Source organism: Dasypus novemcinctus, chromosome 26 (assembly GCF_030445035.2).
Source record: "Dasypus novemcinctus isolate mDasNov1 chromosome 26, mDasNov1.1.hap2, whole genome shotgun sequence".
Lineage (NCBI taxonomy): Eukaryota > Metazoa > Chordata > Mammalia > Cingulata > Dasypodidae > Dasypus > Dasypus novemcinctus.
The window spans coordinates 4034697-4104500 of NC_080698.1; the positions used below are offsets into that span (position 1 = coordinate 4034697).

The window sequence follows — 69804 nt, forward strand, 5'->3', positions numbered from 1 at the left end:
TTTTCATAAAGGGTATTTATTTGGGGTAGGAGCTTACAGATAGCAGGCCATAAGCATAAGTTACTTCCCTCACCAAAGTCTGTTTGGAGCAAGATGGCTGCCGACGTCTGCGAGGGTTCAGACTTCCTGGGTTCCTACGTTCCTGGGGCTTGCTTTTCTCTGGGTTCAAGGATCCTTCCTTCCTGGGGCTGGCTTCTCTTTCCTCTGGGTGCTGACTTCCTGGGGCTCCAACATCAAACTCTAACATCAGAAATCCCCAACTCTGTCCTTTGCCATGCCTTTTATCTGTGAGTCCCCACCCACCAAGGGGTGGGGACACAGTGCCCTAAGCATAACTCAGTCATGCCCGGTACAGATCAGATTACGAACATAATCCAGTATTTCTTTTTGGAATTCATCAATTATACCAAACTGCTACATGTGGTGTACAGTGCAGCTTTGTTTGCTAATGATGCACGGTCCTTCCGTGGAGGAGTTGGGAAAGAAATACGGGCGCGTCCGTTGTGAAGTATTAGGCGGCAGTTAAAAAAGAATCAGGTCACCCTGGAAGGCCGGGGAGGAAGTCTTAGGACGTAGCATTACGGCAGCCAAAGCAAGCTGTGGAGTAGTCACTTCCTTTACTCTAAAAATAATTACCCTGTGTAGAAAGCCGAAAAATGCCCCCCAATTTATCCACATTCTAATCCCTGGACTCCGGGAATGTTTCTTTCAAAGAAGCGTCTTTGCAGAAGAGATTAAGTTGAGCATCTTGAGAAGAGGAGCTCATCCACGATTATCCAGGGCCCTCAGTGCCATCCCAAGTGTCCTTTCCGGGCGACTTGACACTCACCGGGGAGGAGGAGGCGTGTGGCCGTGGAGGCAGGTGGGAGGGACGCAGCCTCAAGTCCAGGGGTGCCGGCAGCCCCAAGAGGCTGGGAGAGGCCGGGACAGGTCCCCTCTAGACTGGAGGGAGCATGGCGCTGCCGACGCCAGGCCTCGGTCTCAGCCCAGTGACGCCGACGCCAGCGCCCGGCCCCGGAACCACGCGGGCTGCGCGTCCACCGTCCCCAGCCGTCCAGCTGGCGGCACTGCCTCACGCAGCACCATGCCCTACGCCGCGTAGCACAGGGAGAGGAAACAGGCCTGAGCCGTGGCTCTCTCTGGGAAGTAGAAGACTGTCACGTGTTTTTTTAGATTTTTATTTATTTCTCCCCCTACCTACTTGCCATGTGTGCTTGCTGTTTGCTCTCCATGCCCGTTTGCTGTGTGGTCCTCTGCATCTGCTTGTCTTCTCTTCTCGTCTTCTCTTTAGGAGGCCCCGGGAACCGATCCTGCGACTTTCCAACGTGGAAGAGAGGCACTCGATTGCCTGAGCCTCAGCTCCTCACTGTGTCTCTCACCGTCTCTCCTCTGTGTCTCTTTTTGTTGTGTCATCTTGTTGGGTCGGCTCTCTGCACGGGCCAGCTCACCTTCAGCAGGAGGCCCCAAGAATCGAACCCGGGACCTCCCGAATGGTAGAATGGAGCCCAGTCACCTGGGCCACATCCGTTCCCAAAGATGCTTTTTTTTTCTGAGGTACCGGATATTGAGCCAGGGACATGGTATGCGGGGAAGCTGTCTGCTCAACCGCTTGAGTCACATCCGCTCCCCTAAGATGTTCACATTTTGCATTTTTTAAAAAGAATTGTTTTTTCCCAATACTTATCTATGCATGTATTTAAAAAATTAGTAATAAAGTTCAAAATTTATAATATATCTAATCAGAGAAAAAATGTAGGTTCTCATTTCAAAAGGTTCTTCAGGTACAGGCATCTTAGGGGGTGAAAAACGTCGTCTGTTTCCTAGAAAAGAGGCCCAGTGCCACGTAGGACGCGCCCTAAAGCTGTCCCTCTGGAGGATGGAGGCTGGGACTTTCTCCTCTGGCTTTTGTCCCCTGTATTCTGGGGTTGGGTTTCCCCCGCGCCTCCCAGCAGAGCAGGCAAGGAAGCAGAAGGTGACTGATGCTTGAGGGGGAGGCTGGCAGCGTGCAGGGACTCTGTCACCGTGGGGGCAGCTGGAATCAGTTGGCGACTGTTGTCACATACATGGAGCACGGAAAGGCAGGACAGGTCCGTGTGGGGCAGTCCCCTTCACAAGCAGACCTGCAGAGCAGCAGGCAGGGAGCAGTCTCTGTGGCTGTCCGGTCCCTCCCACCCGAGGACACAGTTTGTAGAGAGCTTCCCGTGTGCCGGGCAGGTGACAGCACGAGGCACAGCTGCGAGATGCTCCGCGGAGCCCTCATCTGTCGGGAGGGGCGGCCTCAAGGGACAGTACAGGGTGAGAGGGCTGAGCGTGGGGAGGGGCTCGCAGCCAGGGCATTGCCTGTCCAGGGACCTCGGGGTGGCTGGGAGCCTCCCTAAGGAGGCATCGCTGGCTCTGAGCCAGGCCGTGGAGAGTGGCCTGGAGGGGAGCAGCAGTGGGGCCAGCGTCCCGGTGAAGGACGGTGCCCAGGCCGGGGTGGACCCAGGGGACAGTGAGAAATGGAGATGCTCAGGAGGAAAATGCGTGAGACTTGGGTGATGGGGCAGAGGAAAGGGTGGCACGGCCGTCAGGCCACATTTCTAGCTTAGGGGTCTTAGCGGATGGCGCTCCCTCTTAGCCAGATTGCAAGAGGAGGGGCGTGCTTAGCAGGGTGGCGGTAAGTGGACGATAAAGCGGCCGCCTTTCACTGGGTCCACTTCCTGCTCATGACACTTCAGAGGGCTTACAGATGGTCTCTTGGGGGCCGTGTGCTCTGTCCACGTGGCCTGGCCTGGATCTCGTGGAAATGTGCAGAGGAAACAAAATTCTCAACTTCCCAGGGCTGTCTGGGCACTGTGGCGCCTGGGCACAGAAGCTGGAAGAGGGTGCTTGCTCTGCGGGCTGGCTGTCTGTCTGCGTTCCGTAAGGGCGGACTCCTTTGAAAGGCCTCTCCAAAACGTGCCACCGGGGGCCCCTGGCGGGATTATGGCCACATAAGCTTTGCGTTCTTTCCTCCTTCTCCTGGAAATCACCGGAAAGCAACAGAGAGAATGCAAGGCAAAATGCAAATTCCCTTTTCAGTTAAATCAGGAGGCGATCACTGAGCTGTTTAGGAGGAGTATAAAAAGCAGGTGGGCGCACGTGGGTGCGGGACGTGTGAGTGGGAAGACGTGAGAAAGAGTGAAGGGCAGAGCCAGGGGTGGCGGACACCAGAGAGCACCAACCAAGATACACCTGAAGGCGAGATCCCATCTTGAGGGGCAAAATCTCTCCTTGTCTGTCAAAGGAGGGAGTGGAAATGGGCACGCGCTCGGTGCCCAGAGGCCCTGGTGGACCGCGGGGGTAGGGCAGCAGGGGGGCTGTGGCGATACAGGGCCACGCGAACACGCCGCATTGGTAGGAACCAGCCTGGGTGGGTGGCAGGTAAGACGAGAATATCTGCAAGTGATTTCAGAAGCACCTCCACACCTATAGGAAATTCTTTCAGGTAACTGTCCAAATCCTACAATAAAGAAAAATAGGTTAGCCTTCATACAGACATACTCAAGCAAAAAGGAGGCACAGAATGAAAGTGATCAGGTGAAGGCCAGTTGCCTGAAAAATGTTATGCTGAAACTGGGGAATATTTCGAATAATCATTCCATGATGAATTTGAAAAAGTTAATTAAACACTCCTGTGAAGGAGCGCCTGATAACAGAAATGCAGAAATTCAAGAAACAGATGGTAAGAGCAGATGAAATGCGAGCTGCAAAGAAATAGGGAAAAGAGCAATGAAAATAAATGAGGTAGAAATTAGTTCACAAGGGTGAATAAATATTGAGATAAAACACAATAAACCAAATAGAGTATAGAAATAAAAGTGAACCAAATGAAATGAGAATAAAACCTTAGAAAAGTTTAGGAGAAAATGAAAGCTATATGGCCAAAGAGACCCAACACATGCATCCACAGGACAGCTAGGCAGGGCAAAAAAATTAGACGGTCTTTGATTTCTCCACAGCAACATTTAGTGTTCGCAAAAAGCTGAGCAGGCCCCGCAAGCTATTAAACAAAAGAAACTGAGCCAAGGATTTTATATCTAGTCTAACGTTCCTTTAGATTTGAATTCTATAGAAAAATAGTTTTTAATATGGAAAGAACTCGGAGAATTTTATTCCCATGAGGACTGCTTGTGGAAATTACATGAGTTTGAACTTTAGTCAACTAAGAAGCTAGGGTGATGCGTGGAATATATTTAACCAAAGAACTGAGACCCAAAAAAATGTGGGTATTAGAGTAACGGAATAGACTGTACGTGTTTTACATTCTAGCAATGTAGAGATGACATAGATAAGGACCATTGGAAAGGGAATGAGGAAAAAAGGTAGGAGAAAGTAAATATGCCGTTTGCCTCACTACTAATAGATGGAGCGGAGATTTAGAAAATCAACATCCAAGTGGGAACAAAGCGAGGCTACTTATGCAAGTGATGGAGTCGGCCACCGTCACCTGTGTTTGGCAGGGACTCAAAGGCAGGCGGGGGAGTGGGTGGGCTCGGAGGGGGTCTGGGGGCACCCTCGCTGGAGGCTTCTGGCATGGGAAGCTGGAGGAGGGCTGGCCGGGAGGGGCCACCTGGGGTCAGTTAGGGACACACCCGTCTTCCTCCAGTCGGTCCCCGGTTGGAGTCTGCCGGTACTAGTAGAGTCCTGGATGTGCGGGGCCGCCGTTGGAGGGTCGGTCGTTTAGCCCCTGCACTGGGGGCTGTGGGTCGAGGGTCTGACCACGGCCCATTTGTGGCTCCATCTCTCCCTGGGGACCATGGTGGACACTAAAGAACACAAAGGTAAATGCTAAAAAAGGTCATACTGTTGACTAAAATTGGAAGAGAAGATATGCTGATCTCACCTTTGTTCTTAGTAGGCTGTCAAGAACTACAACTTGGGAAGTGGACTTGGCCCAGTGGTTAGGGCGTCCGCCTACCACATGGGAGGTCCGCGGTTCAAACCCCGGGCCTCCTTGACCCGTGTGGAGCTGGCCCATGCGCAGTGCTGATGTGCGCAAGGAGTGCCGTGCCACGCAGGGGTGTCCCTCGCGTAGGGGAGCCCCACGCGCAAGGAGTGCGCCCCTAAGGAGAGCCGCCCAGCGCGAAAGAAAGTGCAGCCTGCCCAGGAATATTGCCGCACACACGGAGAGCTGACACAACAAGATGACGCAACAAAAAGAGACACAGATTCCCGTGCCGCTGACAGCAGAAGCGGACAAAGAAGATGCAGCAAATAGACACAGAGAACAGACAACTGGGGTGGGGAAGGGGAAAGAAAGAAAGAAAGAAATCTTAAAAAAAACCAAAACTACCGTTTAAAGAACCAGGCAACCAGGTTAGCTAACCCTATAAAGGGAAGCATCAGGTCCCAGATAAAACTTTCTAAATATCACAAGGAAGATACACCACGAAAACAAAGGAAACTGAAAATGTAGCAGAAGCCTTCAAAAATGATAAATACAGAAAATACACCATAAAGCCTTACAGCGGCACTGAGGCACCCATGTGCGGCATGTCAAGCAGTGTGGCCGGCTAGAGCACGCTCGTGCAAGAACACGGAGCTGTGTGGGTGAAGTGTGAGCGTGAGTATCTCTGTGTGGGACGCAGTGTGCACAGGCTCTCCTGCCGCCTGCCCCGTGCCCCGTTCTGACCACCTGCAGCAAGGGGAGAGAGTCCACAGGGCCTACGGGTTCGGGCAGTACAGGAGGCCCAGGGCGCCCCGTGATTTCCGAGGAACTGCTTCCCGGGCTTCCAGCCCCTGCTCCATGGCCCCGGTGGTCCCCCCTGCTCCCTGCCCCGCGCAGAGGCCCAGGCTCAGGGCTGCTGGGCTGTCCCGAGGCGCTGGCCCCTGTCCAGCAGCACCGACTGTCCAGCAGCTCCGACGTGGGAGGAGGAAGGGGGGGCACGGCTGCCAGAGACCAGCAGGGACGCCCCTTCTGGTGGGGGTGGCCGGGAGGTCTCAGGTGGCTGCTCTAACACAGGCCCGTGGGGAAAGGGGTGAAGCCATTCGCCCAGCCCCCAAGTTGGAGGTAGGGGTGGGCAGCGGGGGTTGGGGGGAGCTGGAAGGAGATGCAGGAGACAGGTCCGGCCTTTTCGGCCACTTGCTGCAGGAGCTGCCTGGACCCGCGGCCCCAGCGTGGGGGGCTGAGGGGGCCCCCGCGGGTGCTGCCATGTCCCCGGAGCCCCGGCAGAGGAGCCGGCTCGGATCTGAACCAGAGGCGTCGGAGGCTGGGCACACACCCCTCCGGCCCGGGCCTCTGGCTTCCCGGGCGACGCTCCTTCTGCCCCTGCAGACGGGCCCGCTGGCCGCCCTGCTGCCCACCCCAAGCCCCCTCCAGGGGTGCGGGAGGCGGCCGAGGAGCTCGTCGGCCCCGGCTGGCCGAGGCCCGGGACGGCCCCATCAGCTCTGGCCAGGGTCAGGGTGCCTGGACGACCTGGCCTGGGGGCGGTGGGGCTGGGGGTGGCGCTGCTAGGGTGCGCCGGGCTGTCGCTCTCCACGAGGCGCTGCAGGCTGCACCCTGGCCAGTGCCCTTCACCCATGAGAGAGCCAAGAGCGCCCACTACTGCAAGCAGAGGAATTGCATCCATCATCCATGTGGAATCTAAGCCCCCTCTCGATATAGAGGTGGAGTGGACATCGCCATCCCAGCGCCCACGGGATGGAGGAATAAAATATGGATTAGAGTGGACTTACTGGTGTTCTACTATAAAACTATTGTGACTAGGAATGGAAAAAAATGTAGCATCAAGGTGGAGAAACTGGCCACACTAGTTGCCGAGGGCAGGGACAGGGAAGAAGAGGTGTGATGTGGGGGCATTTTGGGGACTCTGAGTTGTCCTAAATGATATTGCAGGGTCAGATGCAGGGCGTTATACATCCTGCCATAACCCACTGAATGTCCGGGGGAGAGTGTGAACTACAGGGTAAACTGTAACCCATGCTGTGCAGCAGTGCTCCAAGATGCATTCACCAAGTGCGATGCGTGTGCCACGATGATGGGGGAGGTTGTTGGTGTGGGAGGAGCGGGGTGGGGGGTGGGGGGTACATGGAAACCTCTTATGTTTTTTAATGTAACATTTGTTAAGATGTATATATCTTCAAAAAAATATAATTTACAAAAATGATGGGGGAGGGGGAGTGGGTGTGGGTTATATGGGAACCTCTTCTGTTTGTATAATGTAACATTCTATGTGATCTATTAACTTTAATTTTAAAAAGTGTTATTAAAAAAAAAAAGCGTCTGAGGAACAGCTGGCCAGCGTAGCCAGTCCACTCGACTCGGGGCTGGGACCGCGGTTTCCGTTCATGTCTGTTGGTCCTGCGGGCGGCGGATCGTGAGGGTACAGGCGAGGTCCAGCGGTCTGGGCGGCTGCGCTGGCTCCGCCGCGGCGTGCTCACGCAGGCCCCGGGCCCCTCATGCCGCGCAGGCCGGAGCGGGCGGCAGGGCCTCCTGGAGAGCAGCTGGCTGCGCCCGCCCCCGATTTGCTTGGTCTGGGGTGCATCTCCAATGTGACGCTTCAGGCCACTCTGGGGTCCGTGCACTGAGAGGTCACTGCCTGGGGGCCTCCTTGCCCACATGTGGAGCCAGGGCTGCCCCATCAGGGCCACCTGCAGGAACGGGAAGAGAAGGGCCAGGATGGCCGCTCCCCTCTACGCACGCGGAGGCGGAAGTGGGTGACCCTCACTTGGGCAGGGCGTGGCCGCCTCGCTGGGAGAATCTCAGCAGGAGCCCACGTGCCCCGGAAAAGAGCTCATTGCGTCTGGGACTCACGAGGAGACGGGAACGGCCCTTGGCGGCAGAGGGGGACGGGCGCTGCGGAGCCTGGTGCCCAGGTGGCCCCTTACCAAGGGCAGTGGGGCAGCCCTGGCCAGCAGGAGGCACCAGGGGAGGCTCGCCGGGAGGCAAGCGGTGCTGGCACGCTGGGCGCCCATTTCCCCTCCGGCCGGTGGCCAGGGGTCAAGCCCCCCGTGCCCTGTGCCCGCCCCATACGCCTCATCGCTCCAGGTGAGCGCCACCCCGTCGGTCTGGGGTGGGCCTCCGTCCCCGCCTCCAGCCTTCTCTTCTGCCCTCCCCAGGCATCGTGGCTCTGGAGAAGGCTGCGTGGCAAGCGGCGGGTGGTGACGGCGTGCTGCCTCCTGATGACGCTGTCTGCGGTGGCCCTCACCCGCTTCCCCCCGCTGCGTCCAGCTGCCGGCACGGACCCTGGACCCATGGAGCTGCAGGGGCTCCCTGGCACCCCTGCCCCCCGCGCCCGGCGGGCTCTGAGCCCCAGCCGGAGGCAGTGGGCGAGAAACTGGGTGTCCTGGAGAGGACAGGCTTTGCCCAGGAATTCCACCTCGGTCTGTGCTCAGGGGCAAGGTCACAGACGGGGAGTGGACAGAAGCAGGAGACCCCCGGGAGAGGATGGCAGGCACACTCCGTCAGCACCCGCAGGAAACCTGAGGCTCGGCACCCAGCGTCCTGGGCCCCCAGGGGAGCGTGAGGTGGGGGGTCCAGGCGCCAAGGAGCTGGGCCTCCCCCGCGAGCCACAGAGCACGGCGGGCGCCCAGCTCGGCCGGCTCGCAGGGAGCCCCACGGCAGCCCCCCGGGCTGGGAGGGCGACTGCCCGGCCCCCACCCACCCCAGGCAGGGGCCCGCCGGGGGCCGAGAAGAGCGTCCCGGCCGGGGGGCCTCGCCGGTGGCCCGGCTCTGTCGCGGAGCTGCGGGGCTCCGTGTGGTGCGACGCCGAGGACCCGGGGCCGGCGGCCGGCGGGCAGGCGCCCCCGTGGCTCTCGGAGCACGACGTGGAGACCCTCCGGTTGCTGGCGCACGGGCAGGTGGTGGGCAAGGCCCGCGTCCCGGGGCACGGGCAGGTGCTGCAGGTCGGGCTCGCCCCCGGGGGCCACCCCCAGGCCGCGCCCACCCCCGCGCTCGGCCCGCTCTGCGCCCAGGGCCTCTGCGGCCTCGTCAAGAGGACGGGCGACCTGCCCGAGGTGCTGGCCTTCCACCTGGACCGCGTGCTGGGGCTGCGCCGGAGCCTGCCCGCCGCCGCCCGCCGCTTGCGCAGCCCCCTGCTGCCCTACCGCTTCACGGACGGGGCCGCGCGCCCGCTGGTGTGGTGGGCGCCCGACGTGCGGCACCGGGCCGACCCGGACGACGACCAGAACTCCCTGGCCCTGGGCTGGCTGGAGTACCAGGCCCTGCTGGCGCGCGGCCACGGCCCGCCAGGCCCGGGCATCGGGCGCGCCGAGTGGGCCCGCCTGGCACTCTTCGACTTCCTGCTGCAGGTAGGTGGGCCAGGCCAGCTGGGCCGCGGGGCGCAGAGGCCTGACCGTCCCCCCAGGGACAGGGGAGACCGCCCTGCCCTGTCCTTTAACCACCGGGCACCCTTTCCGTCGTTTGTCCGCTGCTGTGTCTCATCCGGTGACGTGCTGGAGCCGGTGGTGAAAATTCCGTGAGCCGGCGGTTGAAAACATTATTAACATTTCAATTCCATCAACTAGCACCGTGGCGAATTAGATTAGAAACAGGTAACACGCGAACTCCCCGGTTCCTGATTATTTCGCTCTGCGTCCCTCGTCCCTGGGCTCGGTGTGGCGAGGAGGGCTCCCGGCGACGGGCTCACGTCTCCTCCCAGCTCCGCGTCGTCACGTGGTGCTGGGAGCTGGAAGTGGGCTGGGGCGGGGTCCCTGAACTACGGAATCAGCAGGTGCTGCCGGGCGGGGCTGTCGCGGGAGAGGGTGCTGAACCACTGCCAGCGCGCCGCGGCGTAGGGCCATCCTCGGCTCACGGCGGGGCAAGGTGGTCACGTCGTCCTAGAGACGGAGGGAGAGCGCGGTCACGTGCGGGTCCTGGTCCAGCCGGGCAGAAGGGTCAGCAGGGCCTCCCGCCAGCGCCAGGGGAGGTCCCTGCAGGGCCGGCGTGGACCCCGGAGTTGGCGGGTGGAGGGAACGTCAGGGGGCCCGGGGTCCGGGTGGCCAGCGGCGGGGCTCGCTGGGGCTCACTGAGCGGGCACCCGCGGTGCCCGTGACCTGGGCGCAGCCGCGGGCACACACGTGCGGAAATGGGCGCGAGTGGCGCCCGGGCTGCGGTGGGTGTGCGCACTGAGCCAGCCCCCGTTTCTTGGGGTCCCCCACTGCGGAGCGAGGCTGACACTCTCCCCACGCTCCCCCTCCTCGGGTAGCGGCATTTGGCCCCCACAGCGCTGGCTCGCAGCATGCTTTAGGACGTTCTTGACTTCTAATATTTGGGAGATTTTCCATAAAAATTCAGCTTCTGTTGGAAATTGCTTGGTCTAGCAGTCTCGTGGCCACGGCCAACCCCTTCAGAGGCTGCCCCGTCCTCCTCCTGGCCCTGCCTCGTTTCCAGCCCTGGGCTAGCTGACCTCGGGGGCTCTTCCAGCCCACATCTGGAGGAGGGGCCAGGGGATCCAGGGCCAGGGGCCAGTGCTTGGTTGACCCTCCAGGGGACCCGGGGCCAGGGGCCAGTGCTCGGTCGACCCTCCAGCCCCAGGGCCCTCTGAGCAGGTCACTTTGCCTCTCTGGGCTTCTCTTTGCTTGCCTCCCAAATGGGGTTGGGAGTGCCAGCCTCAGCCCCTAGGCCCTGCCCTGGGAGTGCTCGGCGGCTCTGAAGATGGGCACCTGCCTCTGTCGGTCTGCGCACGAAGGCCCCAGTTCCCCCTGCCCCGCACCCTATAGCTCGGCGGGTCCCCAGCAGGAGCCCCGGCTGTCCGCGGGGTGAGGGCGGGGGTACCCCAGTCCCTCCTTGGGCTTTTAGCCTTAGCTCTCAAGCGGGTGTCACTGACTCCCGCCATGCGCCCTCCGGGCAGCCCCCCCGAGGCCCTGGCCCCGGGTGGCTTTGCAAGGATCCGTGGGATGGTCCTTGTGCCGCACTTGATGGTGCCCGCGGGTCCCCACGTGCAGGCCCTGGGCCCCGTGTCCACACGGTGTGGGAACGTGCTCCCCCGCCCTCGACAGCCTCCGGGGCGGGTCCACGCGTGCCCCTGCCTTAAAGGTCCGAGGGTGGAGGTCCTTCGCTGCCGGCGGGGTTGGGATGCTGCCAGAGCCCACCCGCGGGCTGGCAGGGACCCCTGGGCTGCCCGAGGAGGAGGCAGGAGAAGGGGGTCCTTCCCTGCCTGCCTTGGGGCCCGAGCCTCCCCCCTCACAAAGCCCCAACCCGCCCAGGTGCGCACGGATACCTGCTGCGCCACCAGAGCCGCCCTCTGTCTCTAGGCTGCCGCGGGGACAGAAGTCCCTGCAGCCGAGGCACACAGGGCCACTCTGCCCCCCTCGTCCCGGCCAAGCACGTGCCCCCGCCCAGCCACTGCCACCTTCCTTCCTGAAAGCCGCTGGCTAGTTGGGGAGAGCCTGGGCTGCTCGTCATGGGCTTCCCTGCAGGGGAAACCGAGGCACCTTCTGACCGGGGGCTGGGCACGCACCGTGGGCAGCCCGTTCTGCATTGTGCTTGCTTTACTCTCCTGTTGTATCCAACATAAAGCCTTTCTCTGTGCTGGCGCAGCGCAGCGTACCGCTTCGGTACACAAAGAGTACACGAGCCCCACACACGACATCCCTGCGCAGCCCGCGGCTCACACCCCAGCTTCGCAGCCCCCTTGTTAGCTGGCGAGGGCTGCAGGCTCACCTGCCCCAAGTCGGCGGCCTTGTGCATGAGACGGACAGCGGTCCTGGGTCCCTGACCTGCCCGGCTCTGAGCACAGCGGCTCCTTCGGGGGCCCCGGCCCTGCCCAGAGCAGCTTTGGGGACTCGCCTCAGAGTCCCCCCTCCTCAGGCCTCAGCTTTCCTGACACCCCACCCCCCGTGGATTTCCCTTTCTCTTTTCCTGTGTCGTTTCTGATTCTTAGCGCAATATGTGCTTTATTTGCTTACGATCTGGCTCCCACTAGAATGCAAACCCCTCTCGGCCTTGCTCACCGCCACAAGCCCAGCACCCACAGAGCTAAGCCCATAGCTAGTTGAATGAATGAGTGAATGAATGAATGATGCCTTCCAAGGCCCCTGGTGAACTTTCCCTCTAGCTGCTGCTGTGTTCTGCTTCCTCTCCTTCCTCCATACCCAAGGCTTCCTACATTTCTTTTGGAATCCAGTAGAGTCACAGAGTAGGAAACAACCTCATCATGGCAGGAAATTCACTTCTGCTTGCAGAACAGAAGAAACTGCTAAGTCTGTCCAACCGTCCCGGCCGCCAGGCACCATTTCAGCACTTCACCCGTGTTCGCGTGTAACAGCCCTAGAGGCAGATGATAGCCTTAGCCCCAGTCCCCAGGTGGAGAAGCTGAGGTTTGGAGGGGCTCAGAGCCTGCCCACTGTCACACAGCCTTAAGTGCTGGAGCTGGGATTTGACCCAATGCAGTTTTGACCGGAGTGCTGGCGCTGACATACCATTCACCCATTAAAACGTGCAATTTGGTAGTTTTTAGTACATTCATAGAGCTGTGCAGGCATCAGCACAGTCCAAGTTTAGAGCATTTCATCACCCACAAAGGACCCCGCACCCTTTCACAACCGCTCCCCAGTCCTCCCCACCGAACTCCAGCTCTAGGCAAACATGAGTCTACGTTCTCTCTCCATAAATGCACCTGCTCTGCACTTTACATATACATGGAAATATGCATGTTGTGTGTGTGTGGCTGGCTTCTTTCCAAGGTCCTCTGGCATGGACACATGCCATGTTGTAGCTTGTATCAGACCTCATTCCTTTTTAATGGTGACTAATACTCTCGTGTATACCACATTTTGTTTATCTGTTCATCAGTTAATGGACATTTGGATTTCTACTTATTGGTTATTAGAAATAATGCTGACATTTTGAGGAACTGCCAACTGTTTTCCAAAGAGAATGCACCATTTTACATCCCTGCCAACAAGATTTGAGATTCAAATTTCTTGACATTCTTGTCGACACCTGTTATTGTTGTTGTTTTTTATTTAGTGGATGTGAAGGGCTATCTTGTCATGATTTTGATTTGAATTTTCCTAATGACTAATGATGTTAAGTAGCTTTTCATGTGCTTACTGACCATTTGTATATCTTCTTGGAGAAATATCTACTTAAATGCTTTGCCCAGTTTTTACATGGGTAATTTGTCTTTTTTATCATTGAGTTGTATGAGTTCTTATATATTCAGGATAAAAATACTTTATCAGATATATGATTTGAAAATATGTTCTCCCATTCTGTGGTTGTCTTTTCACTTTATTGATGATATCAATCGCAGTGATTTAATTTTGATGTAGTCCAATTAATCTATTTTTTTGTCACTTTTATCTAATTATGTTCCTACCATTGTCTAGTCTAAGGTCATGAAGATTTACTCCTATGTTTTCTTCCAAGAGTTTTATAGTTTTAGCTCTTTCATTTTAAAACTCTGATCCATTTTGAGTTAACCTTGTGCATGGTGTAAGTAAGGGCCCATCTTCATGCTTTTGCATGTGGAGATGCAGAGTCATTTGTTGAGAAGACCAGTCTTTCCCCCACTGAACTGTCTCGCCATCTTTGCTGAGAATCAATCAACCTTAAATGTACGCATTTATTTCTGGCCTCTCACTTCTATTCCATTGATCTACATGCCTGTCCTTATGCCAGTATCACATCGTCTTGATTACTGTATCTTTGTAGTAAGTGTTTTTTAAAAGCAACTTTTTACTTTGAAATGATTTCAAACTTACAGAGCAGATGCAAAACAACACAAACCTCATACAGAGAACTCTGGCATATGCCTAACCACTCCCCATACCCAGATCCACCCACTTTAACATTTTGCCACATTTGCCATGCCGTTCTATCCATCTAGCGATCTCTCTAACCTACCTGAGTGCAGGTTGATTACATCATGCTCCTTGAACACACTGAAAATATAGGGGATTCCCATATACCTCACCCCTCCCCCTCCTACACTTTCCCCATTAACAACATCTTTTATTAATGTAGTACATTTGTTATAATTGACGAACAAATAGTTTACATTATGGCTTACACTTTGCACTGAACAGTTTTATAGGTTTTGACAAAATGGATAGTGGCCTGTATCTGTCATTGCAATTATCATGCAGGACAATCCAATGTCCCTAAAAGAGCCCTCTGTCCCACCTATTCATCCCTTCTCCTCCCTCAGAGCCTCTGGCGACCACTGATGTTATATGAAAAGTTAACAAGTTCTTCCATTACTACAATACTAGTAAGTCTACTTTGGCCCACGGCTGCATTCCCCCTTGAGGATTTTGGGATGGTGTTGCCTGCTCTGTTTCAGATTTAGAGGGTCTTAGATATCATGGGGCAGATGAAAGAAACTGGTTTGCCTGCAGGAGTAGATACTCTTTGCTTTTTGGGATGGACATTGTCCATCATCATCCTTTCGTTAGTTGTCCTGGGTCAGTGCAATGAAGTGGAGAGTAGGTGCTGGCTGCAACTCTGCTGAGATTCAGGGCTCAACTAGCAAATGAACAGAATAAAGATTTAGGTCTCTGGGACATATATTTAACAGGTGCTAGTTATAGGTTCAAGTAAAAGGGGTAGAAGAATCATGTGTAGGGAAATTATAAATGAATCTAACTCTGTTGCCCTGGGGAGATAGGTTATCAATAGTCCAAGGTGAGGCCCACCCTGGGGTGTGAGGTGCTGATTCCATGGGGCTGTGTACCTGCTTACAGCGTCCAGATGTCCCTAGTACCCTCAAGCGCACCCATGGTTAAGGGTTTGTTTCCTGTGCAGTTAGTGAGATCCATCTGAGATGTGCATAAGTGTAAGGTTTGGAATATATAGGCATTTATTTGCAGCTATGAATTTCCCTCTAAGCACTGATTTAACTACACCCCATAATTTTTTATGTTTTCATTTTCATTCATATCAAACTGTTTTCTAATTTTCCTGTGTTTCTTCTTTGATTTATTGCTTGTTGTTTAATTTCCAAATATTTGTGAATTTCCAAAATTTCCTTCTGTTACAGATTTCTTATTTAATTCCATTGTGGTTGGAGATCAAACATGGTATAATTACAATCATTTGTATTTATTGAGGCTTTTTATATGGCCTAGTAAATGGTCAGTCCTGGAGAATGTTCTGGGTGCTCTAAAGATGAGTGTGTATTCTGCTGTTGTTGGGTTGAGTTCTGTACATGTCTATTACATTCATATCGCATTGTTCGAATCATCTATATCCTTGTTGTTCTTCTGTCTAGATGTTCTATTCATTATTGAAAATGAATTTTTGGAGTCTCCAACTATTGTTGTTGATTTATCTATTTCTTGTTCAATTCTGTTTACTTCATGTATTTTGGTGCCCTGTTGTTTGATGCATACATGTTTATAATAGTTATATGCTCCTGATGGATTGATCTTTCATCATTATGAAATGTTCTCTTTATCTTGAGTAAGATTTTTTGTTTTAGTGTCTATTTTGTCTGATATTTGTATAGCCACTTTAGCTTCCTTACAGTTGCTGTTTTCATGGTATATCTTTTGCTATCCTTATTTCATCCTATTTTTATCTTTGAATCTAAGATATATTTCCTTTTGACTACAAATAGTTTACCCCTTTAAAAATTCCAATATGACATATCTGCCTTTTGATTAGATTGATTAATCAATTGTCATTTACTCTTGTTATTGATAGGTTAGATTTACATCTGCCATTTTGATGTGTGTTTTCTATATCTCTTATGTATTTTTTTGTTCCTTTGTTCCTTCTGTACTGCTTTTGTTCTGTGGGGTGGATATTTTATAGTGTAACATTTTAATTCTCTTAATGATATTTAAATTATATTTTTAAGAATTTTCTGCATGGTTGTTCTAGGGCTTATAACATACTTCTTATCTTAACAAAATCTGCTTCAGATTCATGCTATCTTAATTCCAATGAAATATAGAAACTTCACTCATATATAGCTTCATTCTATTCCCCATTCTGTACTATTTTTATTATACATATTATGCTATACATGTTACAAACCCACAATACATTGTTATCCTTAGTATTTTATGTAATATGATTTTTTTAAAGGGAACTGAAGAAGAGTGAGCAAGTATACATTTATGGGTTAGTTTATTAACCTTCTTACTTACTATTTCTGGTTTTCCTCATTTTATCTTTTATAATTGCCTGCATAATTATATTTACTGGCACTCCTTGTTTTAGTGTGTGAACTGAATTACTCTTTCAACCCAGAGAATCTTCTGTAGTATTTCTTGTAAGGCACTTATGCTAGCAGTGAATCCTCAGAGATTTTGTTTATCTGGGAATGTCTTTATTTTGCCATCTTTTTTTTTAGGAGGTACCAGGGATTGAACCTGAGACCTTGTACATGGGAAGCAGGTGCTCAACCACTGAACTACATCTGCTCGCTAAGGAGAGCTGGGTTTTTCAGTTGTTTTTAGGAGGTACTGGGGATTGAACCCAGGACCCTATACATGGGAAGCAGGCACTCAACCACTTGAGCTACACCTGCTCCCTGCCATCATTTTTTAAAGATAGTTTTTTGGGCATAGGATACTTGGTTGAAAGTTTCTTACTTTCAGCACTTTGAATATTTCACCCCACTGCCTTCTGGCCTCCATGGTTTCTAATAAGAAATCAGTCATTAATCTTATTGAATTCTCTTATTGCTTTCAAATTTTTCTCTGTCTTTCAGCATTTTGTCTCTCATATATCTAGTTGTGGATCTCTCTGTGTTCATCCTATAGGTGTTCATTGAGCTTCCTGGATGAGTAGGTTAAATGGGAAGCTTCTCATCCTTAGCTCCTGGAAATTTTCCTTTCTCAGCATTCACTCTAGGAAAGCAGTTTATGTTCCTGCAGATGTCATTGTATAAATATTTACTTGCCCTAATGTTTAAATATAAAGTAAGAAACGTCCTAATTCTTCTTTTAAAAATAGTGTTTTAGTTTTTTTTCTTGAACAGTTATTATAGGCACATGACAAAGACTTCATATGGTAGGGTAAAAATATGTCTCTTTCCTGTTCTGAGCTTCAGTCCCACATTTTCTGTCCCCAAAGGCAAACCACTATCAGTCTTCCTCATGTCATGGCAGAGATTGTCCATGTGAATTCAAGCATATATGGGCAAATCCAATCTTGCTTCTTTATTTTACACAAGTGGTGACATTCCATGCACAATATCTCTTTTTGCACAGTATAGAAGTATATAATAGCTACAAAATATTTCATTGTTTGGATGTGCTACCATTTATTCATTAAGTTCCCCTTTGAAAAAGTTATGTTCTTTCCAGCATCCATATATATATATATGTCTTTGTACTCATATATAAAACTTACTGTAAAACAAAATCCTAGAAGTGAAATTACTTAGCAAAGGGAGAAACTCTTTTTGTTGTTTTGATAGATGTGTCTGTCTGAATTCCAGCAGAATCCAACCCTGGTAAGTCAAAGGAAGAAATTTTAATGAAGGGGCCAGTTACAGATGTGTGTCAGGAATCAGGAATGAACTAGGGATACTGGAGCTTCAGAAACCAGCCTCACCACCCTTGAGTGGAAATCAGGAGGACAGAGTAAGGTGCTGTGGAGGAGAGGCCTCCCACCAGGAGCTGTGGGAAAGAGGGGAAACAGCCATTGCCAGAAACAAAGCCCAGAGCAGGCAGAGAGTGGGGAACTAACACAAAGCCCTCTCTCCTCTAGCCCTCTGGTATCCTGCTGGTGTCTCCCACCAGCCAAATCCAAACAAGTCAGTGGTCAAGGATGAAAGAACCCCTTGGGTCATCCTCAAGAGTGGGAGGAAAAACAGGACATGCCTGCTCAATTCATGTGGCCAAATTTCCCTCCAAAGAGACCTCCATTTCCCAGCAGTGCAGGAGGTGCCTCTGTCCCATCTCTGATTAGGACTGGGTACACGAAACATGCATCTTTTTTTTCTTCACCCATATGATAGATTTTAGGAAGAAAACATCAATTATGAGTAACATTGAGCATCTTTTCATGTTTAAAAGCAGGGCCTAGATTAGGGTGAAGTGCGAAAGGGAGAATTCTAAGGTGGCTCTCAAGAGTCCTTCCTTTGAATGTGGGGACGACCCGTGTACGTGCTGGAATAGCCCTGCGGTGACTGGGTTACCGGCCAGTTAACTAGGAGTTCACCAAAAAGGAACGCAGGGTCGGCCTGACCTAAGAAGATGGGCCTTAAAAGAAGGTGCAGCATCAGGGAGATTGTCCTGCTGACCTGGAGGAAGAAAGCAAGTCGCCTTGTTATGACCCTGCTCTGCGCTGGAGAGACCTCTGGGGAAACCCGGAGCCCTCCGAGGACCTCAGTCCTCCAACCACGAGGATCTGATTTCTGCCAACAACCTGGGCGAGCCTGGAAGAGGATCCGGAGCAACAGCCGAGACTGCAGCCCCCACCAGCCCCTGGAATTCAGCCAGGCGACCCCTGAGCAAGAGCGTGCGGGAATCCTGACCCACGGAACCATGACGTAATGAGTGTGTCCTTTTACACCACTGTGCTCGTGGCATTTTTTTATGCAGCAACAGAAAACTACTTCATGAGGCGAGGGGGTTGCCCGAGGGGCAGGCGTTCTAGGAAGTGCCCGTTCTCGTTTGCCGACTGCGCCGGCGCCACCTGAGAGTGAGTGTCTGCAAGTTGTTGTTTTTTTTGCCCCACTCTGGCCCTACCTCTGTTTAAAAGCCTTTCTTTTTTGTTCATATTCTTTCTCGGCCTTTTCCTTAATGATTTTAAGAGCTTTTATGGATTAAGGAAATTAACCTTTAGTGTAGCATCTCTATCAACATTTTTTTCAAGTTCAGTTGTCCTTAAGCCTTATTCATAGTCTTTGTGCAGAGATTTTAAAACATTTTATGTTGTTAAAATTATCAAGCTTTTCTTTTAAGAGTTCTAGGCTTAGTAGAAGACTAAAGTAGACTTATAGTCATACTTTGAAAGGCCACCCTCACTTCAGAATTATTTTTAAAATTCTCCCATGTTTTCATCTGTACTTCTATAGTTTCATGTATCTTTGATCCAGCTAGAAGTTATTCTGGGGTAAGGGATAAGGGGTGAAAAAACTTTTTAATTTTTTTCAGATGGCAACCTAAATGTCCCAACACCATTTATTGAATAATTCATTTTTCTTCCAATCTGAAAGGCTATCTTTATCATACAGCCAATTTCCATAAATATTTAGGTGTATTTCTGGATTTTCTTCTGTTCCAATAAAGGGTCTGCCTATTTATATGTCAGAATCACACCATTTTAATTATTAAGCTATATATTTTATGTTAATAACTTTTAAGACTTGTTCTTTCTCGTTGCTCTTTTTTAGAATTTTCTTCATATTCTCACATACTGTGTTCACATGAAATTTGGAGCCAGCTTATTACTCTCTCCTCTTTTGTGATTTTATTGGAATCAAATTCAATTTTTGTGGATAAATATAGAGAAAACTTCCATCTTGGGGTATAGAGTCGTTCTAGCCAAGAACAAGGTATCTCCCTCCCTTTACTCACCTTGCCGTTTTCTTCACTGGCGTCTTCCCTTTCACGTTGGGTGACTCCTGCCATTTCATTTTCTTGTGGCCATCCACAGTGTGCTCTTTTCCTCCACTGTCTGTCCTGGCTGGGAGCTCCTCGTGTGTTTGAAGCCACTGGGTTCTGCGTACAATTTTGTTACGCGCCTCCTTGCTGCCTTACTGTTCTCCTCACTGTGCTGGGTGAGTTCTCGGGGCTCCAGGTGTCCGTCACTGCGCCTGTGCTGCGTGGCGCTCTCCTCTCCCCCTCTCTTCACGGTGTTGCTGTGTCGCTGCAGGCTGCGAGGGAAGAGAAGGGAAGATTGAAGGGTGTCACTGCAAAGTGCTGCACACAGGTCCTGCGACTTGGGTATAGGTGCAGTTTAGTCAAGACAGCTTGTCACTTCTGTGAAATGTTGGCGTTGCATTGACTCCTTAGATCAATTTGGGGAATATTGACATCTGAACAATATTAAGTTTTCCAGTCAAGAAGGCAGAATATATTTCCATTTACATAGGCCTTTTTAAATTTTGTTCAATGATGTCTTGTAGTTTTGTGTATAAATCTTGCACTTCATTTAAAAAAAATAATCTCTAAGTATTTTATTCTATTTGATGCTATTGCAAATGGAATCGTCTCCTTAGTTTTCATTTTCAGATTGTTCATTGCTAGGGTATAGAAATAAATTGATTTCTGCATATTGATCTTGTATCCTGCAACCTCGTTGGACTCCCTTATTAGCTCTAATAGTTTTTTAATGTAGAGTCTTTAACATTTTCTATGTGTAAGAGCCTATCATATTCAAGGAGACATAATTTTGCTTCCTTGCCAATCTGGATACTCTATTTATTTTTCTATCCGAATTTCTATGACAAGAAATTCCAATACAAGGATTAACCAAAGGAGTGAGCGGACTTCCTTGTGTTGCTCCTCATCTTAGGAGAAAGATTTGTTTTTCACTATTAAGTAGGATGTTAGCTGTGGGTTTTCATAGATGCCCTTTATCAGGGTGAGGAAATTTCCTTCTATTCCTAGTTTGTTGAGAGTTTGTATCATAAAAGGGGGTTGGATTAGTCAGATGCTTTTTCAGCATCTATTGAGATGATCATGTGTTTTTCCCCTTTTTCCCTTAATATGGTATATTATATTGAATGATTTTCTGTGTTGAACCAGATTTGCATTTCTGGGATGTATCTCCCTTGGCCATAGAGAATAATCCTTCTTGTATGTTTCTGGACTTGGTTTGATAGTATTTCATTGAGGATTTGTTGTGTTTAAATTTATAAACGATATCGACCTGTAATTTTCTTTTCTTGTGATATTTGTCTGGTTTTGGTATCAGAGTAATATTTGATAGAATGAATTGGTAAGTATTCCTGTCTCTTCTATAATTTGAAGAGTTTGTGAAGGATTGGTGTTTTAACTTATTTACATATTTGGTGTACTTTACCAGTGAAGCCATCTGGTCTTTAGCTTTTCTTTGTGAGAGGTTTTTTGATTACTGATTCCATCTCTTTGCTTGTTAGAAGTCTATTCAGATCTTCTATTTTTTCTTGAGTCAGTTTTAGTCTGTGTCTTTCTAAGAATTCATCCATTTCACCTAGGTTATCTAATTTGTTGGCATACAATTACTCATAGTGTTCCCGTATAATCTTTTCATTTCTTTAAAAGAGTGTTAATAATGTCCCCTTCCTGATTTTAGTTCATTCCTGATTTCAGTATTGGAATCTTCTCACTTTTTTTCTTGGTCAGTCTAGCTAAAGGTTTGTCAATTTTGTTGATCTTTTCTAAGAACCACCTTTTGCTTTTTCTATTCTTTATTTCATTGATTTCAATTTTAATATTTATTATTTCCTTTCTTTTGCCTACTTTTTAGTTCAGTTTGCCTTTCTTCTTATAGCTTCCTAAGGGAGAAGGTTAGGTTATTATTTTCAGATTTTTCATCTTTTTAATGTAGAGTTTAAAGCTATAAATTATCCTATGGATACTGCTTTAGCTGCATCCTATATGTTTCAGTATGGTGTGTCTTGATTTTTTTTCATCCCAAAGTATTTTTATTTTCCTTCTGATTTATTCTTTGACCTATTGGTTATTTAGTATTTACATTGTTTAGTTTCCTTTTATGTGTTACTCTCTCCAATTTTCCACTGTTATTTGTTTTTCATTTTATTCCATTTTTGGTTGAAGGTCATACTTTGTGTGATTTCAGTCCTTTTATATTTATTGAGGCTTGTTTTATGGCCTAATATATGATCTATCATGGGGAATGTTCCAGGTACACTTGAGAAGAATGTGTATTCTGTTTTTGTTGGGTAGAATGTTCTATAGATGTCTGTTAGATTTAGCTGCTTTATAGTGTTGTTCAAGTATTCTATTTCTTTGCTGTACTTCTTTGTACACATTCTATTAAAATGGGATATTGAAGTCTCCAACCATTATTATTGAGTGGTCTGTTTCTCCCTTCAACTCTTTGAGTATTTGCTTCATGTATTTTGGAGTTCTGTTGTTAGGTACATATGTGTTTGTTATTGCTACATATTTTTGATGGATTAACATTTTTGTCATTATTAAGTGTCCTTTCATCTAGTAACAAATTTTGTCTTAAAGTCTTTGTCTGGTATTAACTATTAATGTAGTCAGCCCAGCTCCCTTTTTTTAATGTTTGTATGGTATATTTTTTTCCCCATAATTTTGCTTTTGACCTTTTTGTGTCTTTGAATCTAAATGAGTGTCTTATAGAGAGCATATAGTTGGATCATTTTTAAATCCATTCTGCCAATCCCTGACTTTTAATTGGTGTTTAATTCATTTACATTTAATATGATTATTAATAAATCAGGATTTATGTCTGCCATTTTTCCATTTGCATACTCTATTTTTATGTCCTTTTTGTTCCAATATTCCTCCATTACTGCCCTTTTTATTGAATAGCTATTTTCTAGTTAACCATTCAAATTCCCTTGTCATTTCTTTTACTGTATATTCTTAAGGTTTTTGTTTTTGGTTTTGGTTTATTTGTTTGTTTAGGTGAGTGCCCTGGGGATTACCATTAACACCTTAATTTATAAAGATCTAGTTGGATTAATACCAAGTTAATGTCCATATTATTAAAAAAAAACTTTGCTCTTATATAACTCTATTTATTCTCTTCCATGTTGTAGTTTGCTAAGACTGCCAATGCAAAATACAGGAAGAGGTTGCCTTTTATCATGGAGATTTATTAGGGTAAAAGCTTACAGTTCTGAGGCTGTGAAAATGTCCAGATCAAGATACCATCAGAGATGCTTTCTTACCAAAGGTTGACTGCTGGTCCGATCCTGGACACGTGCCATGTGGCAAGGCAAAATTGCAGCTCTCCATCTGGGTCTGTGCCTTCTTCTGCTAGCTGCTTTCTCCCCAGGCACAGCTATGGATGATCAAGCACATGGCAGGGCTTGTCTCTTCAGCTTTGAGCTGCTTCTTGGACCTAGCCTCTTGGGGACCTTTTTCTGTGCCTCTGTGCTCCACTGACTTCATCCTTCAGTCTCCAACCTCTCTTTCAGTCTCTCGGGGTTTCTTTGTCTTTCTGCAACTGCGAAAGATCCTGGAGTCATTTCTTACATGACAGGGTGCAAATGATAATTCTCTTCCTCTGTGTGTGTTTCTGCTTTCAGTTCTCAGTTTATATAAGACTGCAGGAAGAGGGCAGAGACCTAACCTGGGTCACTGGCCTGCCTCACTGGCCTGGTCCAAAGGCCCTAAAGTGATCTAATTAAAAGTGCCCTAATCAAAATGTCCCTTAACTGAATCTAATGCAATCAAAGGGTCTCACACCCGCAGGAATGGATGAGTTCAAAGAATGTGATCTTTTCTGGGATTCACAAAACTTCAAACTGTCATTCTCCATTAAGCTGTTATTGTTAAAATAACATTTTTACACATGTTGTGCCCTTCAACATAGATTTATAATCATTGTTTATGGATATCAGTTAGGGGTAAAGGAGTTATAAGCAAAAAATTATATTCATACTGTCTTCTTTATATTTACTTACATAATTAACTTCATGAATGCTCTTTATTTCTTCATGTTGATTCAAGTTATTATGTAGTGTCCTTTAATTTCCGCCTGAAGAACTCCCATTAGTATTTCTTATAGTGCCTGTCTGCTAGTGACAAATTCTTTCAGCTTTCACCTGGGAATGTCTTAATTTCTCATTCATTTTGAAGTATAGTATTGCTGGATATAGAATTCTTGGTTGGCAGGTTTTTGTGTATATGTATTTTTTAGCACTTTTAATGGCATCTTATTGCCTTCTCACCCCCGTGGTTTCTGATAAGGAATCAGCAGTTAATCTTATTGAGGATCCTTTGTACGTGATGCATTACTTCTGTCTTGCTTCTCTCAAGATTCTCCCTGTCTCTGTTTTTTGACAGTTTGACTATAATGTGTCTAGGTATGAATTTATTTGTCTTTATCCTCCTTGGAGTTTGTTGAGCTTATTAGATATATAAATTTATGTTTTTCATCAAATTTGGGAAGATTTTGGCCATTATTTCTTCAAACATTCTTTCTGTCCCTTTCTCTTCTTTCCTTCTGGGACTTTCATTATGCTTATATTGGTACCCTTGGTGTTGTCCCACATATCTCTGAGGCTATTTCATTTTTCTTCATTCATTTTTCTTTGTGTTTCTTAGACTGGATAATCACAATTTACCTATCTTCAAGTCTGCTGATTATTTCTTCTGCTTGTTCATATCTGCTGTTGAGCACTTCTAGTAAATTTTCATTTTAGTTATTGTACTTTTCCACTTAAGAATGCCACTTGGTTCCTTTTTAAAATAATTTCCATTTCTTCATTGATATCCTCTACTAGGTCAGATATCATTCTAATATTTTACTTTAGTTCTTTCTATATGGTTTCTTTTAACTCTTAGAACTTATTTAAAATAACCGATTTAAACTCATTGTCTAGTAAGCCCAATATCTGGGTTTTATCAGGGACTAATATGTTTGTTGATTTTTTTCTTGTGTATGGGCCATACTTTCTTGTTTCTTTGCATGCCTCATAATTTTTTTTGTCACATACTGGACATTTTAGATAATATAATGTGGCAAGTCTGGAAATCAGATTCTTCTCCCTCTCAAGGGTTTTTTGTTGCTACTACTACTGCTTGTTTTAGTTTAATTTTTGTTTGTTTGTTTAGTGAATTTTATGAACTAATTCTTTATAGTCTGTTGTCATATGTGGCCACTCAAGATTCTACTCAGCTATCTGAGATTTAGTTAAATGCCTGGAATCAACACATTTCCAAGTCTTTGCTGAGGCTTTGTGTGTGTGTTGTAGCATGTCCCCAACATTCAGCCAGCCAGTTTTTTTTGACTCTGCTTCATTTTCACTTGCACAGAGCCTCAGGGTCAGCCAGAGATGAAAGCTTAGAGTTCTTTCTCATCTTTCATGAGCATTCTCACAGCCCTACACATGAATTCAACCTTCTAGAATTCCAGGAATATGCCAGAGCTTCTCAAAGCCCCTTTGTATACCTGATTCCTCAGCTTTTCCTTTTTTTAGTTTTTTGGTTAGTATTTTGTTTGTCCTCACTGTTAACCATCATCTAATACAACTGTGCCAGTAAAGGTTTTTAATTACTGTCTTCCATTCTCCTTGGGAGAGACTTAGAGAACTGGAAGGCTGACAAAGACAAGACTTTCGAGTGGGATCTTCCAGGGAAACACCAAGCAGGTTAAATAATGAGAATTCTTCGGGAATGAAGCCTATTCTGCTTCCTTCCATGCCGGGAATGCAGACTGTTGTTTTCAAGGCCACTGCTGAGCTGAGATGGGAGAATGGGGCCAGGGTAAGTTAAAACACACAAAGCTTGCTCTTCTTATCAAGATTCAGCTGTTTTTCTTGCATAAATTCTCCCTGGGTTGCTGCAAGCCTTTGGTTAATTTCCAGAGATCTGAAAATGTTGATGCTGACTTTTTTTTTAAAACTAGTTTTTTCATTGCTTTTATAGAGTGAGAAAATTTTGGAGGTTTGTGTTCCTTTTTCAATCCTGATTTCCATTTGAAGACTTAGAGGATTGTTGTTGGAGGAAATCAATTATGCATTTCCTGAGAAACATGAGAGTTTTCCTCTAAAGAGAAACGGAAAAGGAACAAGGTCTTTTCTGGGTCAGGGCTGATCTGCGACTGAGAGGTGGCTCGCCTTGCTTTGATGCGTGCTGCGTACTGGAGGTGGTGGGTTGTGTTCATCCTCCCCACCCTCCCATTTGTGGAGAAGCGTTGGCTGTACATGGACAGAGGGAAACAGGATGGTGGCGCTAACTAAGGCTGGACCAGGCCTGTGACTTGGGTTGAATGAGCACTGACCATAGACAATAGATATGGACCATTCATGCCCAGCACTGCCTCAGTTGTTACAGAAGATGACGAGCTCTGAGTCTTCTGGTGTGTCCTCCTTCTCCTTTGTAGTTTTGAAAGCTCTTCTTCAGGCTTAGCCAACAAGGCTTAGAGCAAATTAATTAAGCCCATGATGAGTATGTATATAAATGTGTTTCTGTCTATATATGATGAGTGAGGGTGGAGACTCCTCTTGGTCTGTGGGACTGGCTCATCTTCCTGTTCTTCAGGACTGCAAGGCACAGTAACAGGTTGAGCCCGGAAGACCTGGTTCAAATCCTAGCTGGGCTGCCCTTATTACATTTACAACCTTGAGCGTGTCTGATCTCAGCATCCCCATCTGTAGAACAGGGATAATATTGGCCCCCCCTTGCAAGGCTGCAGTGAGATGTCAATGAGAGGGAGGTGGAGTTATCAGTGGTGGTGGTGGCAGTCATTGTCATCTCTGAGGGAGAGACACTCCATCGTTGATTTGTTTAAAATGAAAATTAGGCTGTATTTCCAAGGGTAAGCCTGTGGGCATTCTGCATTATCTCCACCATAGAGGACAGGGGCTGCCTGAGATACTGCCCTAAGTGTGTGGTAGACCAGGGAATCATGAGACCCTCCTGAGATGTGAAGAGAGAGAGAAGGCACCCCCGTCCATGGGCTCATCAGTGTGTGGTGCCACCTGGCTTCCTGCATGCTGCCTCCTTCACCCCCACATCCACTCGCCTCTGTCTTGTGTCCTTTCTGAGTTGAACTGGTCGGTTGCCCCAACCAGAGCATGTTAACTGGTGCTGGTCTCTCAGGCTTCCTCATTTGGACCAGTTCTTCTACAAAGGCAGGACATGAGTCTCCATTCTGTGTCTTCCCCACACAGGGCTTTTTCAGGAACTTAATACATTTTGTGGCATGAATGATCAAGGGAGTTAGGCATATCCTATTACAGAACAGTCTACAAGGCTGTCACTTCTGGCCCCCAAAACTGCCCTCAGTGTTGAAAAATCACCAGAAGAACTCACTGACAGCTCTTGTACTAATGGTTACAGTTTATTACAGTGAAAGGATCCAGATTAAAATCAGCTGATTGAAGAGACGCATGGGCAGGGGCCAGGAGGAGTCCAGACACTGAGCTTCTAGTTGTCCTCTCCGTGGAGTCATGGACAGTGTTAGCTCCTTCCAGTAATGATATGTGACAATATGCTTGGACTACTGCCAACCAGGGAAGCTCACCCAAGCTTTGGTGTCCAGAGTTTGTATTGGCTCGGTCACATAGACACGGTTCGATGTTTATTTGGTTGTCTTCAGTCTCCATTCACCCTGGAGGTCAAACTGAGGCCGCATGACCCAAAGGCTCCACCACAAAGCACTTTGTTAGGCCATGTGGCATGTCCTAAGGCCCCTAGGTGGACAAAGACACCCTTACCAGGCAGAGCCTTCCAAGGGCTTGGAGATGACGTCCCAGAAAAGCAAGACCTCTCTTTAGGGCATGTTGGATTCTTTACTGTGTGGGCACACTGTGCGATTCTTGGTATATTTTTCCTATCATTGTTTCAATTGTAGAGCCCAGGGGCCCCTATCTCCCCACTGTACAGATTTCAGAAGATGACTCAAAGCCTTGGTCTTGGGTCTGGAACCCTCCCTAGGATCTGGGCAAATCTCGGGCAGTCGACTCCTGCTGTTGACGTGCTGTGAGTACTGCCTTGGTTGGCCCTGCACCAAAGCTGGCTTCCAAGCTCAGCCCTTCGTCACCGACCACCAAGCACTTTGCAAGGCAGGGCTTTGCTGGAGGAGAGGGGACGCTGCATGCCCTTAGCCCCTGCCGCTCCCAGTGCGTCACCTTCGCTAACCCTCTCTTCTCTTCTCTCCCCTTCCACTGCGACAAAGCCAGTTTTCCTCTTGTCCCATGCAAAGCTAGTCGTCCTACAGCCAGCCCTCTTGAGAGCTCAGCTTCTACCCTAAGCACCCTAAAGTATTTTGCCAAGCCCTGTTTCCTTCCTGAGAGGGAAGCAGGCATCTTCTCCATCTTGCTCGTCTTCCCTGCTGCTCACCCACTCGTCCGTCCACTTTCGTCCACTTCCTCGCACACCCCTTGCTTTTCTGAGCTCCCTTTCAACTCCTAGCACGTTCCTCTCTTTCTCCCCGGAGCAAAGCCCCCCTCCATCCCCAGAGGACCTGCCCCGGGCGCCGAGGCCCCTCCGAGCTCCACCTCTTTGTCCTTGAGGGCGTCCCCCGGCCTGGCTGCATCTCTCCCCTTCTGAAGAAAGTGTCCTGGAAGCAAGCAAGGGGAGCGTGTTACCAGAGGACTCAGAGCCACGCCGCAGTGCTGTGTGTTATTTGTGTGTGTGTGTGGGGGGGGGGCCCAGAACGGCCCCGCGCGCACCAGAGGGTCCCCACATCGGCAGTCTAGTTTATGATGAGCTGGGACCCCAGTGTCCTCATCTGCCTTCGATTCTGGCCGACTGCAGGGTGAGAGCTGTCCCTTCAGGAACTAGCCAGACGGCTGTGAAAGGACGTTGATCTCCAGGGCAGGGAAATCCCGGTTTTAGCATTTGCTGCTTAGAGAAAAAAAAGTGGAGCTGTGAGCAGGTCTTCCCCGACCGGGGGGCAGTGGGCATCTCCCCATGCCAGAGCTCAGGAGTTGCAGAATGGTCTGTACGTGAGCCCCGGGGCAGCGGGCACTGGGCTGAAATGCACCCTGGAGTGAGGCAGAAGGAAACAGCTCCACTATGGGTGCGGTGGCCAGAGGGACAGAGGCCCTGACAGCCAGCGGCCAGCGTCAGCACCGATGAGCAGCCACCCAGCACTGCCCTGGCCTGGGCCGCAGGCCACACAGGGGGCGGTGGGCCAGGGGCCTCAGTGGGGCTGGGGGAGGCGGGCCCCCGCCACGCCCCTCGCAGGCTGGGTGTCCCCGCAGGTCCACGACCGCCTGGATCGCTACTGCTGCGGCTTCGAGCCCGCGCCCACGGACCCCTGCGTAGAAGAGAGGCTCCGGGAGAAATGCCGGAACCCCGGCGAGCTGCGGCTGGTCCACATCCTGGTACGTCGTCCCCCCTGTCCCCTGCCACCCGGCCCGGTCCCCCCCCCCCAGAAGACACTGCTGGTTTCAGGCCACCGGGCACTGGCCTGCCTAACCTGGTGTTGGAGCAGCATTTATCTTTCCTGGGTTAATGCTTCTGACTCCTAAAACAGCCGGAGGTGGCGCGCCGGGGTGGGGGGACGGGCTGCAGCCCTGCCCGCTGGCTCCAGGCCCGGGCCTCCTGGAGGCAGAGCTTGAGGCCTGTTTGTCTAGTTGAACATCCTCAGCGGCCAGGGCGGGTCCAGCAGCACAGCGCTGCCCGCTGCCCGCTGGACACCAGGCGGCTGGGGCCCTTCTGCACAGGGAGCTGCTGCTCGGCGTGGCCCTGCCTGCCCCCGGAGGCCACTGGCCATTGCCGGAGGCGCCAGAGGCGTGGCCCTGGGGCGGAGCTCCAGGCTGACCACACGCCCAGAGACCCGGGGGTCTCCCGTCCCAGAGCCACCTCACCTCCTCCCCGTGAAGGGACGGTCCCTGGGATGGGGAAGCTCCCCTGTCCGTCAGTCACAGGGCCACTGGCCCAGCCGTGTTCAAGGGGCAGCCTCGGGCCTCAGGGGAAACGCTCTCCGAGCCGTGGACGTGGTGAAGAGGGAGGGGCCCTGGGGCCCTGGAGGCAGGCCGCGGCCTAACCAGAGGATCCTGGAATCCCGAATTTCAGGGAATATGTGGGAATGAGAGTGTGGGCCGGAAGAGGGGCCTCATGCTCCCAGCCACGGACCTTTAAGGTACTGACGGCGCCTGTTGCCCACTTTAGCCCTGACAAGGTTTAGCAGAATCCAAATGCTTCTCCTGGACACGTGGCGACTACGGAGCTGTCCAAGGACAAAGGACAGGCCGTGTGTTTCCAGGGTGCTCAGGGGACGGCCTGGCAGTGGTGGGGGTGTGCACACGCATGTGTGTGAATGCATTTGTACACGTGTGAGAGCATGTGCATGTATGTGAAAGCATGTGGGTGTGTGCACACGTGAGTGTGGACATGCATGTGTGTGAGTGCATTGTGTATTGTGGGTGTGTGCATGTATGGGAAAGCACCATGGGCGTGTACATGTGTGAGCATGCACATGCATGGGCGTGAAAGCATGTGAGCACGTGTACATGTGAGCACATACATGTATGTGAAAGCATGTGGGTGTGCACACACCTGCGTGATGGCATGCGAGCATGTGTACACGTGTGAGTGTGTACATGCATGTGAAAGCGTGTGGGTGGGCACATGTGAGCGTGCACGCATGTGTGTGAAAGCATGTGGGTTTGCATGCATGTGTGAGCGTGCCCATGTATGTGAAAGTATGTGGGTGTGTACATGTGTGGGTGTGCATGCGTGTGTGTGAGAGCATGTGAGCGTGTACATGTGTAAGCGTGCCCATGTTTGTGAAAGCATGTGGGCGTGAGCGTGCACACGTGCGTGAAGGCCTGTGTGCACGTGTGCTCGCGCGCACGGCTCGGCGGCGCCCTGACCGCGCTCCCCGCTGCCCCAGGTGCGGCGCAGCAGCCCCTCGCGGCTGGTCTACATCGACAACGCCGCCAGCCTGCAGCGCCCCGACCACCAGCTGAACTTCCGGCTGCTCCAGGGCATCGACGGGTGAGGGCGGGCTGGGGGCGGGCCGGGGGCGGGCGGGGTGACAGCCTGGCCGCAGACCTCAGACGCGGAGAGTGGGCGCAGCCAGCGGCCCACCCCCGGCGGGCGCCCTTCCCAAAGCCAGGGTCCTGCGCCTGCCGAGCACCCCGCCCGCCGGGCGCAGCGCCCTGCTCTGGAGGGAGGGCCGGCCTGGGCCTGCTCCCCCAGCCTACGCTGGCCAAGCCGGGCGGGGGGCACGGCTCCCGGGGGCACGCGGTTGAGTCCCCCGGCCTCTCGGAGGGGGCCCTGTCCGAAGCCGCGCCCCGAGGCCCAGCAGAGGGCCTCGCGGGCGCCACAGCCCGGCGCGCTTCCCGCCCAGCTCCTTGGGCGTGACCCTGCGCCCCCTTGTGCTCCTCGCAGGTTCCCCGAGGCTGCTGTGCGGGTCCTGGCCTCCGGCTGTCTGCAGAGCCTGCTGCTCAAGTCGCTGCGGATGGACCCCGTGTTCTGGGAGAGCCAGGGCGGGCGCCGGGGGCTGCGGCCGGTCCTCCAGACGCTGGAGCGGCGAGCGCAGGCCCTGCTGCGCCACATCCGGGAGCACCGGCTAGCACTCTTCAGGGACGAGGACCCGTGAGGCCACCGGCCAGCAGACCTGACGGCCACCTGGTCCTGGGCTGCCCTCCTGAGGACAAGGGGAGAAACCGGCAGAGGCCGGGCCGCCTCGGGCTTCCAGAAGGGATGCAGCCGTGGCCCACCTTCTCCCTCCCTGCACCAACAGACACATCAGGGACATTTTGGGAACCACCCCCAGATACTGTAAAATTGTGTACCCCACTGCAGCAGTTTGATATGGTGATGAATTCCAAAAATAGATACTGGATAATGTTTGTAATCTGGTCTGTACCTGGGTGTGACTGAGTTATGACTGGGGCTTTGACTGGGCCACGTCATTAGAGCATTGGACAGAGTCGAGGGTTTCTGATGTTGGAGTTTTGATGTTGGAGTTTGATGCTGAAGCTGGAGTCCTGGGAAGTAAGCTCACAGAGGAAAGAGAAGCAAGTCCCAGGAAGAGAGAAACCCTGAGCCCAGGAAGAAGCAAGCCCTGGGAAGAGAGGAACCCAGGAAGCCTAAACCCGTGCAGACGTCGGCAGCCATCTTGCTCCAACACATGAAAATAGACTTTGGTGAGGGAAGTAACTTATGCTTACGGCCTGGTGTCTGTAAGCTCCTACCCCAAATAAATACCCTTTATAAAAACCAACCAATTTCTGGTATTTTGCATCAGCTTCCCTTTGGCTAACTAATATAGAATTTGGTACTGAGGAGTGGGGAAGTGCAATTATTGAAATGCTGGAATGGTTTTATAAGTGGGTAAGGGGTATTTTTTGGAGGAGTTGTGAGGTGCTTTGAAGAAAAGACCTACAGTGCTTTGAAGAGACTGTTGATAGCAATATGGGTACTAAAGAGACTTTTTATGATGCCTTAGAGGTAAATGATGAAACTATTATTGAAAACTGGAGGAAAGGTGATCCATGTTATAAAGTTGCAGAGAACTTAGCTAGATAACTCCTGTGTTCTATGGAAGGCAGAATTTGAAAATGGCAAACCTGGGCATTTAGCTGAAGAAATTTCCAAAGTAAACCCGGAGAACGCAACTTGGCTTCTGCTTGCAGCTTATAGCAAAATGCTAGATGAGAGATATGTTGCTGAGGACTGAACTGTCAAGTACAAAGGAAACAGAAACTGATTCTGGAAATTCCAAGCCTCTGGAACTGAAGCTCCCAGGTGGAAGTGCCCAATTGGAGGACTTAACTAAACTTGGAACTTGTAAATCAGGATTGAAGATGCAGTTACCTAGGAAAGACTTGTGGAAAGTCTTACTGTCTGATGGCTTGGACCCCTGTTTCTTGCATGCTAAGCCAACACAGTTTTTGAGAGACCTGTATGAACAAAACCACTGTCAGCTTGGACTAAAAAGGACAAGAAAAGGAGAGATAGAAGGAAAAACAGCTTTAAGAGGAAAACCATGAAAGCTGAGATCTGGAATTAAGACTTCACCTTGGGCCAAGAGAGGAACCCCACCATGTGTACACAGAGGGTGGGTTTGCCCCAGCAGTTGAAGAGGGTGGGTGTTCCAGTCCGATATTCTGGGAGAGTTTTGCTGCCCCAGGGTGTGGAGAGGGTGGGGCACATTCCCCAAGGATTAGAGTGGTTAAGGTCAGCACCCCACAGGTCTGAGAGGAGTGGACCTGTCCCCCAAAGGTTAGGGAAGGCCAGGTGGTCAACTCATTGCTCTGAGTGGGTTGAGCCTGTATGCCAAAGGTTAGGGAGAATGTTGTCTTCACATCATGTGCTAGGGGGGTTAAGACTCTAACCCAAAGATTGGGTGAGGTGTGGCGATCACCCCAACATTCCTGGAGGGAGAGGTCTGGAGCTTGGTCGATACCCAGGTACTTGATGAGGGTGGAACCAAGAAAATGGCCATTGGGCAAGCCTGTGGAAAGGGTGGGTCGTCATATGGCCCAAAGGAGAAGAAACCGTCTTCTTAAGAATGACTCTCAGACTGAAATCGAATGGAGGATGCCCTGCAGGTTTACTGACCTGTAGAGGACGCGTGACTCAAGTTTCCCTCCCAATTTCTCCTTATTGTAATGAAAATGTTTATCCTTTGTCTATCCATTTGTGTATTGAAAACAGACAAATTGTTTTGTAAGTTTCAGAGGTCTATAGCAGACATGACTTTGCCCCAGGACAAACTGTATTTCTTTAAATTGATTGTGATATGATTTCGTACTTGCAGTGTTACTGATTTAAGGTTTTTTCAAATATTGTAATGTCTTTTTGGAATTCATAGGGTGGATTGTGGCAGTTTAATGTGGTTATGAATTTCAAAAATAGATATTGGATTATGTTTGTAATCTGATCTGTACCTGGGAGTGATGGAGTTATGATTGGGGCTTTGATTGGGCCATGTCATTAGGGCATTGAGTCCCCACCCCTTGGTGGGTGGGGACTCACAGATAAAAGGCATGACAAAGGACAGAGTTGGGAGTTCTTAATGTTGGAGTCTGATGCTGAAGTCTTAAGCTGGAGCCCCAGGAAGTAAGCTCACAGAGGAAAGAGAAGCCCGAACCCAGAGAGAAGCAAGACCCTGGAAGGAAGGAACCCAGGAAGCCTGAGCCCTCGCAGCCGTTGGCACCCATCTTGCTCCAACACGTGAAAATAGACTTTGGTGAGAGAAGTAACATGCTTTCTGGCCTGTAAGCTCCTACTGCAAATAAATACCCTTTATAAAAACCAACGAGTTTCTGGTATTTTGCATCAGCACCCCGTTGGCTGACTAATACACCCACATGCATGTGCAGGCGTGTGCACCGGCATGAGACAGGACTAGCGGGCTCCTCACAGCCTGTCCTTGTGGCCGAACACTGCCCAGCCCACAAGGACTCAGGTCAAGAAATGAAACACGGATCATTTCCAGGTCTTACTCCTTATGTCTTTTGGCTTAAAAGTTATAAACGGTTTAAAAATGATAAACAGATTCATGAAGAACAGAAGCATAGAAAAAGCAAAAGCCCCAGATCCTTCCGCAATGTGCATGTGAACACCGTATGCGCACACGGCACGCAGATTAAAAACACTGAAAGTGGGCTCCTGCTCTGGCCACGTGCAGTCACTAGTGTGTCCTGCACAGCCGTGGTGCCGGCCTTCTGCCTGTGGCAGCGTGGCCTCCTGGGGCGGCACGTGTCGTGTTTCATTTAGCCGTTCCCCCATGGTGACCAGCAGCCCCACCTCCTCACCAGTTACAAGCAACGCGGCCGTGGACCTCCATGCATGGTGTTTCTGCCAGCTGGATTTCCAGAGCAGTTGGGGTCTCCGAATGGTGGTGCCAGTTCTGCTCCTACCGAGAGAGCAGGGGAGGGGCTACTGGATAGTCGTGAACTTTTCATTTTTATCCATCTGATAGGACAACCTTTTTTTTTTTTCAAGATTTATTCTTTAAAATGTATTTCTCTCCCCTCCCCCTATTGACTGTTCTCTGTGTTGATTCACTTTGTGTTCTTCTGTGTCCGCTTGGATTCTTGCCAGCAGCATTGGCAATCTGTGTCTCTTTTTGTTGCATCAGCTCTCTGTGTGTGCAGCACCACTTCTGGGCAGACTGCACTTTTTTTGCACAGGGCAACTCTCCTTACGGGGCGCACTCCTTGCGCTTGGGGCTCCCTTACATGGGGGACACCCTTGCGTGGCACGGCACTCCTTGTGTGCATCAGCACTGCGTGTGGGCCAGCTCACCACATGGGTCAGGAGGCCCTGGATTTGAACCCTGGACCTCCCATATGGTAGGTGGACGCTCTATCAGTTGAGCCAAATCCGCTTTTCCTTAATCGCTGATGAGGCCATCTTCCATTAATTTATTAGGCATCTGTATGTTCTTTTCCATGAATTTCTTTTTTAAATAGATATGTTTATCCTTTTTTATTAATTTGTTAGAGATCTTTGAATCCAGTTAGTGTAATCAATTCGGTATGTTGTAAATATATTCTTCCAGGTTGTCATTGGTCTCTTAACTGTTTATGGAGTCTTTGGCCAAACAGAAAATTTTGATTTCCGTGTAGTTAGGTCTCTTTCCCTTTAAGGCTTCTGCATTTCATGCCTTCTTGGAAAGGCTGCCACTGTTTCAAGATTGTTGAAATCATCTCCTGTGTTTCATTCCAGTACTTACACAGTATTTCTCTTATGCTCATTCTAAAGCCATGTAACATTCATATTTAAGAACGGTGTGAGGTAGAGATTTAACTTCAGGGTTGCTCTTTTTCCCAAATGGATAATCGTTCCAGTGGTTTTTTCCAAGTCTACCCTTTCTCTACTCTTACTAGACCCTAAGTTCTCCTGTGTCCAGAGCTCCGTGGTGAAGTCCCTTCTGTTCCACTGATTTTTTTTTCCATTCCAGCCTCGATACAACACTGTTTTAATTGAAGTTACTTTATTGTGGGTTCTGCTATCTGGCAGGGCAGGCTCCCATCTTTTTATTCTACTTGATCGTCTTTTCCTTTGCTATTGTGGTGCGTTTCTCTTTACTACGATCATGTCAGCCTGGAAGCAGGCTGCCCCACCTCCGTTCTCCTCGACCCCCGCTGGTGTTTCACTGAATTTATAGATTAATCTGAGGGCATCTGACTCCTTTGAGGTATTGAATGTTCCCATACAGAGACACGGTTTTCCAATCCATTCTTTGATAACCTCCTGTAACATTTTAAATTTTCAACAATAAAAGCTCATTTTAAGCTACAATTTGTACTGCTTTTAGGAATGGGTTTTTTCTTGATTACATTTTTTATACCTTCCTGGAATGAATAGGCTTTTGGATGCTCGGGGGGACTCCGAGCTCAGCCCTGCCTGGTCAGCAGAGCTCCAGGGCCAGCCCTGCCTCCAGTGGCTGCCTCAGGTGCCCTCGGCGGGGAGCAGCTCTGCTGGGGACCTCCCCACCTTCTGCCTCACAACAGTCTTTATTTTTAACCCTTAAAAATAACTTATATTTTACTTTTCAGGACTGCTTTAGAGAAAGAACTTCAGCAAAAGAGAGAAGTGGACTTGAGCGCGGGAACTCTGGGTTCACACCTGGGCTTGGGCACCTGGTGCAGGTGGCAGGTTTTACTGTAGGAACCACCGAGTGCCAGGTATGTGCCAGGCGCTGGGGCTCTTGCTTTACGTGGGTTTAAGCATCTCACCCCATCACCACCAGCAGCTGGGGGTCATCATCTCCGTTTCACAGATGAGCCACAGAGAGGTTACGCAAGTTTCCCAGGGCCACCCGGAATTGAAATCCAGGTGGGAGCTGTGCAGGTCTCAGCCCCAGGACCACCAGTAAAGATGCCCACACCCTGCGCCAGCCGCCCACCGGCCCTCTTCCCACAGTCCCCGGCTCCGGAGCCCAGAGGAGGCAGGGCCAGCAGCCCAAGAGGTGCAGCGGCAGGGGATGACTGTCTGCCAAGCACGTCTGGGTGCATCTGGCTCCCTGCCCGCTGCTCTTTGCTTTTAAAGTCTGCTCAGTCCATTAACCGGGTCTTTCTCGCAAACTTGAAACTTCATCTTTCTTATCCCCAAACAGAAGAAAAGCCCCAGCGCCGGCCGTTCCCTCATGCTTCCCGCGGCCAGCCCCTCTGGAAGGAGCAGTGTGGCGACGTGCCAGGCAAAGCGGCAGCCGGGCACCCTGCTTGGGGGGGCCGGGGGCAGGGGCTCGAGGTCTCCCCAGGACCCCCAGGCCAGGCCCCGCACGTCACCCTGAGCAGGCCGGGTCCGAGGAGACGGGAGGTGGCAGCACAGGCTCACGGCCCTCGAGCTGCAGCCCCAGCCGTCCCCAGAGCCGAAAACCAAAACCTTTTTACGTGTTCGGTGCTGAAACCCGTGCCCTCAGGTGAGCGTCCGCACGTTTCCCTGCGCTTGGTCACTGGGTGCGAGACCCGCCGAGGAGGCTGCGTGACACGGGTGTAGGCCCCGCGCGGCCTCGCTCCGAGCACGTCAGAACCCGGAATCCCGTGGCCGCGAGGGCTCGGGGCTGCGGGCCGGGACTAACTGCTTAGCGCGGCCGGGCCGCGCCGGGGCTCGCGCGGCTTCGCTCCTCCCCGGGGCCTCCAGCCGTGTCGCGGTGGGTCCCGAGGGCCCTCCAGGCGTCGGGCTCGGGGTGGGCGCCGGGCCGAGGGGCTCCGTGGGGTCCCGTCGGGCGCCCCGCTCGGCGCGGCGCTTCCTGGCCTGGCTTTGCCGTGGCCGCCATCTCTCTGTGGGTTGTGCTGCTCTAACCCCGTGGCTTTCCTGGGAGGCTCTCGGGGTATCCTGACCGGGTCCACACCCAGGGGTCTGCACTGAGGATCCTGAGCCGGGAGAGGAGGGTCCGAGCCGGGCTGCCCGGACAGCGGCTCTTTCCCTGGAGGGGCGGTGGGGTGTCCCCCTCCCCCGGGCGCGGCCCCCCAGGGTCCCCAGGAGCCTGAGAGGGGAGGCAGCCCCGCGGCTGCTTTGGCCCGTCGTCCCCGTTGGGGCAGGGCTGGGGCGGCCGGGCCATCGAGGGTCCACGGTTGGTGCGCCCTGCTCCCCGGCGGCGCAGGCTCTGTGACCGCGGGGAAGCGCGCGCCGCCGCTGGGCCCCCCATCCGGCAACGCTGCCTCGAGGCGCCAGAAAGGTCAGTGGTGGCTGGTGAGTGACCCAGAGGCTGCGCCAGCCTGGGGGCGGGCAGAGGACGCGAGCGCCCACACGCCCTGGGGAGCCTGGACCGCAGGCGCAAGCCCTGCGCGAGCTCCGGGCGGCCTCTCCGGGGCGCCTTGCCCCGCGGGGTGCAGGTCCTGTCCCTGGAGCCCCGAGGGACCCTCAGCGCGGGGACCCGCCGGCCGGCCCTCTGCACCCACCTCCTCCCGGCATCGCCCCTGCCCGCCGCTGGGCCTGAGGCCCGGGGACCCTGAGCACCGCCCGGCGCTGGCCGGCGCTGCCGGCACCGAAGGCTCTCGGGTCAGCTCCAGCCAGAGAGGACGAGCCGGCGGCCTGGGGGGCCGTTACCACGCCAGGGGCTCCCCAAGCCCCCGCCGAGCTCGGCCTGGCACTGCCGCCCCGACTCTCCACCTGGGCCCCCGCTCCCAGCGCCCTTCACCCGGCTGCTCCGGGTGCGTGTGGGTGCCGCCGAGCAGGGCAGCCCGGCCCGGGGTGCTGGCGCGGGGCAGGGGAGGCCAGGAAGGCGCGTCTCCCCCGTGCCGGGGACCCACCCAGACCCGGGCAGGGCGCTGCGGGCGCTGCGGGCGCTGCGGGGTGAAGAGCGCAGACGTCACCGCAGCAGCTCGGGCCGCGGGCCCCGTCCCTCCCGACGCTTGGGGCGATGCCGCGTCCCACGGCCGTGCGTCCTGTGCCCAGGGGGACGCTGGCCACCTGGTGCCTTGGGGCCGGGAGGCCCGGCCGTGTGCTGGCTCTGCCGCCCCGCCTCGTCCTCTGTTCTCTCTTGACTTGGCTGCCGTCCGAGTCCAGGCTTGAGCCAGCACCAAGCTCCGCGGCCGGGCGCATGGAGGCGCCCCCCGGGCCAGCCCGCCTGCTCCTCGGCAGGGCCGGGACGGGGCCTGAACGTGGCCCTTCCAGAGGGCGCCCGGCGCCGGCGGGCCCTGGGGTCCAGGCGCACGTGCGAGGATTCGCTGTCCAGGGACAGGAGGGGACTGCTGGGTTCTGTGAGTCGGGCAATTTGGGGACCCGAGAAGTCCTGCAGTGCGTTTCAGAATAAGCCCAAACCCGAGCGGCATCATTCCAAGAGGAGGGTCCTGGAACGGAGAAGACTTGGGAGGGAGGAGGAAAGCGTCAGCTTTCACCCTGAAGGGACACGCCGCTCTGCAGACGTCAGCCGTTGGCTAGAGGGCAGGACAGACGCCGAGGCCCGCGTGAGAGCGAAGCGCCAGCGGGAGACCCGGCCGCGCCCTGCGCGTTCCAGCACGGCCGCTGCTTGGGGATCAGATCACAGTTACGAGGAAACGACCCTGACGGTGAGGGCGGCAAGTGCTCGGCCGCGGCCCGTCCTCGCCCTGCCGTGCCCGCCGTCCGTGCCTGGCAGACGCCGCGCAGAGGTCGGCCCTGCGTCTCCTGTGTAGGACGTGTTTAGGCCAAGGAACCAGCACGTGCCCGCACCCAGGGCGAGCCGGCTGTCAACCACTGGCCACGGAAAGGGTGCGGGAGAGGCTCCCTAGACCCCGACCCGGCTGCGGGCGGGAAGCCGCCCTCCTGCTTCCCCACGGCCACCCCGGGGGAGCTGCGCCCCCGTGCATGCAAAGATGCGGGGCAGAGCGCCTCCAGGGAGGGGTGGCCAAGGAAGCCCCAGGGCTGCCGGCCGCAGGAGAGGACTTTGACAAGCAGAGAGACATTTGTCAGGACCGCTTCGTCCTGCCACGCCGGGAAACAAGGGCTGCCTGGGGCGATGGTGGGTGGACGGTGGCGGTCCAGCCTGCACTGCCTGCCCGAGGAGCCTCCGGCGGTGCCCGGCTGCAAAGCTGCCTGCTCGGACCAGCCCCCCGGCGAGGTCTCTGGCTGCAAATCAGACTCGCCCCTTAGATGCTCTCGTGGGGCTCTGGAGGTGGAAGGGCGCGGCGGGTCTTCCCGCCCCCTCTAAATTCCCCGAAGGCGGGGTGGGGGGGAGGGGGTCTCCTTCCAGCTGCCTGGGCACTGGGGGCAGGCGCGGCGTGGCGGAGCGGTGGTGCGCATCGGCGGCAGCTGCGCCAGCGGCTGACCTCCTGACCTCGGATCCCAGCTGCACTTGAGGTCCCTGACTGGCGCCAGGGGCAGCGACGTACGAGGTGGTGGTCCCAGAACCGTTCCTGGAGCGCTTCCAGCCCTAACTTAATTTTGAAGGAATTACAGATCCACTGGAAGCTGCATAGTTAGTGCAGGGAGGTCCCCTTGAAGGCTTCCCAGTAACTCCAAAGGCTACATCTTACGCAACGACGGGAGAAAATGAAAACCAGGGAAGCGGCGGTGGCGTGCCGCCTGGGTTGTCGTTGCATCACACGTGCAGATTCATTCACCACCGCTGGATTTCAACACGAGGCCCTCCTCGTGCCTCGCCGTCCCCGCCTTCCCACCGCCGTAGTTCTGTCGTTAGAACGCCGTGTGGCTGGCTCACGCACCCGTGGCTGACTTCCCTCACTCGGCCTAAGGCTTCTGGGACGCCCTGAGCGTCTCTTCGCAGCTGAGCAGAGTGCCCTGGGTCACAGCTTCCCACATAGCAATCACCAACGACAGCTGGGAGCAGGCGGCGCAGGCTTTGTGGGCAGCTTTTGCTTCTCCGGGATAAATGGCTGGCTCCCATGGCACGTGTATTTTTAGTTGTTTTAAGAAACTGCCGATCCGTTTTTCAGAGCAGCTCTGCCGCTGTACCTCCCCAGCAATGCGCAGCCAGTTTCCCTGCATCCTCGCAGCATTTGTTGTCATTTTCATTTTAGCTGGCCAGGATTGAGTCTCCCCTCCCCACCAGCATTTTTGTTTTCTCACCTGGAAAATGGGGGTGTTCTGGGAATGTTGGGGGATTATTTAGCTCATGGTTGTCCAACAAAACCCTCTGCTCCATTTTCCTTTAGCAGGAGAAAAGCTGTGTTGTCAAATATTGCATGGGGCATAGTAATACTATAAAGGGTTATTTATCTGGAATTTGCGCTTCACTGGGCATTCTGAGTTTTATTTGCTGAATCTAGCAAGCATAGAGGAAGGCTGGCCTGAAGCCGTCAGTCTGAAAGCACGACATCCAAACCAGATCCCTGATTGTTTTCGTGACAAAAGCTCCCAGGAGTCAAGGACCACATCTTTTTGGGCTTTTTATTCCCAGGATCCAGGACAGAAGTACCTTGAATTCTAACGGGTTTGTGTGTGCTTTTGTGACATTTTTGAGGGGTAAAGACATGTAGTTTTCTGGCAATCCCACTGTTGAGCGGGAGGGGCCTGTTACGTTAGAACTTGGGGGCCTTTGGAGAACTCAGACGGCCTCGGGCCCACCCCTCTGCCCCCCCAAGGCCCGCGTCCTCGCTGTGGGCAGGGCTGATGCTGCGTGGCCGGCCTTCTTCTCTTGCTGGGGAGGGGCCTGGAGCCCCACAGCCTGCCCTGTCCTGGAGGGAGACCCCAAAGGGCCGGCCTCGGGGGAGGCAGCCTTGCCTCTCGGCCCCGGTGCTGCCGCGGGAGCCCACGCAGGCCTGTGGTCACGGACACGTGGGCAGGGAGGTGGCGGGGCAGGTATCTCTCGCCCCTTCCCTCCCCGGCGTCTGGGAGGCCTGGCACTGCCCTCCTGTCCTGTGCCACCTCGTGGGGCTGCATGGCCTGCCGGGCAGCGCCTGGCGCAGAGGCACGAGGCTGAGTGGCTGCGGCGGGGGCCTGGACCACAGCTGGGCTCTCCCCTCGGGCCCCCCTCCCATTTCTGGCACCCCTGCTGCCACCCTCCCTAGAGCCACACGCTGGGCGGGCAGACGAGCCCCTGGCCTGAGCAGCTTCCGTGCGCCTCCTGGCTGCCTGCCTCACCGCGCCTTTGACGGGGCAAAGTGGAACGCAGGTTTACAGCAAACAGGACAGACAGACGCTCTCGATGCCCTTTATGCTAAACGAACTCTTGTAACTCCTGTATGATTAAAAAGGAAACCACTTTGGTTACTAAATTTCCAGAGTTTCCAAGCCTGTGGATATGGGGATGATGGAAGCGGGCTGTACCTCGTAGGCAGACTGCAGGAACGTGCATTTCGCAACATAAATTAAACCTCCATAAAGGAAAGTACTGGAGGAGCCGCGGGAGTGACAGTGCTGCCAGAGGCGGTCCTGGGGGGCTGCCGGCACCGTCTGGGCTCCTGCGCCAACCGTATGGCCCAGGAGAGAGGTTAATTCCTGATTCCACACCATGGAATGTTCTAGAACCAACTGGAATCCAGTTTTCAAGGGTCATGCACAGTGACATGGCAAAGCGTTCATATTATAACTTTAAAGGAGAAGAAGCACAACAGGACAAATGTCATTTGTAAAGAGCAGTTCCTTGACAAGTGCATGTGATGCTGGAGGGACAGAACTGTTAGCAGGACCGCGGTGGGATTGGAGGGGGGTTTTACTTTGTTATACCTTCCTATGTAGTTGGAATTTTACATGCTCGTGTAGCTTTTATTTTCAAAAATTAATGCTATTTAAATAGCACTTTGTTTACAATTCACCTGCTGCGAGAGAAACCATTCTCCGTTGAACAATGTATGACTATTCTAGCGTTGGGTGGTTTACACATGACTTGGGAGGGCTGGAGGCACAGGCTCTGGAATTCCCTGCCTTGGGTGAGACAGGAGGGCTGCCGAGCCGCGAGCCACGAGCCGCGAGCCACCGCAGGGGCCTGCGAACCGGCAGCCTGTGGAGTCTTGCGCCCTCTCCTGCTCCTGGATGCCACCAGCCTTCGAGGGCGTCACTTTGAAAGACTCGAAACGGCGTGGGCGATCCACCGCAAAGGGGTCTGGAAACAGTTTCAAGTGATCCAGCCCCACAGAAGAAGCTGGAGATGCTGAGCGAGCCAGGAGGCATTTTGCCCCAAACTGAAAACCAAGCACACGACACTGCCGGATGTCCGCTTTCTTCTTCTCTTTAACTCCTTTTAAGTTTTTGTTCTATTCTCTGGCCGCTGCTCTCAGTTTTGTGAAATCTCTTTCAGTACCAGTTTACTTCGATAAATGACACTGTGAAAAACAGGATCTGATGAAATCTTCTCACCTGGAGGCCCACGTTTAAACCTGGAGGTGCTGAGCACAGAAGGCGTCCCAGTCAAACCCTCCCAGGCGGAAAACGCGCCTCCTCGTACCTGACACGTGGCGAAGCCTTAGCTGCCGGCATGCCAAGCGCAGCCCACCTGCCTCTGTGGGTGGCTTGGCCTGGGTGCAGACACACCCTGGGCGGTGAGCCCGGGGAGCCAGGAGCGGCAGGGGGAGGAAAGCCCGGGACTGAAAGGCCAGGACGCCGGCACCGGCCTCGGCCCTCTGAACGGCCAGCCCGTCGCCGTGGGTGCCGTCTCCAGCCTAAACCCTCACGGTGCGGCTCAGCTGTCCTTTCAGAAAGCAGTCCACTAGAAGCCCGCCGCCATGCCACAGCGAGCCACTGCTGCCCAGGGCAGGAAAGAGGGCTGTGAGCGCAGGGCCTGGCGAGGCGCAGGGCCACCCCTCCGCAGGCGCGCTCTGCTGTCCCTGGAGTCTCCTGGCCCATCTGAAGGCAGGCAGGAAGCCCCTCACCCACCGCGCTCTCCACCTCTTCTGGAGCCTTCTTGGTCGAGAGCCGCACAAGACAGCACCCACATGGGGCTTGGGGCCTGCCACAGAAGAAAACACTTCCCCAGGAGGATGGGACGGAGTTGGGGTTTGTGGGGGTGGCAGGCATAATCACCTGGAGAGCTGGAGGAAACACAAATGGGATTTCCCAGCAGAGCTGACCCTTGTGCTGAGCAAGGTGTAACTGTATAGTGTGTAGAGGGCACTGACCTGAAATGAGCTTGGTGACCACTGGGCAGCCACCACCCAGATCACATGACGACCCCCAAGCGTCCTGCCCCCTGCCCTCCCTCCACTTCCTGGTGTCACCGGAGCCTTGCTTTCCTGTCCTAGGACTCCAGACGGGACAGCGCAGAAGGCACGCTCAGGTCTGCTCCTCTGCACGACGCTGGCTTGTCCGTGCCACCGCGTGCGCCCCCCGCTTCTGTTTCTTTTGCTTCTGTATGCTGTGTGCACACACCTGCTCTACACCTGGTGATGGACGCCTGGGCTGTTCCCAGCTGGGGCTCCGATGGCTGAAGCTATGAACGTCCTCACATGTGCCCTCCCGGTGACGTAGGCACGCGCTTCCCTCGGCACACCGGAGGGCTGGCCTGCTGCGCGGGGGCTGGGTGCTCAGCTCACACACACCAGCGGTGCTGAGCGCTGGCTTTTGCCGGAGGCTCAGGCGTGGGCTCACCGGCGCCCTGCTGTGGTGGCGGATGGGGGCGTGGCCAGAAGGAAGGTCCTGGGTAAAGGCAAGGTCACGGAGGCGTGTGGCAACCAAGGGAGCGCCCTGCTCTGCCCCTGCCGTGGACGGCGGCCGTGCTCTGAGGCCAGTGCAAACAGCGCTGCGGTGGCCCTTCCCGGCAGCCCTCGGCCAGGACGGAGCGCGTGGCAGGGCTCCTCAGTGGACTCTGGCTCAAGAGGTCCTGACGGACCTGCCACGGGCCCGAGGCTTCCTACGCGACCCCTTTTCCTCCCTCTCCTTTACATCAGAAAAGCTGAAAACTTTACCCTTCTCCTCCTCTGACGAATCTGACCTTGAGATAACCTCCCGGCTCTGTTGCCATGGCAGCCAGACCGGTGGAAGCCAGTGTGGTGCGAGGTGAAAACGAGCCCGACTGACCACGTCTGGACTGCGAGGATGACTGCGCCGCAGTATCCGGGCAGCCACAGCGGTGTGGGCGATGCCCCTCACGGGCGCGCCCCTCCAGCCACCCTGAACCACCACCTGCCACGAGAGAACTGGCTCCGATGGGGCCGGGCTCCCAGGCCAGGGCGGCCCCGCTCCACACGTGGCTCCCACCGCCTTGCCCTTGAGCAGGCGCTAGTGAGAGAACGAGCGTGGCCCCTGGCCTGACGCTGCCGGCTGGGGGTCCTGGCCCATGGCCTTCTAGGAAACCCAGTGCCCGCATGGCCTTGCGGCTGCTGTCTGGGGTCTGAGCAGGACTCCGGGTGGACGCTGCTCTGGGGGCCCGGCCCCCTCCCACCACCTCCGGCTTGGCCCACCTAGATGGAGATGGGACCAGGAGCAGGGTCGGGAGGAAATCCAGCCGCCCGCCTCGCCTCAGCCCGACACAGACCTGCCCCCTCTCCTCGGCTGACCCTGGGGTTCAAGCCTCTGCCAGGGTCCCCAATAAGATGTGACCAGGACGTTTATAACCGTTTAATGGACGTTCCCAACACCCCACGCGGGGCTACAGGCGAATCCACGTTGGTGGAAGCTGACGACGCGCCCATCACACAAGCACGATTATTCGGTTGTCAGAAGCCTGGGTGCCGGCAGGACGCGGAGGAAACGGCCCCGTAGCTCAGCCCAAGAGCTTCCTCGGGGTGGACTTTCCTTCCTCCTCTGTCCCTTCCCCTCCCCTCTAAGAAACCCATTCGGGGGTCCGGGTGCTCAGGCTGGGAGAAGGGGAGAGGACAGCTCCACTTCGCAGGGCAGAGGGGAGCTGGGGCACCACAGCAGGGGCGACGAGGCCCCGCGGGGCAGGCTGCGGCGGCCTTCTCGATGAGTAAAGACCTAAGTACCTGGCCCGGGGCTGCGGGGCTGCCCTCGGCGCGGCGTGGCACGGCCCCTCGCTACGTGCTGCACACCAGCACGTCCGCGAAGGGTCCCAGGAGGGCCTTGTTGAAGATGCAGCGGATCCACACCAGGTAGGTGGTGAAGGGCTTGACGTCCGTGAAGGTGTGGTTCTGCAGCGCCAGGACGTGGGGCGCGTAGGTGTTCTCGCCCTGCTCCTGCAGCCACACCTCGTACTTGACCTCCCTCACCTTCAGGTACTTGAGGTTCCAGGGGATCTGCCAGGAGACGGCGAGGCGGGCCTCGGAGGCGCCCCGCACCGACGCCTGGCACCGCGGCTCCCGCACCTTGCCCGGGTAGAGGCCCACGGCCCACTTCTGCTTCCGCGGCCCGGGCCGGCCCTTCACCACGCGCCGGATGGTCTGCAGGAGGGACGGGACGTCCACCCGGGTGTCCTGGTAGATCCGGAAGAGCCACTCGGGGTTGCGGCAGCACAGGTGCCGCGGCACCTCCCGGCTCTGCAGGATGCGGGCCTGCTCGGCGCGGTCCAGGTGGGCGATGCCGCCCTGCTCCCAGGGCCGCTCGGGGTGCGTGACCGTGTTCTCCGGCGCCGTGTTCCGCCAGGCCACGTACTGGAGGTCCATGCCGGGCAGCGTGGCCAGCGTCCTGTAGGGCGTGTAGTGGTCGGGGTTGACGGCGTACGGGAAGAGCTCGACCACAGCCGCCCCTCGGGGCAGGAAGAGGGCGGTGACCAGCTGGGCGCCGTGCATGCTGACCAGCATGGAGGCGTTGCTGACCAGCCGGACCACGTCCGCGAAGGCGTGGTCCTCCAGCGACACAGTCAGCGCCTTCATCTGGAACTCCTGGGCCAGCGCCAGCAGCAGCTCCGCCTCGTTCAGGATGAGCCTGTCGTGGGCGCGGCTGAAGACGAGCAGGTACTCCTCGCCCGGGGGCGCGCCCGCGCCGCTCACGTTCAGCTTCTCCATCATGAACCGCGCGAACTGCCGGATCTCGGTGCCCGAGACGAGGATGTTGGCCTTGGGGCCCTGCGGCTGGACGAAGCCGTACTGGTACCAGGTGGTGGTCTTGGAGAGGCCCACGAAGGCGTGGGAGAAGCAGAGCAGGCGGCCCAGCGCCTTCAGCTGCGCGCGCAGGAGGGGCTGCTTGGGGCTGAGGAGCCGGTAGAGGTCGAAGTGGGCGCCTTCGCCCCAGCCCTCCATGAAGAAGAGCCGGGCCTCGCGCGCCAGGCCTGGGAACTGGCGCAGGGTGTAGAAGAGCGGCAGCAGGTCGTCGTGGAAGACGTGCATGAGGTTGTCGGGGTTGAAGCGGTTGGCGATGAGCGCCACGTCGGGCACGAACACGGGCTTGGGCAGGAAGCGCAGGGCGGCGGCCGGCAGCTCCACGAAGTTGAAGTACTGGGCGTTGTGGTCCTCCACGGAGGACAGGTCGAGCAGCGCGGGCTGGAAGCGCCGGGAGCCCAGGTTGGGCAGCATGGCCGAGGCGTTGCCGTGGAAGAAGACGAACTCCTCGGCCTCGCTGGAGTAGCAGAGCCCCTGGAAGCGGCAGACGCGGTCCGTGTGGGTGCGGCCCGTGCACACCATGTGCGTGCCGCGCTCCGTCAGGGCCTGCAGCGCCCGCGGGTAGTCCACCCTGGGCGCCGGCTCGGGCGCCTGGCGGCCCAGGGCCACCTCCGCCTCCAGGGCGGCTGCATGCTCGCGCAGCCGCACGTGCTTCCACAGGACGGCCGCCAGCACCGACACGAGCAGGGCGTTGCACACGGCCGAGAGGTGCATCCTACCTCCTCTGGGGGGCCCTAGGGCGACGGCGGCCGCTGGGGAGGGCTGCACCCATCCCTGTGGGTGCCCCGAGGACAGCGAAGGCCTGCAGGAGGGAGGGAAGAGGAGAAGGCGTTGGTGCGGTGGAGTCACTGAGGCTCCTACGCATGCCAGGCTCTGGCGCCCTGCAGGCGCTGGGCACACGGCCGGGCGTGGCAGATCCGGTGGCTGTGCCACGGCGCACGCTCCCCCTGGCTTCCCCGGGGGCACCTCATCCCTCGCACCTCGCTCTGGGCTTGGCCATCAACTGCTTTGGCCAGCGGGGTATCAGCGGATCTTAACCAAGCTTGCAGAGTGCTGTGCGGCTGGCCTGGCCCTCCTTAGACCTGACACCGCCGTGAGAACGTGTTCAGGTTAACTCTTGCTGGTCCCAGGAGGAGAGGGCAGAGGGCAGAGCGCTCCAGCCATGCCCGCCCAGCTCGGCCCACCCCCAGATACGTGAGCCCAGCACACAGGCATCTGAGCTAAGGCAGTGCTTGTTGCTGTGGGGCACTGGAATTCCATGCCTGTTATGTAGCACTCCTGCAGCAAGAGCTCACTGACAGACATGTGATGAGAAGCCCCGGGGAAAATCTCTTTAGGCCTTGGCAGGGAACAGAAGGCCTGTTCCCAGGGGGCATATCGAGACCCCAAGTCCCCCTTTTGAGGGACACATGGTACATGTGCCCACCTGCTCCTGTTCAGAAACCATGCCTGCTGGCATGAGCTCTTCTAAAAGCCTGAGCAGAAGCATGCGGTCACTCTACAGCTCTGCCAGGACTAAACCTCAGGGGTCCTCGCCCCTCCTGGGGCAGTGCTCCTCCGGCCAGCAGCTGGCCCTGCCTTTTGCCAATGCCCTCCCCACGAGTGCCTGAGGCTGGCAAGACAGCAGGGCCCCTACCGGGGCCTGTTGCTCCTGTACCAGGGCTCGGAGGAGGGAGCCGATGGCGCCTCGCCCGGCTGGCCTCGCTCCCAGTCCCAGGCCAGGGCCGCCAGGGCCGACATGGCCGAGCTGCTCCACAGCCTGAGGCCAGCAGGCCCACCCGTTCCCGCAGCGTCCTCTCCTCCTGCCGTGCGCCTGCGCCGTCCGCTGGCCCCCCAGGGCGGAGCAGGGCTTGGTGCGTGGGCAGAGCACCTCCTCGCAGTCTGCCCGGCTGGGCTGCTCCTCTGGAGGCGCCTTTGAAGGCTGCACTAATACATTGGCAGCTATCTCCTGGCACCCCAAACCAGCCTGGCTCTGAGCCGCTGCTGTGGTGCTAATGGTGCGTGGTCTCCCAAGAGGACGGGTGCCGTCCAGGCAGGTGGAGGATGAGGGCAGACAGCTCGGCTCAGCTCAAATGCACTACCTCCTGCGGGCCCAAGTTCAGGCTCCTGCCGCAGGGCGCAGAGCAGCACCCCCCCTGACGGGGCCCATGTGAGTTCAGGCTCCTGCTGCAGGGAGCGGTACAGCACCCACCTCCCAAGGAGCCCGTGTGAGTTCAGTCTCCTGCCGTAGGACGTGGCGCAGCACCCACCTCCCGTGGGGCCAAGTTCAGGCTCCTGCCGCATGGAGCGGTGCAGCACCCACCTCCTGTGGGGCCAAGTTCAGGCTCCTGCCGCAGGGCACAGTGCGGCACCCACCCCCCGTGGGGTCCATGTGAGTTCAGGCTCCTGAGCAGGGCGTGGTGAAGCACCCACCTCCCAGGCTGGGGAGGTGAACCTTGCAAATGCTGACACTTTCATACAATTAGGCTCAGCCTATGGGACAAGTATGTAGTGGAGAGGAAAAGAAAAAGATTTGGAGGCACCAGAAGGATAACAAAGAACCAAAGGGAAGCAAAAAGAAACTGGCATGTTAAAACACTGGGACACGCTCAGCTGCCATCATCTGACCTGAAGCCGAGCGCGCTGAGGCAGGAAATACCACTGCTCGTCACGGTCTTCCGAAACAAAGGGCTTTAAGTCTGAGCAAGAGATTCCTCCCTAAGGTGGAGAATGAGGCCAGACAAGGCTGTCACCACCCACCCAGGCCTCTTGAGCCTCCAGATCAGTGAGTTAAAAGGTGAGAGTGGACATTGCTGGTTCCCACGCTGCATCCATTCCCTCCTTCTCTCTTTCAAGAGAATCCTGAATTTATCCAGGTAACCATCCCTTGTCCAGACCCCCACGGGATTAGAGGAAGACAGGATCCCCATCCTAACTCCAGAGGGCTAATCAGCAGCCAGCGGGCTTGTGCAGCAGGTGCTGGCCCAAGCACGGCTCGCCACCTGAGCTGGATCAGGCAGGCCGAGGTGAAGGAGTGGCCCTCCACGCTCCACCCGCTGCAGAGGAGGGCCGGCCATCTGCTGACCTCGGGGAAGCCAGCCTGGGGGCAGAGCCGGGAGGCCAGGGACGGGAGGATGGGGGAGAGACAGGGACCAGGGACCTGGGAGAGCCCGAGCCCTGCTCGGGACGTCCTGCTGCGAGGGACGGCAACTCCCTTCTTGCTGAAGCCCCTTTGGAGTGGGGCTTCGGTTTCTCATAACCCAGAACAGCCTGTCTGGCTCGAGGGAGAGCCTGTCGGCCAAGCGCCGAGTGTGACGCAAGCACAGGAGGGTCTGGCCTCCTCTCCTCAGCTCCGTGTCGATAGTTATTCGGTATCACGTTCCCTAGACTATCTTAACTTGGGTAAACAGAGGCCTCCTTCTTATAATAATTAAAGCACCAAACGTATTTATTATGGGCCAAAGAGGGTCCATGACAATGTGCACTCGGTTTCCGTCCACAGAAGCTGGCCCGGGAGCCCTGCGGCAGTGTCCAGAACCCTTCTGGGAAAGAACGAAGTCCCGAGGTTTGCTCGTGTCCTGGACCTTTCAGAGGGAAAGGAGAGCACGTGACCTGGAGTGGGGAGAGGATGGGTGGGGGACTCTCCAGGGAGTGTGATCTGAGGAGGCCACGCGGTCCAGTGGGGCTGGCCCTGAGGTCCGTACAGCGGAGGACGGGGAGAGAAACCGAGAACCCAGTGATGGCCCACACCGGAGCCATGACGCCAGGGCAGGGAACCTGCGCTCTGCTCCGGGCCCGGGGAGCTGCAGGGGTCTGAGCAGAGCAGCCTGGAGGCGGGTGGGGGCAGAGGGAGAAAGTACTTAGGCGTTCCCAGCCTCAGTGGCTCCCCACTCAGCCTCGGCGAGGAGCGCCTGGGAGTTAGAAGGGGAGAAGGAGCCCAGCGGGCGACCTGTGCTCAGGGGCCAAGGAGCTCGTTCCTCAGGCAAGTCTGCAGAAGTTTATGTTCAGAATCAACTCCTGGGGTCTCCAAGCTAGCCCTCTAATTAAACACTCACTTACTCGCATCCCACTGGGCCTCCCTGGCTTTGAGAGAAGGGCGTGAGGTCACAGCTTTCTTGGTGGGTTCTGAGGCGTCTCCACTCAGCCCTGCTCTTCTCGGAGCCCACAAGCCCTGCAGCTGAGAAATCTGCTTCAACTTCAGGCGGTGCTTCTCAGCCTTTTCGAGCCCGAGCACCCAATGACGTAGAGAAACTCCTTCAGTCCTAAGCGACCTGTGAAGTCCACGGTCCCTTCACCACAGGAGGCTCTCTCCTGCAATGCCTGCCTCCTGGGACCAGGGGCTGGCGTCAGCTGTGCGTTTAGGTCACTTCCCACACAAGATCCCACTGTTGCACATGCTCTTTCAAATGTGCCCCCCTCATGGCCCTGAGGCTGCCCCCCCAAGCCGCCCAGGCTGCCCCGCCCCCCACGGCCCTGAGGCTGCCCCCCCACGCCCCTCAAGCTGCCCTCCCCACACAGCCCCACAGCGAGGCTCTAACGCTCCGCTCGGCTGGGCCACCCTGACCTTCCTGACTGGGGCCACATGCTCGCCCCGGTGTCCTCGCGCCCCTGCACCACGGCCGCTCGCACGCACGGCCTCCGCTGCAGCTCTCACCTCTTCCCTCTGGGAGGTCAGAGGCCCCAGAGCAGAAAGAGGCCAAAGGGGAGAGTTCATTCATCCTTGAGGTCCAGAGGGGAAAAGCAGAAAAACAAGGGAAAGGACAAGAAGGGCTTGAGAAGGAAGTGCAGATGGGGAGGGCCAGGCGCCTTGGGGGTGGCGAGACCCCCGAGGTTCCGCTCAGGGAGGAATGCGCAGGAAGAGAGCCCGAGCGAGGAGGGCGCAGGGGAAGGCGGGCGCGGGGGCCGGTCCACCGGCCTGGAGACGCCCCGGCCCCTCAGGCAACTCTCCGGGGCACACAGAAGATGGGCCCCCACCCTCGGCAGGTCGGCAGGGGCAGGCGGGACCACCCGGAGGCCAGTGAGGCCCAGGGGCAGCGCGCAGGGGCCCTTCTCTGCGCTGCCTGTGCACTCGCCCTGGGCCCTCGTCAGGCGAGCCTGGTGGGGCTCCCAGCAGGGCTGCCGTGTGGGCCAGGGGCTCCCGCCTCGCTCTTCTGGAGACTCCTATGGCCTCAGGGACCGAGGGGCATCCAGACCAGCTGCACCTCAGACCTCGAGCTGTCTGGTATCAGATCACTTGGCTTCCCACCGTGCTCTGCGACAGGTGAAACAAGGTACCGAAGAAAGGAGCAGAGCGTGTGGCAACATCTGCTGTGAGCCGACACGCATACCCACCGATAGTAGATAACAGTAAAAAAGCAGGGAAGAAAAGGTCTTCCTACAATAAAACTCCAATTAATAGAATTTCATTAATGTAGAAACAACAATGGAGACAGAAAATCACCATTTGGCAAACATCGCAGTAATAACTGTTTTGGCAAGATCCACTGATGGATGCTAATTGGTGGGTGCAAGTATGATGAGAAACAGGTCATTTGCATAGTTTCAAGTATTTCTCCATGAGGATCTATTCATTTCAAAGGTAAAAACAGAAACCTTCTAGAGAGAAGTCTGCAGACACGTGAACTAAGGAGTGAAAAGTTAGCATCGCCCGCAGGGAGACATACTGACATCACACACCGCCCCCCCATGCTGCCCCAGACATAACCGCAGTCTAGACTTCTAAGGGGGAGGCGTGGCGGGAGCTGGGGTTCTGGCTCTGAGTAAGCTCTACAGACGAGCCGACGAGGACTGGGGGGCGCACGATGAAGCCCCGGCCAGGACTCTGCAGGCCAAGAGCCAAAAGGATGGCGGAGGCCTGGGGGCCGCCCCCGGCTGGAGGCCACGGCTCCACCGCTGAAGGCCAAGTGGAATCCTGGCTTGGGTCCTGGGCCAGGAAAAGGGCAATCCCGGGACACCCGGCAGAACTGAAGTAAGGCCTGTGGATCGCTAAAAACGGGTGCTAATGTGAGCGTCCTAGGTCCCACCATTATACTGTGGTTACGAGGGGCAATGGGTGAAGAGTAATTTTGCAACTTTCCTGTAAGTCTGAAATTATTTCAAAATAAAAAGCTATATAGCATTCCCCAAGAAATAGGAAACATAAGTTTACAGGTAAAATGACATGTCTGAGTTTTGCTTTAAAACACTCCAGCAAAAAAATTGCTGGCAGATGAAAGAAGAACGTGAAGCGAGGCCACCAAGCGGAGAACAGGATGCGGGGCACTTGGGGTTCTTTGTGTGTGAAAATTTCCATAATAAAAAGTTAAAAAGAAGAAAAAGAATCATACTGCGAATGCTGAGAGAATTGTGGAGAAAGGACAGCAGTGGAAGAGGACCAAGGCGCTCCCTGAGAGAGGAGCAGCCGCCGCGTGCGGCACCACTGATGGGTTTGCTCTGATCACCCTCAGAAGCCAGGCAGAACCGACGCTCCTGGAGAGAGCATCAGAAGCCAGCGCCCCGGGGAGAGACCAGGAGAAAGGCCACCCAAAAGCCGGGCGGCACCTACCCCCAGGCACCCACGGTCTCTCCTGACCCGCAGTGCCTGCCCCTCCCCCAGGCTTGGCAGCAGGTGGGGCTGTGGGCAGGGGCCTGAGGCGGGCATGGGGCCAGGTCCTCCAGGACGGGGCTATGCGCCACGGCCAATCCCGGTCAAGCCCTGAGCGCGGGGCCTTGGGCAAAGCTGTGGGAACCAAGAAACAGGAAGGGGGAGGCAGACGTGGGGGTGACCAACGGGCAACCAGGCAGAGAGCAGCCTTTGAGAACGGGGGCTGCGGCCACCACTTGGACGCTGAGCCCACTACCCGCCCGACCCTGCCGTGGGGTGCTGAGAGAAGGCAGGACAAAGGTAGACCAGCCACGGGGGCCCTCAGTGGGACTTGCGTTTGCCGGGATGGAGAGCAAGACGCCCTGCCGTGGTGTGACGGGCAAGGCACTGGTCCTGCAGGCCAGCTTGCCCGGGGCCCAGAGCCCTGCCCCCACAGGCCAGGCAGCCCGCTGACCACCGCAGGAACTGCTGTGCCGAAACCCCGCTCCACACGCCCAGGGGAGACGCTGAGGCCCGCTCTGCACTGGCTCCGGGCTCCCAGGGGCATCGAGCTCCAGGGCCCACGCGTACCGGGCCTGCTACACCCCGCAGGGGCTGCCTTCTTTTCCGTCTCTCCCCACTTCCCTGAGTTCACTGAGTTCATCTCCCAAGTGATTTACTTGCACTCGAACCCTTATCTCAGGACAGGCTTCCGGGAGAACCTCAGCCGTGGAGGCAGGGGACCGCCCCCCTTACCCCTGCAGCTGTGGACAACCCGGGTGTGGACGGAGGAAGCCAACGAGCACCGGCAGGCAGTGGGCACGCCGTGAAACCTTCCAGTCTGCTTCCCACACTCCTCTTTTGTCCACTCCCATCTACTCCCATCCACAGTTTACAAAGCCAGGAGAACTGTAAGATTCCGGCAAAATCCTCAGGGAAGTTTTCAAAAGAAAACACATGGAGACAAAGTACATTAATTAGGGGAGCGGATGTGGCTCAAGTGATTGGGCACCTGCTTCCCATATGGGAGATCCCGGGTTCAGTCCCCGCTGCCTCCTAATAAAAAAAAAAAAAAACCAACAACAAGCAAACAAATGAAAAACCAACTTGGGAGATCCAATATGGCTCAGTGGTTGAGCGCTGGTCAGCTAGGGCAGGTATGGGGCGCCTACCGATGGTCAGCCAGTGCGGGCATGGCACATACGGCACACCTGCCTACGGTCAGCCAGGGGGGCACCGCACGCCTACCAATGGTCGGCCAGGGCAGCACAGAGTGCCTGTCTACAGTCAGCCAGGGCAGGCACGGCGCACCTGTCTACGGTCAGCCAGGGCGGGCACTGTGCACCCATCTACGGTGAGCCATGGCGGGCAGGGAGTACCCGCCTACAGTCAGGGCAGGGTGGCAGGCACACACACCTGCTGAGTCCCCCCTATGTCCCACCACCAGGCTCAGTCACCTCACCTGAACCTGACCACACTCTGCAGGTGGCTCACCTACCCCCACCTTCTACCAGAGAGGGGCTCAGAGGCGGGGCCCCGTCCACAGTCAGGAGATGACCCTCTACCTCCAGCTCCTGTGGGGAGCCTTGTCAAGTGGCTTCTTAGACAGGAGGATGTAAGGAAGTGACCATAGAGGCACAGGCCGCCTGGGATGATTTCCTTAATCTCTTTAGTGACCCCTGCAGACGTGCTGGTTCCTAAGATGTGCAGGTGAGAGGTGAGCACGAGCCAAGGGAAACGCCACCCTCCAGACTTAAAAGCCGCCCCGAGCCTCCAGTGGCTCACGACACAGAAGGCAAAGGGCACTGGCATGGCCCGTCAGTCAACCTTCCTCCTACCTGCACAAGCCCAAGCCACGCCCTAACGAGTCCTCCAGCTTGCCACTTCCCAGCAGCCAGGACGGCTGCTCGCCTTCAGGGGCTGCCCGCCGTCTCTACCTGAGGACCCCACCTCGTGCTCACCACAGCTGACCCCATGACACAACACCAGGCCCAGTTCTCAGGTGAGGAACCTGAGCTCAGGGAGGCTCAGGCATGTGCCCAAGGCCACACAGGTGTGGAGCCAGACATCAGCCAGAGCTCCAGCCATCCTCAAGACACAGATTGAGTCCAGTTCAAGTGGGGCAAGGGGTGGGGAACAGAAAGGAAAACTTCCAGCATTCGAGGACTAGAGTCAGAGGAGCAAGCCCGGGTAAGGCCCACATCCCAGCCTGCTTCTGAAAGCTGTCCCTCCCGGCTTCCCAGCCCAGTGCCATCCTGCCCTCCTCCACGCCTGCAGAGCATGCCGCTCATTGCACCCTCACTGTGCACCAGGGGACCTCAGGCGTGCGTCTACGGAAGGCCACAGACACGTTTACACAGAAAACCTCCATCCCACGAGGCCACGGCGGCACTTCCAGGAGCCCCGAGGGACGACCTCGCCCAGATGCCAGCCCAGGAAAGAGGGTGATGGTGGGCAGAGCTTGACGGGCAGCGGTTCAGAGCTGGCACCCCAGGAGAGCAGAGCACAAGGATGGAGACAAGAACGCAGAGCCAGGAGGGCTGCTGTGCCCTGGACTGTCACCACTCTGAGAGCTGGCTTTCCACTCACCTACGGCAGGGCCCAGGCACCAAAATGTCTTAAACAGCTCCCCAGGCGGCCCAGCGCACGGGCCATGGGGCTGCAACACAGCGCTGCCCGTGTCTCTCCCAGCCCCCAACATCCAGCCCAGGGCAGAGGGCATCGTGGCTACGCTGACAACAGTCTCGTCTCGCAGGGGTCCGTACTGAGGAATTTACAGTACATGAGAGCTGAGGTTTGCCCCAACAATGACCTTTTATGACAAACAAGGTCCCGAGCAACACGCTGCATCCTGCTGTCGTGTCTTTAGTCTCTAACCTGAAACGGTTCCCTGTTTCAAGTCTTTCAAGACTGTGTGGCATTTTTTGAAGAGTCTGGCCAGTTATTTTGTAGAATGTGCCTTGATTTGGGTATGTCTGATTTTTCCTCGTGATTAGACTCAGGTAATTCATTTTTCACAGGAAGACCCCAGAATGATGTCTCCTTCCCAGGGCATCATATCAGACATCACCAGGTCGTTACCTGTGGCGTTAGTGAGGTGGTGCCTGTCAATTGCCACCAGAGGGCTGTTCTTTTCTCCATTTGTAATTTATAAACTCTTTATCTCCCTTGTGGATATCCTAAGACAACTGTATGTATCTGACCAGTCCTCATACTTTCAACCATGAGCTTAAGTAAAAATTGATTCTTGCTTGAATACATCAGCCTATGATGGCTGCCAAATGGCTATTTTCTGCTTCCATCATTCCTTCTACATTTATCAGCTGGCTTTCTTCTGTAATGAAGAACTTTCCCTTCTCCCCATTTACTTACATAAACCTATTGGGCTCATGTATTCTTATTCAATGAGTCCTTGACTTTTAACATTCCTGCATTATCTTTTAGGCATGTCTCTTGTAACAGCGTATTCAGATTTTTTCCAGTCTGACTTTATAAACAATGGATTTTGTCCACTTATATGTACTATGACAATAATATACATATTTCTATCACCTTTTGTTCATTTTCTACTTATCGTGTATTAAAGACAGCACTAGCTGCTGTGACAAACATAAAATAATTCACTGGGGTGAAGTGCAACTGCAGGGAGCCCGGGTGGGTATCAGGGGGAAACTTGCTCCATCCAGGGACTCTGGCTGACAAATCCCACCGTGTTCACCACGTGGTTTCCGAGGTTGCTCTGGAGAGATATGTCCAGTCAAAAGGCTGGGGAAGGGGGTGGAGAGCAGTGGGGAGGCTGGTGGGGCACTCTCCTTCCCAGCCCACTGGCCACAGCGCAGCCCCACACCACCACCTGGGGGGGGGGGCAGGAAATGCCGTCCAGCTGGCCACACACCCGGCGAAAGGGGACAGGCTGGGACAGCGTCCTTCCTCCCAACCACGCTTCCTCTTTTTTTTCTCTTTTTCTGCTTTCTGTTCTACTGATTGCGATTTCAGCCAACCAGTTGGGTAGTCACATATACTATTTCTATTTTTTAAGCGGTTAGTTTTAAATTTTTAACATGCATATTAACTTAAAGGGTTAAAATTAATCAATATTTTTATCTTCCACCCAAACAATGTAAGGACCACAGAGTGGCTGAATGTCATTTTCCTCCTTCCTTTCCCCCTTTCCTGACAATGTTGTCTAAAAATCAAATCTGCCCATACTGAGAGTGGCCAGTTAAGTATTTTAAAAAGACTGTTTCCATTAAGAATGTTTTCTTGTGGGACTCTAGCTTCACAGACCTGCCTAGAGGAGGCGACTGGAGGGCACAGCACAAGGGCTGGACACGCACAGGATCGGGGAGGGGTGGTCTTTGAGAAGGTGACAGGCCCAGGCAGAGAGAATGAGACGGAAAAGAGCCGGCCTTGTGGGCTGGCGACTGGGCGCCACTGGAAGGCTCTGCGGCCCAGCAAAGATGGCGAGGAAGCCAGAAGCCAGCCGGCGTCACTTCCTGGGGTGGAGAGATAGCACGTGCTCGCCATGCAGCACAGCGCACGGACTCTCAGCCCAGGTGAGGCAGCGCCCTGCATTTCAGAGGGTGGACACTGAAGGACAAGTACGCCACTGCCGTCCACATTCTGGTTTTCAGGTGAAACGTGCCACATGAAGCGGTGAGGGGTTGGGTTTTGTGCGTGAGTCTAATACATTGACAAAATTCTGACATCTGAACCCCTGCCTTCATGAGACAGGCAGAGGGTCACACAGCACGTGAAAACTTCAAGCAGAACAAATGCGCACCATTAAAAAGCCTAAGGAATGGCAAACAGCAAAGCTCCTGGTAAGGAAGTCTCTCGGGCGGGAAGACTTTCTGGATGAGCACCACCTGCTGACGGCACTGAGAAGTGTCAGGCCAGGCTGCCCAGTCTCCCCCCACGCGCGACAAAACTGGAGACAAAGACAAGGCAGGGGCGCTGGATCAGCAACCAGGGCAGCAGGTGCCACTCACGCCGGGACTGTGGTCCCCACAACACAAGCACAGCACAGAACACAGGAACAGCTATTTAGAAAGAGCTCCCCAAAGTCATCAGAGAGGCGGCGGGATGATCTGGAGATGAGGGTCAGAGGCAGATGCTGGGAGCGGGATGTGCCAGGGGCAGAGCCAGGGAGGGCCACTGGCAGCCGGAGAGCACGGTCACGGTGGGCCTGCCAGGCAGCGGTGACCACCGACAGGATTTTTCAGAATGAGTTTCTTTAAAAAAATTTAATCACATTTCATTTTCAACTTCCTGAATAATGACAAGTCTTCATTTTTTTTTTAAGATTTATTTTATTTATTTCTCTCCCCTTCCTCCTTTCCCAGTTGTCTGTTCTCTGTGTCCATTCGCTGTGTGTTCTTCTGTGACCACGAGTGTCAGCAGCACCGGGAATCTGTGTTTCTTTTTGTTGTGTCATCCTGTTGTGTCAGCTCTCCGTGTGTGCGGCGCCACTCCTGGGCAGGCTGCACTTTTTGGCAGGGGGCGGCTCTCCTTGAGGCACGGCACTCCTTGTGCACATCAGCACTGCGCGTGGGCCAGCTCACCACACGGGTCAGGAGGCCCTGGATTTGAACCGTGGACCTTCCATGTGGTAGGCAGACACTCTATCCAGTGAACCAAATCCACTTCCAAGTCTTCATTTTTATGTGACAATTTTTAATTTTATCTGAAAACAATTTGTGTCAGAATAAAACTGCAGGCTTAGCATTTTAATACCTCTTAAGACATTCGATTTTAAAATTGTATCTGCCTGAGAGTCTGCTAAATCCTGCTGCCGGCTGAGGAGATGCAGTTGTCTCTGCTCCAGGGCTGGGGGCTGGAGGGGAGGCCAGGACCCCGCGCCTCCTCCAGTGTGGTGTCTTACCAGGGAGGCGGCTTAGAAGCAGCCCTGGCCAGGGGCAGGACAAACCTGCCCTGCTCTGCGCCTCGATGAGGACGGCCGTGGTGGTGTCCTCCCCACCTGCGCCTGGCCCCCCGCTCCTCTCCACAGGCCCCGAGAAGCGACCTTGGCCATGCCCTGCGGGTCAGGTCTTCTGCTTGTGGGGCAGACGGCAGCCTGGGAAACTGTGTCCTTTGAAACACACTTGCTACCTGGGAAAGGCACTCCTACCTGGGCTCCAGACAAGAGGCTGCCCCAGGAGCGGCCTCTCCCTGGCATGCAGAGCCAGCAGGGGAGGAAATCTGCCAGCCAATGACCAGACAAGCTCCTCGTCTCCCGGGGAGAGCATGGCCTGGTGCGGGAACGGTCAGGAGGGAGGACGGAGGCCACTAACACTGAACACGGAGAACTTCCACAGTGGGCAAGACCCTGAGCGGTGTGTGTCTCTGACAAGGAGGCGCCAGGCCGACCCCCAGGGACCCTCCTGAGACCCCCCCACTGGGGCCTGGCCGAGGGCCGTGCTGGAGCTGCACCCGAGCCCCTCCCGAGGCCCTGCTCTGGCAGGGGGCCTTGGTGAGATGCGGCAGGCACCGCCGCACCTACCTGCCCACTAGGACGGCACAGCCACCGACCACGAGGACAGCGCTGACCCGAACTGCATGCCGGTGCTGCTCCCGAAGGCGAGCCGTCCTAACTTCCTCTGCGTAGGAGGGAAGTGCACACAGGTCACTTTCTCAGGGTTTCCTGAGGACATGGACAGAACAAGGGCGTGACTGCATCAGCCCGAACTGGAGGGGCGTGTGTCCATCAGCATCAGGCCCGAGGGAGTGGACACCGTTGTGGGGACTGGAGGGGCTGGGAGCACTTGGCACGTCTCGAACCGCAGGGCGGGCAGCCCTTGAGCCCACGATGGACGCCGACTCCCCCACCTTCAGGAACATCTAAAATTAAAAGCATACCCATCCTCACGGCTGCAACCCATACCACAAGCACCTGGAGACCACGGCCTCCGCAGCGGCCAACGGGGACGGGACACGTAGTGGGAGGGCTCCCGACAGACTCCAGGCCAGGGGGAGACAGGCGGGAGAGCCATGTGCTGTGGATCCAAACAACGATTCGGGCCAAGGCCTTAAGACCTGGAACGAGGAGGCGCCACAGGCAGGGGAGCCCCAGCACCCTGGGGTCTGATGCGCTGGGGTAGGAGAGGTGGACGGAGAGGGGCCAGCGCCGTCCCAGCCCTGGCCTGCCACGCGAGGGCTGACGAGGATCCGCCCAGGCCACAAGCCGGGGCTGCCCGTTCTCAGGAAAGGAGGTGGGCGCCCTGCTGCTGGCCACTGCCCGGGGCAATGACCTTCAGGAAGGATGAAGACCCGCCAGAAAAGGGTGAGGGAACTGATAAAGGCACTCCCAAACATGCCCAACGGAGACAAGCAGAGGAAACTGAGAAAGAGAAAAGATGCCAGGGAACAGCGCTCCCACGTGGAAGGCGGGCGGGACTGTGGCTGGACAGTCCCCAGGGTGGCAAATGTACACAGCAGCAGAAGCCATAGTACAAAGCAACAGGCTCCACCTAACGCTCAGATGACCGTGTAGGGGAGCCCACGTGCAAGGAGTGCGCCCCATAAGGAGAGCCGCCCAGCGCAGAAGAACGTGCAGCCTGCCCGGGAATGGCACCGCCCACACAGAGAGCTGACACAAGATGATGCAACAAAAAGAAACACAGATTCCTGTGCCACTGACAACAACAGAAGTGGACAAAGACGACGACGCAGCAAATAGACACAGAAAACAGACAACGGGGGGGGGGGCGGGGGCTGAGGGAAAAATAAATATTAAAAAAAAGAAAACAATAAAGGAACCCAGATGGGATAAGATTACTCAAATAACTTTCATTAAAAGTAAAGTCACTGTGTGTGTGTGTGTGTGGGGGGGAGGTCAGCCAGTAAAGCTCAAAATCATCCACAACCTCAGAGCTGGAAAGGGCCTACCAGAATAGTATGACAACTAATGAGAGCCTAACATGCAGTAAGCACTGGGGATGCAAAAATGAAAGAAAACAACCAGACATCCCCGGCCTCAAGGTGCTACGGTGGCAGAGGAAACGAGAGGCCACTGCTAACACTTGCTGTGACTCAGCCCTTGCGGAGAAAGGGAACGCATGCTTGGGAATGCCAGCGGATGAGGCAAGGGCACTCTGCAGGCGCCCTCCTGCCCAGGAATGTCAGGGAGGTGCTCTGCAGGCCTCAAGTCCTGGTTCAACAGGACCCGCCCATCCTGACACATCCTGACAGGTGGCTGCAGCCTTTGCTCTCTACTGGTCTTATCCAAAAATGCTCCCGAGAGGAAGCGCAGTCGGGGAGATGACAAGAAGCTGGGCATCCTGGCAGGCCTCCCGTGCCACAGAAGTGCATTCGGCCTGCGCTAAGCACAGGTGTCAGGACACACAAAAGACTGCAGGGAGGTGTGAGCCTCGTCCCTGCCCGCAGTGTCGAGAATTCTGAGGCCACACGGAGCTCACACTCACCTTCCTTCAGACTCAGGGTGTGAACTGCACACCTCCCCCAGTTCTTTATGATCCTGGCGGGTTTCTTTACCTCCTCAAGCCTGGATTTCCTCATCTATTCAATGGGATAATAAATCACTTCGGGGTGGCACGCCCACAAACTCTCAAGTTGGTTCAGTGTTCCTCATGGCGTTTCCCTGCTCCCACATGTTTAGAAAAGCGTCTTCAGTCTGAGCAGCCAGCTTTCAGTATAAAATCAACAAGCAGAGCTACCACCACCTCCATTTTCTACTTCTGCTCTTAGAGTAAAAACTGTACTTTTTCTCATTAAGAACATTAAGAGGTTAGCCCCATTTCACAGATAAGGACACAGAGCTAGAGGTCAGGTAAACCTGGCCCCAGCCACTCGGCTTGTGTGCAACAGAGCCTTGAGCACCGCCTTGGGCTGAGAGCCCAGGTGCCGTGGGACCACGGTCTCAGCACCCCAGGCCACTCCAGCGTCACCACATTTATTATGCTCTACCTTCGCTACCCAGCACCAGAGCTAGGAGCCAACCGGTAGGCGAATAAAGTGAGTATTTTTCAAAAGAGAAATAAGCAAGAGATTAAGAGCAAACCTGTCCTTTAGTACAGGCGGGCAGACGGAGGCTGCCGGTTCAACACCCACCCCACCGGTCAGCTCCCAGCGCAGCTAAGTGTTCTCAGATTCTGTGGACACAGTGAGTGCTCCTCTCTAGGATCCCACTCTTCCAAGGAGCACCAGAGGAAGGTGTCGACGACCCGTGCACCTGCAGGCGCCCCTGCAGAGCTGGGCGGCAGGGCAGGCTGCCTGCAGCAGCAGCTGCCCACACTGCACTGGGCACAGGCTCCATCTCGGGGCCCCAACCCGCCCCACGAGGGCCTCAGGGTGTGATAAGGAGCCAAAGCACCCGGAATTCTAGATGCAGCTCACAGGCCCACTGGGGCCACGAGCCAAGCCGGGGTGGGGCCAAACTGTGCCTGATGGTTCCAGCTCTTCTGATATTTCCAGAGAAGAGAGAAATCCATTTAAAACGTGCAGTGTCCTAATTTGTGATGACCAGGAAATAGGCAAACTGCGTGAAGACAAGGTGCAGGCCCAAGAGCTGGGCTGCAGGCACACTCTCCTGCCGCCTGGTAGAAAGGGGCGCTTTTTAAGCTCTGGCCTAAAGCAAAGCCCCCTGGGTCATGGAAGGAGGGTGGCAACAGCCCCTGCAGAAGGCTTTACAGTAAGAGTGTAGCAAGGTGACTTGTGAGGGTTGTTCACACTTGCAGGTGAAAATTGCAGAATTTTTATTCTGTTCCTGAAAAGTGCTTTCATTCCTCATGCAGGCTGAATTACCAGTTCTGAAAGCTTTCAGCCCTTCATTGGTGTGTCTCACACATCCTGAGTTAGTAAATTAACTGAAACACAGCCTCAGAATGACCTCTTGCCCTTGTTTTTGTGTTTGTCTGCTTCTTTACCAGGGTAGTACGAGGAACATGTAATGTCCACATGTATTCTAAAACGATTTATTAATTCAATGCTACTGATAAACTCAGACTAACATCCGTAAGACATCAGGTTTTCTGATGACAGGAAGGCAGAAGCAGTGGCCGGGAGATGCTGCTTTCACCCATGGAGCCCCAGGAGTAAGCCGCACCCCAGGCCTGCCGAACCACAATCTCCTGTGTTTTCACAAGGCTACCAGGTGATTCTGACACAGGCTCAATTTTCAGGGGACCTGCTCTGAGGTCCTCCTCACACTCCACTATTCGGTAATTCCCTGTCTCTAAATGCCAGCCCAGGGTAAACAATCAGTTGAGGATAGCCCCGCCCCATCGATAAAGGCTAACTAACTTCTGTGCCAGCCTCTGCCAGGATGACGTGCAAGTCTAAATTCTGGGGCAGACTGAGAAGCCTGCCATACCCTAGGCCCCTTTTTGATAAACGCTGCCCCGACCTGCTCCTTCCCACACAAGCTGCATTGCCGGTGTGGGGAGGGCAAGGAACGAGTGCGGGTTTCCAGGGCACGGCTAAATGGACGCAGGGCGGCTCCTGGGTCTACAGCAGCCACGGCTGGTGGGTCCATCGTGGGCGGTGGTCTGGACGTTCACACCTGTAGGTCAGCAGAGACAGGCGGGTTCCCGAGGAGTGAACCCCCGAATTGCTTCTCCAGCTCCTCGCCGTGGTTACTGTACAGCCCTCTTGAAGCCCTGGGGCCCAGCACACCTGTGGCAACTCCTGATGCCACCGCAGACCGTGCCATGATCGCTGCCGTGAGCCTCAGTGCTGAAGGACTTCCGGGTGTGTCTCCCACCGTGTGCTAAAGGAACCCAGGACAAGGCCTGTATAACAAGGGGCCGGCCATCAGGAGGCCCTATGGCAGACCAGGCCCCCCACCTTCCTGAGGGCTGGCCCAGGGCCCATCACCCGCCACGCAGCAAGCTGGGGAGCAGGAAGGCTCTTTTTTCAAACCAGAGAAAAGACACAAGCTCTCTGTATACACGTGTAGCAAGGCGGTCACCACCAGCAGAGCAAACTGTCTAATTCCCATGCAGATCCTGGCCTGGGTACGTACCAGCGAGGACACAGGAAGCTCAGCAGAACGGAAGGCTCAGTGGCTGCCAAGGCTGGCTCGGGTAAAGAGGACGCTGGCTCCTGGTGCGGGGCGTGGGCGGGAGTTAACGCTACCGGCACCTTACCTTACTGAGCACCTACTATGTGCCAGGCACTCCTAAATCCTTTTCCTGCCCTAGTGCACCTAAGCCTTACAAAAGTCCTCCAATGCCATTTTCCTTTAACATGAGAAAACTGTGGGTTAGTGGGTGCTCAAGTCTTACAGTTCAAGCAGGGATACAAGAATTCGAACCCACATCTGACCACAGGGTTCCCGTTCTTAAGCACTGTGCTCTCATCTGCCATCAGACTCAGAGGTACAACTGGTGACAGAAGAGCAGGGCAAACCTTGGAGCACTGAATTTTTATCAGTTGAAGGCAGAGCAGGTGTGGGTGTCAGTGGAAACGTACGACACAGACACACAAGCTCACTGGGACCCAACTGCAGCTCAGCAACCCAAGGCTTCTCTGGCTGCAACTACTTCTCGCCCAGCTGGCTAGAGGGAACCCAGTGACAGCAGGTGGCTTAGGGGGCTGTGGCCAGTCTCTCACCCAAAGGAAAGTCTGGGTAGCACACTAGGGTGATAATTACCCCACCTGCCCTGGTGCTGAGAAGGTTAAGCCACCAATTTGGAATCACAAAACCACCGCTTTCAAGAGCTAAAGGGCCCTTAGAAATGATTTGCTCCACCTCTTTATTTGATAAAAGATAAAACCGAGGCCTTGAGCAGCAGGTTACCGGCAGCCAGGATTAAAACGGCACTGGCTTTGGAGATGTCAGGATAGGAGCTCTCATCCTGTCACTTGGCAGCTGCGTGAACCTAGCCACTTCTTAACCCCCTAAACCTCCATTTCCTCATCTGAAATTACACCTACCCCACAGGGTGGTTTTGCAAATTCAAAGGGACCACACAGACAAAACACAGAGCCCGAGCGTTATTTTTAGAAAGGTAATTATTAATAATGATGATGTAACAGCTACCATCTACTGACTCTTCCTCTGTGTATGCCAGGCACAACGCTAAGGGCTTTTCAACCATTCTTTCATTTACTCCCCACTACAAACCTAAAGCAGGTGCTATGACTCCCATTTCACATTTGAGGACTTACTAAGTGGTACATCTGTTATTCGAATCCAAGTCTAACTGTAAAGACCACGATGACAGATGTTCAGTGCTGAGTTCCACTTTTCACGTTCATTATTTCATCCAACTAAAAAAAACCCTGAGAATCAGGCAGCCACAATGTCACGATCAGCGGGTCCCAGGAGTCATTATTCCACTCACAGCCAAACTGACGGGGACCGTTGGGAACGGACCATTTAGTTCATTTCACTGGTTAGCTTAATACTCAAGGGAAGCCTCTGTTTATTGCTAACTATTTTCTAAAGCACAGCTCAGAGCAAGGACTTACCAACCTGGAGGCTGGTTCAAAACACCACAGGCTGCTCTGGCAGCTGGCCACGTCCAAGCCACTGGGATGCCTGCATGGCCACGTGTGCCGGAACCCACCTCCAGCGCCCGGTCCTCCTCTCTGCTGAAGACCTCCTGGCTTCTCCTCCCCTCCAGGGACCTGCGGTGCAGGAACTGGCATGCTGGCCACTCCTGTGCTCTTGTCCCCACTCTCTCACTAACTGGGACTCGGAGTCCTCACCCACAATGTGAAAGGATGGGCTGGAAGGGCTCCGAGATCCAGGGCAGAGAGGGCAGCTCTGGCCAGTGCCAGGGCAGCCCCGGGCTCCCTGCTCAGCTGCAGCACCACCTTTCCTTAGCAACCATGACTGCAAACCTTGACTGCACGCTCACTGTGCACCGGGGGCGCGCTGAGGGCTCGCACCAGTTCACTCAGCGACCCTTTGCAGAAGGTACTTTTATCCCCATTTTGGAGAGGAAGAAACAGGCTCAGAGGAGGAGTGACTTGCTAAAGGGCACTCTGCTGGTAAACGAGCCAGACTAGAATGCGAGAGAAAACGGGGCAGGCACGACCCCTCCAAGCCTGTGCTCTGGGCCACGGCTTCCCCCCACCCTGGAAGGCAGCCTTCCCATGCGGGGTCTCCCTTTCCCAAATGTGGGCTCTGGGAGCCGGCGGGCATGAGGTCAGCGCACACGCGCGGCCCACGAGGCTGAGAGCCCCCCACCTCGGCCAAGGCCTCCTCTCGGGGGCCGGGGCGGAGCCCCACAGCCGTGCAGGGTCGCGGTCCGTGGGGCCGCCCGAGCGGGCCACGGCAGGTCACGGCGGCGCCACGTGCTCGAGCAGCCCGCATCAGCCGCAGGCCTGGCCCGGGGCTGTGGCTGCGTCGGGGAGCCCTGCGGCCTGGCCGGCTCCCCGCCCCAGCACCCCGCGCTCAAGGGGCGCGCACCCGGCTGCCACCCACAGACCTCGGCGGGGGCGGGGGGCGCCTCCCGGGCCTGCGGGACCCCGAGAGCCGCCCGCCCACCCGCGGGCCTCCTTCAGCCTCCTCACGCGCCACTCTTCCGTTCTCCGGCCGCCCCGGCCCCCCGAGGCGCCCCCAAACCTCTCCTCAGCCCGTCGTCCCCGCGGGGGCTGCACTCAACTCCACACCCTCGCCGGCCCCAGCGCGCTTCTCACCTGCAGCCCAGGCTCCGCTGCCACCCCCCGCGCCCGCCCTGAGCCCCGGAGGCCCCGCCAGCGAGCGGGGGTCCCCTGCGCCGTCGGCCGGCGGGGGTGGACTCAGGGTGCCTGTCCCGGGGGCGAGCCCGGCGCGAGAAGCTGCGCGCGTGCGCGGGCCTGCGGGTCAGGACGGCCTTACCTCGAGGAATCCTGGGAGTTGTAGTTTACGTCCGAGGAGAGCCCCGCCTTCAGCCCGCGGAATCCTGGGAGTTGTAGTTTGCGCCGGGAGAGGCTGGGTTTTACTAGGTGTTAAGGTTACATGATCACGGGAGACATGACAAATTTAAATGTAAGTTTAACCAACAGCCGGATGTCATTTATAAAATCAGAGTAATTAATACGCTCACATGCTTTTAAAAATATAGTACTATAGGGGACTTCAATAAAAAAACACCCCTACTTTGTCACTCCAACACCCTGACCCAATCCGGAGCTGGCCGTCCAGGTCCTAAAGGGCAACCATTGTCAACTTTAATAGCTGTTACTTTTCTCGGAATATACATATACCTCGATTTGACTTATGAGTTTTAAACCTCTATTGACATCTCACTAGGATGAATGAGAATTCAACACATTTAGATGTGCATTAGGATTATCCTATGATTCTGCCTATCAAATGGGGAAAACCCTATCCTTAATTGATAATTATTTTAAATGACAATGCCCAAGTGTTGAGGAAGTAAGTTTGTAACAACAAGTTACAAAGTAACAATGCAGTTAAAAGCCCTTAAAAAACATGCAGACCTTTAACCAATAAATTTTAATAAACATAATGGTTGCACAGGCTGAGCCATGTTGTTTATAATAATAATAAGGTGAAAAGCTGGAATGGTTATATTAGTTTCAAAGTAGAATCAAGAACAAGGAAAATTACCAGGGATAAAAAGGAATATTTTGTGATGAGTGGGGCTTGGGCTCCTGGCCCAAATTCTCTGTGTCATTTTTCAGACCTGACAGTAGGCAATGAGAAAGGCTTTCCCAGGCTACTCTAGCCACATAGACTTGGTGCAGCTGTGCATTGCTGCCCTTGAAGGGAGCTGTAGCAGAGGACTCAGGCACCCTTAGCTCAAGGCATATTTCTACCTGCAACTGCCTTCCTAACCTGATGCCTTCAGGCACCTCTGCTAGACCTCGTTATCAGGGAAGCAGGGGAGTCCCTGCAGACGCCTTTCTCCCCTCAGACCCAGTATGCAGCACTTTGCCATCCCTTCTCTGCCCCACTTCCCTCCCCAAGTCCAGGTCTACAAAACTACAGGAGCCTTTTGTTCAGGGCTCCCACACAGTGAGTTGTACCCCCAGCACTGAGCTGGTGAGTCTGGTCCCTGCCCAGTAGCACCATCCTGGAGGGAATGCAGAACAGGGATGTGGCAGTTTGGTATGGTTTATGAATCCCAAAAATAGATATTGGATTGTGTTTGTAAACTGCTCTGTTCCTCTGGCCGTATTAGATTGTATTAGATTCAGAGGTTTCACTTTTACTTGATCAAATCAAGATTAGGGCTCTCATTTGACCATGTCATTAGGGCAACTCATTTTGAGTCCCTGCCCCGGCCTTTGTGGGCTATATAAACAGATACTCAATCAAAGACAGGGAAGTAAACACATGGAGAAAGAGAACACAGAGAGTTTTTGGTGCTGGAGCCCTGGGAAAAGAGCCAAGCCATTCATCTGATAGTTTACAGCTGGCCTCGTGGAGAAAGCAAAGCAGCTGAAGTCAGAAAGAGACAAGCCCCAGTAAGAGAGACAAGCCTTATGCCAGCCTGCACCTGAGATCAGAAGAAACTGGGACCACGGAGGAAGGAGGAAGACTGAACCCTCGCAGACATCACCCACCATCTTGGGTCAACACGTGGCAACAGATTTTGGGTGAAAAAGAATCTCTTAGGGTACCTTGAGTTGGGCTCTTTAGGGTATTGTAACTGTAAGCTTCTACCCCAGATAAATACTCTTTATAAAAGCCAACAGAGTTCTGGTACCTTTGGTTATTAATACAAGGGGGAAGTCAGTGCTTTTTCTCCAGGTTAACCTCTTGCTTATACCATGGCAGTAAGTGACTAAAGGTTTTACTCTTCTTTCCAGTTTGGATTAATTGTTGTTTTAATCAACTACCTTCAACATCTGGCAAGTCAGCCCAGCTCTTGCCCATAATAAAAGGGTGAATTCACCAGGAAGACATAATAATCCTAAATGTGCATGCACCTAACAACAAAGCCTCAAAGTAAATGAATCAAATACTCATAGAATGAATAGTAGAAATAGACACATCTGAAATTATAGTTGGAGACTTCAAAACCCCTCAATAACTGAAAGAGCAATTAGGCAGAAAATCAGCAAAGACTTGAAGAACTCAACACCAAAACCAATAGGAGCTAATCACTATTTATAAAACAGTGCACTGAACAACAGCAGAATACTCGTTCTTTATATGCACCCACAGAATATGTATCAAGATAAACCTTATCCTGAGCAATAAGACAAATCTCAACAAACTTAAAAGAGCTGATACCATGCAAAGTGTACTCTGTGACCATAATAGAATCAACTAATAACAGAAAGACAATAGGAAAATCTCCAAACACTTGGAAACTAAACATGCTTCTTTAAAAATCCATGAATCAAGAGGAAGTTTGAAGAAAAATTTTTAAAAATACATTGAACTGAATGAATATGAAAATTCAAAATATCAAATTTCAGGGGCCAGCTAAAACAGAGCACTAAGTGCTATATTCAAAAAGAGGAAAAGTCTTCAATCCCACCTCAAAAAAGTTGAAAAAGAATAAGACAAAACAAAAGCACAAGCAGAAGGATAATAGAAAAGGGCAGAAATCTGTGGAATTGAAATCAGAAAAATAATAGAGAAAATCTGTGAAACAAAAATGTTTGTTCTTCAAAAAGATTAAAAAAAATAGACAAACTTCTAGCAAGAATATGAAATAAAAAAGAGAGAAGCCACAAATTACCAATATCAGGAATGAGACAAGGACTAGTCATATAAACCCAGCTGACATCAAAAGAGTAATAAGGGAATACTATGCACAACTCCACACACACAAATTTCACAACTTAGATGAAATGGGCCAATTCCTCAAAAACCACAAAGTACTATGACTTACCCAATGCAAAATATGTCATTTGAATAGTGCCAAAATTATTAAGGAAATTTAAATTGATAATTTAAAAAAAAACCAAAAGAAATCTCCAAACCGAGATGGTCTCACTGGAAATTTCTACAAAATAATTAAAGAAATAGCACCAATTTTACACAATCTCTACCAGAGAATAGAAGAAACCCTTCCAAAATTATTTTTT

The 69804-nt window shown here is 54.0% G+C and overlaps 2 protein-coding genes across 8 annotated transcripts; one reads left to right on the forward strand and one right to left on the reverse strand.

Moving 5' to 3' along the window:
- The first annotated feature begins 4777 nt into the window (after positions 1–4777).
- On the forward strand, positions 4778–31699 carry GASK1A (golgi associated kinase 1A). The gene is made up of 6 exons (XM_071212274.1): positions 4778–4802; positions 6296–6417; positions 8080–9270; positions 28725–28847; positions 30362–30465; positions 30862–31699. The coding sequence occupies exons 1-6, from the start codon at positions 4778–4780 to the stop codon at positions 31070–31072; spliced, it is 1776 nt and encodes a 591-aa protein (XP_071068375.1). The 3' UTR covers positions 31073–31699.
- A 13154-nt stretch (positions 31700–44853) lies between these two features.
- On the reverse strand, positions 44854–66600 carry POMGNT2 (protein O-linked mannose N-acetylglucosaminyltransferase 2 (beta 1,4-)). Of its 7 annotated transcripts, XR_009183685.2 has the most exons (5): positions 66454–66587; positions 63827–63906; positions 63478–63593; positions 59348–63364; positions 58119–58531 (listed from the first exon to the last, which is right to left on the reverse strand). XR_009183685.2 is itself a non-coding variant. In XM_058288875.2 (2 exons), the coding sequence occupies exon 2, from the start codon at positions 47016–47018 to the stop codon at positions 45285–45287; it is 1734 nt and encodes a 577-aa protein (XP_058144858.1). In that variant the 5' UTR covers positions 47019–47106; positions 66454–66600; the 3' UTR covers positions 44854–45284. The 7 variants fall into 7 exon arrangements, 1 of the variants encoding a protein (XP_058144858.1); XR_011647509.1 differs by having other exon boundaries at positions 59348–63571; XR_009183683.2 differs by having other exon boundaries at positions 59348–63593.
- Between the last annotated feature and the right edge of the window lie 3204 nt (positions 66601–69804).

Excerpts from the sequence above, each read along its gene's own strand:
- GASK1A (XM_071212274.1), top strand. The coding sequence starts at position 4,778 with ATGGTGGACACTAAAGAACACAAAG. Across the intron at positions 4,803-6,295 it reads GGACACTAAAGAACACAAAG|ACGGGCCCGCTGGCCGCCCT; the intron begins GTAAATGCTAAA and ends CTGCCCCTGCAG. Across the intron at positions 28,848-30,361 it reads TGCGGCTGGTCCACATCCTG|GTGCGGCGCAGCAGCCCCTC; the intron begins GTACGTCGTCCC and ends CCGCTGCCCCAG.
- POMGNT2 (XM_058288875.2), bottom strand. The coding sequence starts at position 47,018 with ATGCACCTCTCGGCCGTGTGCAACGCCCTGCTCGTGTCGGTGCTGGCG.